This window comes from Sapajus apella, unplaced genomic scaffold (assembly GCF_009761245.1).
Source record: "Sapajus apella isolate SASKATOON/1434 unplaced genomic scaffold, GSC_monkey_1.0 scaffold21, whole genome shotgun sequence".
Taxonomy (NCBI): Eukaryota; Metazoa; Chordata; class Mammalia; order Primates; family Cebidae; genus Sapajus; species Sapajus apella.
The window spans coordinates 23,271,407-23,343,495 of record NW_022436961.1 but is presented as its reverse complement, the minus strand read 5'-3'; positions in this window follow the sequence as shown (position 1 = coordinate 23,343,495).

The following is a 72,089-nucleotide window of genomic DNA, read 5'->3' as shown; positions in this document are numbered from 1 at the left end:
AGGCAAAGAAACACCCAGACATCATTTCAGAGTTTTCTGTGATTCTAGAAAACAGTAAAGGCATCAAGTCTTGACCCCACTCCTACCCCTGCACCCTAAGGAGGTGGGCTGGAGCCTGAAATCACACAATTAGAGTTTTCCGTCTCTAAGTCTTTGTAAACCTTACTTGTTCAGGGTAAATGTTTATTTCATTTGAATAAATAAATGCTAGATGTTTAGAAAATATTTGGTGATTGATGATTGATTGGATCAAGCCAGGCACTTTAATCCCCATAAAAGAGCAAACTCTCTGGAAGAAGTCGCCTGATGTGCTGTAGCAGTTATTTACACCTACATATCCTAACTTAGGTGCGGGCTTGGGTGCAGGAGGGAAGAGGGACGCACATGACTCCGCACTGTGGAACAGCCAGAGATATCGCCAGCTCCACCTGCTGCCTGCCTGTTTCACTTGGCTCTGTGTCCCTCATCATGCATTTCAGGCCATAGGTGTTGACTGACAATCTCTGCTCCATCTTATTCTGTACACAGGGGAGCGAGAACAAGCTAGGTACAGGTGTGTCCTGACCACATTCACACATGCAAGGGGAAGTCAGAAAATAAGGAAATAAACAGGAAAATGACAAGTCTTAACACGCCCCCAAAGTCGTGTCTTCCACTCTGCAAACTGGATTTTCTCCCCAGACCTCATGAACAGTTAAAACAACACAAGGAGAACTGGTATCTGGCCTTCTAGGCTTTATCGACAAATTTAATCCTGAATTCTTACCCGATCTGGCTTTCAACAGATCAGAGTGAGTCTGCCTGCCCTGGGTAGGAGGAGCAAAGAAGCTGGTCTTGGCCACATGGCAGAGCCATCACCTGGGAAGACCAGCCCATAGATGTGAGTCTGGAGTCTTTTCATAGCCTAGACAGTGTTTCATTGAGCTCCTCTTGAAATCTGGTCAAGTATTTCAAAAGGATGGGTATGGACTGAGGCCTAAAATGAATTTCCTTTTCCCTCCGTGTGAGGTAATCAGCTCATTAGATGAACAACCTTAGCCCTGGGCCTTGGGCTTAGCAGGGGCCCTCACTTGCTTTAATGATCTGTAGTCACCATCTTGAGATGTTTAATACCTATGGACAAGGGGCCCAGCATTTTTCTTTTGCAATACGTCATGCAAATTATGCAACTGGTTCTGCCTTTCAAGGATTGCAGAGAGCCTGGCTTCAAGGCTACCCGTTACCTTTCAGAGTCCCACTCTCCTCCTCTAAAATATAGGGTGGTGTTTACTTAAGTCTCCTTCCAGCACTGAGGCCCTAAGGCCCTGGAAGGTGTCTCTCAATGTCAGCTACAGGCTGAGTCTCTTATACTTAGAGATCAAGCTCTTGAGAATGGGCAGCCCAAGACCAGAACAAGTAAAGCCTGTCAAATCCCACTCCTACCGAAGGTGCTTATATAATTCCTGCATCTCTCCACTTCCTCTGAGATACTAGGAGGTTGATGGGAGCAAATCAGTGGATAGGGATCCCAATGTCTTTATCAGGGGAATACAATAAAAAACAAAAACAAACTCAAACAAAATCCCTCTTCTGTTCAAAACTCTCCATCTCCTGAGCTGAATGCCATCTACTAGGGAATAAAGCAGATCAAGATTGAAAAAGGAAGGCAGAGAACCGTGGTTTACTGTTTCGCACCCTTCTATCTGATTGGGCTCTTCTGCAAGCTAGAAGCAGGTTCCATCAAGAGGAAGACTCTGGGTTCTAGATGCATTTAATTTTGGCAAATGAGGCAAGAGAAGCATGGCTGTGCAGCAAGGTTTGTTCTCCCTCACCTGTGTCCAGTGAGGGCTGCTGGGGCCCTCTTCTCACTCAGGTTTCTCAGGTCATGGCAGGCACTCACATAATCACTGTAGCAGGGGAAGGGGACCAGGCAAGGTGTACTCCAGATCCTAGAACTTCCACCCAGATGTGACATATGCAGTGTCTGCTCACTTGCTGGTCAAAGCAAGTCACATGGCCTCAACCTTTTTTTTTTTTTTTTTTTTTTTTGAGATGGAGTCTAGCTCTGTCACCCCGGCTGGAGTGCAGTGGCCAATCTGAGCTCACTACAACCTCAGCTTCCTGGGTTTAAGCGATTCTCGTGCCTCAGCCTCCTGAGTGGCTGGGATTACAGGCACCCGCCACCACGCTCAGCTAATTTTTCTATTTTTAGTAGAGATGGGGTTTCATTGTGTTGGCCAGGCTGGTCTTGAACTCCTAACCTTGTGATCCACCCTCTGTCTGCCTCCCAAAGTGCTGGGATTACAAGCATGAGCCACCTTGCCTGGCTGGCCATAACTTTTATTGCAATCCTACCAAATGTACAGAAGGAGACAGAACTAGAAATAATAGGTGTCTAAAACCAGCGGCTACCACATGTGTCAAGACTGAAGATTCCACTTCCCTACTGTGCCTGGCATCATGGGAAAAGAGACAAGGACAAAATTCTACCATGTGTGAGCTGAGCAAAGTCTTACCTTTCTCCTCTCTCTATGAAAAGAGCTTAAACATCTCCAGCCCCCTCAGAGATTGAGAACCAAGTAAAATAACAGATGCAAAAATAAAAGATAACTCTCACTGAATAGTAAGTGCCAGTCACTATTGTAGTTTTCTAATCCTCACAACAGGGCTATGGCAGGGGTCAGCTATTCGTTTGGCAAATGTGGAAACTGAGGCAGGAAGCATTATGTAACTAGTCTCAGTAACTGACTCAGGAAGACCCAGACCTTTTTGCTTTTTGTTGTCTTGCCCTGTCATCCAGGCTGGAGTGCAGTGGCATGACCTCAGCTCATTGCAACCTCTGCCTGCTGGGTTCAAGTGATTCTCCTGCCTCAGCCTTCCGAGTAGCTGGGATTATAGGCATGAGCCACCACACCCAGCTAATTTTTGTATTTTTAGTAGAGATGGGATTTTGCCATGTTGGCCAGGCTGGTCTTGAACTCCTGATCTTAGGTGATATGCTCACCTCAGCCTCCCAAACTGCTGGGATTACAGGTGTGAGCTACCATGCCTGGCCAGGAAGACCCAGGCTTTGAGCTTTGTTCTTAAGTGCTTTGCTGGGAAGTTCTACAATGTGGAGTTTCCAGGTGCTGTGCTTTCTAAGCCTGGACCATGGCACTCACCCCTTCTCTTTCTGGCTTTGCTTGATTTGTCAGACGCCTGTCAAAAGAAGACATGGAAGCATCATCACTTTTTCCCAGGTCCCCACATTGAGAAACAAATATTTGGAGGTCCAATGGCCCTGGTCAGATCTCATCACTCTGTTCATGAGCTCAGAGGCCAACACAGGGCTGCCTGAACACTGAAATCTTCCAGGCGCCAAGAAAAGCAAAAGCAACTTTCTGCTTCCATATTCCCTGAACCCCATGAGCTGGAGAAAACCAGCCAAGGATAGAGCCTCATTTAGCTCTCCCTCCTCCCTCAGCTTTCCCTGGGTGGCACTTAGGAACTATGCATGTCACATCTCTGGGGCCACGTTCTGTACAATAACATCTGTCATTGCCAGCAGCCATCAGTGGAGCTGGCATGTAGTGGCTCACTCTGCCACACACACATGGCTCCAGAATGGAGGGCACCAGGAAAAATGCCTGGGGAAGTCTCTGAGGGGCCAGAGCCTCAAGGGTGTGGAGGATGAGCCCAAGCAGGAAACAGGGCCAGACTTGTTCTCAGGATGCTCCAGAAGGTGGAATTGTTCTCATCGGCAGCTTCGCACTGTGTCCGCCCTGGCTGTGGGCTCCTCTGATGCAGATCTTCACCTTCCCTACTCCTGCCAGCCCCACTATGCCTAGATCCATGACTGCTGAGCTCAAGTACCATTTCTAGAAAATGCGCGATGATGAGGGAGAGAAGATATGTATGCCGAAAAGCATTAGTCAGACTTCACAGTCTCAGCTTGTAATGCCCAGAGTAATCCCCACCCCCTGCCGCCGCTAACACACACATAGAAGCAAAGATCATAGAAGGGGCAAGAATTCCCCTTTTTGGCAAGATTTGAGGGCCACCCACAGTTCTACGTCCTCCACGTGAAATTCAACAATTGGGTTCTCAGAGACCTTCGAGTGAATCATTGCCTTCTCTCCAGATGTGCTTTTTCAAAGTACAAATACTCTCACTGAACTTCCCCCAACCCAATGTGAATACACTACCAGCTGTCTCCCTTTCCATCAGGTGGGCATGGTCCAGGTAATATGACAGCTCTGGAGGAATTCTGGGGACAGGGAAGAGAAAGAGCCCTGGAGTAGTGGCAGGCTGAGCATCTGCCATTTAGGATGGGAAAAAGCATTTCTTCCCGGGACACAAGGATATTCCAGAAACCACCCGGCAGAGTCATTCTGCAAGGTGCCTGGAATGAGCTCAGCAAGCCCAATAGTGTTGGAAAGAACACTACAGTATCTAGTCTGGTCCCTGCATTGAAGGAGGGGAAACTAAGGCACAGGGAGAGCAGCTAGATCACTGCTCTTGGCAGACCAGGCCCTAAGTCTGACTTCCTGGACCAGTGGATGTAGCTGCTGCTGGGCCCTCAGGCACCTAGAATGGAAAACTGGAAAGGGAGGCTAAGATCAGGGCTCAAGGACTCCTCTTGCTACTCCAGGCACCTGTCACAGCAGCTATACAGCAGCTGCTTCCCAGCCACATGGAGGACGGATCCCATCCAGCCCCAGGCCACCCCAGAAATGCAGATGCAGAGCCTATGAGGGCCTGGTCCCAGGTGCCAGATTCTCGGCAGCTCCTCTGTGGGTCTGCAGTGGCCAGAGAGGGGTCAGTTGGTGGCCGACCAGCCTGGGTCATTCATCTCATTAATTTTGGCAGCCAGTGGTAGAAACAATATAGAAGCCCGGCTCTGATCGAGAGGGGATTTCAGGGCTCCATTTAACCTAATTGGGCCAGAAAAACCTTGCTACAAAAAGCCAGGCACGCCGCCTGTTTTGTTCCACTGCTCGCTTTGAAGTCTCGCCTCATCGAGTTTTTAAACATGAGATGCAGCCATTTGGTTGCTCATATTTAACGTGTAACACAGGAGATCAAAGAGCAGATAGAGATGGAAAACATCGGGCAATCATTAAGAATTACTCTGAGAGCCTGGCTGGTTCCCCCATCTCCCCTCCCCTCACCAGCCCCTACTCATTCCAAAGCCCCTTCTTTCATCTTTTTCTCAGGCTCCTCCACTCTCCCCATCCCTACTCATCCCCTCTCCTCCTTCCCACCTCTTCACTTCTCCCTTCATTGGCCTTTCACCTTTCATCCCCTTCTGCAACAAGCACCATTACCCACCTAGCTCCTGCTGTCTCCCCCAAAGACTTCCATGTCCTCCCAGAAACTCCCTCCCCTCTGCTTCTCTCTCCCTTCCTCTCTTCCTCCCTCCCTTTGCTTTCTGCCATCTCCCCACTCACCTCCTTTCCCCCTTTCCCCTCCTCCCTTCCTCTCTCATTCCCTCGTCTTTTGCGCCCTTTCTCTCTGCCTGCTAGTGGAGTCACCATGACAACAGCCTCCATGACAATTACATCCAAGGCAGCAGAGCCTCTTCCCATGAGGGACTCCAATACTCACTTGGAATTTTCTCCCTGATTTCTTAGCCCAGGCAGTGAATTTTCCTCATCCCCCAAGTTTCCCCAAGGCCACAGGGAATAGACTTGGTAGCCAACCACAGCCCCGAAGCTGGGAGAAAGCAAAGAATGATGAATGAAGCATGGGAAAGAATGAAAGAGGAGAGGGGAAATTGAAGCTTTCTTTCTGCCTCCTCTCTGGTAGAACAGAAAGGACTCCAGCAAATGAGAAGGGGAAATGCAAAGGCTGGGGAAATGGGGCTGGATATGCAAAATAGTGTCTCTTCTCCTATCCTGAGGCCCCCGCAGAAAGACATTGTTTCCTTCAGGTCAGGAGAAAAGAAAAGGGATGCAATAGCTAGTTCCATGTGTGCTGCAACTGTTTCACCACGGAGGAGTGGAATCAACACAACTCCCAAACTGCTTTGCATGGTTCCTAAAACCATGTGATTATACCTTGGCTAGGAAAGCCCCTCCTGGCCATGTGCATATGGAACATCTACTTCAGATGCAATACAGAGCAGGTGGCGGCAGAATGCACAGAACACAACACACTGTGATCTAAGAAACAAAATACAGGTAACTGAATACCTACTACTGAACACTTAAGACCCAACTATGTAAGTAGCAGGTCAAAATAAAGAGATGCAAAGAGGTACAATACAACTACTTTCTTCACAAAATAGGAAATAAGTTGAAGGACAGCATCATCCCTTGTTCACCCGGCTCTTGGAGCTCTGGGGAGTTGATATGGTTTGGATGTGTGTCCCCACCCAAATCTCACCTTGAGCTATAATCCCCATAATCCCCTTGTGCCAAGGGAGAGACCAGGTAGAGGTATATGAATCATGGTGGGTGGGTTTCTCCCATGCTGTTCTTATGATAGTGAGTGAGTTCTCATGAGGTCTGATGGCTTCATAAGCATCTGACATTTCCCCTGCTGGCACTTCTCCTTCCTGCCACCTTGTGAAGAAGGTGCCTTGCTTCCCCTTGGCCTTCTGCCATGACTGTATGTTTCCTGAGGCCTCTCCATTCATGCTGACCTGTGAGTCAATTAAACCTCTTTCCTTTATAAATTACCCTGTCTTGGGCAGTTCTTTATAGCAATATGAAAACAGACTCATAACAAGAGTAGAGCAGGAGTGTGCTCTGGAAGGTTGAGTAAGGCCTGAGGAGCAGATAGATGAGCTTGGAAGGTCGGCCCACGCAGACCAGAACAATCACTTAGTCACGTCATGAAAAGACTTGAACGCACAGGCTAATTAGTTTCGACCTTATCTGATAGTTTTCAGAAAAGCACTGAAGACAGATTGCAGTTACTTACCTACATACTAAAAAGTCCAGCACATATGTTATTCATTTTATAAAAAGCGAATGTCACTGAAAGATAGTAACGGGAATACTATGCATTGGGCGGGATGGGAGAAGGGGAGTCCTCATGTGGCTACATGTGGATGTGACCCCCTCAAACCATGCAGGTTGGAGCCTGCTGCTCTGCTGACATCATTCCCCGGCCCTGGTCTGGTGGCACAATCACTCAGCCACTCAGCCTGCTTGCAGGAAGACCTGCTGACTTCCTGACTATTGTTATGCTATCTTCCTGCTTCCAGCTTGAGGTTAGATTGAAGAGATGAGGTTTTACTTGAAAAGTTTATTTTCCTTTCCCAAATGCCTCGGATAGAATAATAAGGAGGTGAACTTGAGAACTCAAACCTTGTAAAGGCCGATAGTATCCTGTTCACAAAGAATACAATCAGCATGGTTATATAAATTTCAATCACAAAGCAGATGGAGATGAAGCGAGGTTAAGCCAGCTTCCCTGAGAGCTGGGTGATGTAGCAGAAAGGAAGTACAACTAGTGGGGGCAGTGTTGGGGCCTGGTGTGCCACCTGCCAGCCAAGGAGCCTTACAATATCAGGTAATCTCATCTGCACATGTATACCATCTATACCCCATGGCCAGAATCAAACAAGGCCTGTTCATCTCATGGGGCTGCTTCTAAGACGGAGTGAAATAATTGATCTAAATGCCTGGAGGTGTCTAAAAATACTTGTTGACTTATGGAATCCCTGTGTGTCTCTCAGGGGTGGTGGTGGTGGTGCAAGCAACGTGACCCTTAGGTGACCAACACATCATGGTCAGAAGTCTGGGCTGAAAAGCTCCTTGGTGGTGTAGACAGAGATGTGATCCACTTGGATCTCAATCTCATCATTGGTAAAATGAGAAGATTGGATCAAAGTCACATTTTCTTCAAAATATAGAGCAGTGGAGATCATTTTAGAGGGAGCATATATATAATATGATGTCACATTTAATCCTGAGTGAGAAATTGATCTCCTCTTCAATTATCTTTCAATCCTTCAAGTCTCAGCTTGGTTATGAGTTTTCAGTTAACACCTCTCTAATGTCTGCTAATTTACCTTTTCAAGGAAGAGAAGGAAGGCCTCAGGCTTAGAACCCTGACAAGCAGCAGTACCTCACTAGAATTTAATAACATTGCTGAGTTTGCATTGCATTTCTTTTCTTTTTTTCTTTTTTTTTTGCCTTCTATGTATAGGAAGTGATATTAGTTTTTCATTTACAGTAATAGTCGAAAGTTCTTTTTCTATACACATTTAAGTAAAAAGGCAAGTGGTATTAAAGGAAAATATTGCATTGATAACTGCAGAGATTGTGCAGATATGGCAAAAATCATGGAGACAGCAGGAATTGGAGAACTGCTGGGCTAGCTGACCCCTAAGATTCCTTCAAGTGTCAACATTACCTGATACTTTCACCTAACCTCCTCATATGAGCTTCATTTCCTACAAGGCTTGTCTCTACCTTGGGAGTAAGAAAGACAATAATGATTTAGACTCCCAGGAGACCCACATTTAGTACAAAGGCAGTAGTGATAAACCACAGAGGCCCTTAAGATGTTTCCCCAATACATTAATGTAGAATCTCCCATTTGATCTTACATTTGGCAAATAAGGAAAATGGACCCGCACCCACCCACCTGCATTTACATGATTTTCCCAGAATCACACTGTTGATGGTGACTCAAAGCTCCAGCTAAGTTTCTCCAAATCCCTGATTCTCTCCAGAATCCCTTTTTGTTTCTATACTCCCACAATTTCTGGCTATATACAACAATGGCAATACCAAAAGCCTCTTTGGTGTCTGAAAAAAGTCAATGTAATTTCTTCAGTTCAGTTCAGACACAGCTGTGGGATGGGTATTACCCACCTTGCCTCAACAGGATGAAAAGAGAGACAATCCCAACCCTCTAGCCATGAACTCTTTCAGTGGGAATAGCAGACAGAACAGGAGAAAATGTTGTAATTGGCATTGTTCATTGATATCACCACTTTCATCTTAGGGAACCCTTTCTGTCCCCTAAGACGGAATTGGACCAAAATCTTTTTTTAGCTCACCAAAGTTTCTACAATCTCTTAAATGAATCACAATGAAAGGATCATTTATTAACTCATCTAACAAACATGAGCATCTACTCTGTGCAAGGACCTAAAACATACACCATGAACAAAAAGATTACAACCTCACAGGATGGATTAAAACTAAACACAAAAGTAACTATAGCACAGAGCAGACTGTGATGATAAAGATTGTTATTAGATATCACTGTAAAATGCGCATCAATGAAGATTTTACCATGTGCCAGGCACTATTCTAAGAACACTGTTTATGGGTTGTTTTTCAATACGTAGAACAAGTCTATGAAATACTAGTAATATGCCAACTTTTCAGATGAGATGATTATTAGATAAATAACCTGGTCAAGGTCAGTCAGCTCCTAAGTGGCAGAATCACACTCAAATCCACCTGACCCCAAGGCACTCACTCTCCCTGCTAGAGCAGCATTCTGGCCTAAGCACTTTTATTCACTATCTCACTTTTACTAATAGGTAATGTAGCAACACTGTGAGAGCTCAAACCTGGAAGCAGCCTGCCAGGGTGGAATCCCTGTTCTGCAACTTCTAGTTTTGGGATGTTGGGAAAGTTGCTTCAATTCTCTCTGCCTCAGTTCCAGCACTAAAGAGGGTTTTGTTGCAATGGTTCAATAAGTTAACATGGGCAGCATGCTTAGGAGGTTACTCAGCACATGCTATAACTGGATAAGTGGAAGCTGTTATTACAATGATGTAGATATTATCAGTCCCATTTTACAGGTGAGGAAACTGACCCTCTAAAAATGAGCTGGCTTATCTAAGGTCTTGTATCTGAGAACGCTTTCCCTTTTGTAAATCATGTGGTGTTTAGAAAAAAGGATAATTAATTACAGTCCAAGGAAGAGGATAAAGAGAGTTCAGAGTTTGAAAAGGCTTTTTCTTCCAAGTACAGACAACATGAGGAAACCACCATAGGGGAAGAACGGTCAAGATAGCCAATGACCAGGAGGTTCATTAGGCTACAATATGGGGCCCTAGAATGAACAGTCACCTCATGGCTAGAATGACACCAGACATGGCACACCTGAAATGCGCAAGCAGGAAGACCTAGGATGACACCAGACATGGCAAATTACTGAAGGCTCTGAAAAAAGAAACAGTACCAGAACCAGCAGCTGTGTGAAAGATAATTAAAGGCAGAGAGATTAGACTCTCTTATATACTCACTTGCTAAGAAGACAGTAAGACACTGAATAGACTCCGTAGGTAGGGACAGTAAAAAACAGATTGGAATTTATTTAGATATTATTCATTCAACATAAATGTATTGAGCAGCTATTAAACACTAGACACAAAGGATGCAATATGTGTTGAGCAAGATAGAATCCCAGTCTTCAGGGAGGTAGAAAATCAAATAGGTAACAATAAAACAATGTGATAAGGGTCAGAGAGCCATGTGGAAGCAGAATCTGACCTAGCTTGGAAGGTCAGAAAATACTTCCTGGAGGAAATGATACCAGAGTGATGAGGAGGAATTAACCAGAGGGAAAATGTGGGCAGGCTGTGTTCCAGGTTAAGGTGATAGCATGTGCAAAGGCCTTGGAGCATAATAAGTCATGGACCCTTCAAGACGCAGAGTAAGTTGGTGGGTATTGGATAGAACTGGAGATGGGATAAGAGATATAGCAAGAGCTAGATCATCTAGGGCCTTTTAATCAGCATTAATGAATTTCTATTTTTATCACAGAGACCAAGGGGAGCCACTGAATAGTTTCAAAAGCTCAGGCTTATTATTTAGAAAGACCACCACTGTGTGGATTGGAGGAGGCAAGAGAGATTTCAGAGACACTTAGCAGTGGGGTACAGTAGTAGGTCTTATTAGAGAACATAATAACCTTTGTAGGAACATAGTGATGAAAATTTTTTTAAAAAGGATAGACTTTAAAGTAAGTTTAGAAGGTAAAACTGACAAGATCTGGTGATGACTGGATGTCAGGGATGAGCAGGAGGAGAAAGAGTGAGTTAAGTCACTGGGCAGATGGTCCTGCCCCATCAGAGAGTGAATCCAGGCAAGAGCAATGGGAGGTGGTATTAGCATTCCATTCTCCAGAGAAACAGAGCTAAGGGGATGTATATATTTATTTTAAGAAAGAGATTTATTCTAAGAAATTGGCTCACAACATTATTTAGGCTGGCAAGTCTGAAATCTGTAAGCAGGAAGGGTCAATGCTGCAGTCTCAAGTCCAAAGATTATCAGAGTCAGAATTTCTCCCATCTCAGAGTACCTCCCATTGTTTTCTTAATACCTTCAGCTGCTAAGATGAGACCCACCCACATCATGAAGGGTAAACTGCTTTACTCAAAGTCCTCTGATGCAAATATTAATCACATCTAAAAAATACCTTCACAAAAGCATCTAGACTGGTGTTTGGCCAAACAACTGGGCACCATAGCCTAAAGAAATTGGCATGTAAACTTAACTATCATGGGGAAAAAGACAATTTGGTTTTAGATTATCCCTCACAGTGGAGCATCCTAAGGAGCTGTTGGCATGGCTGATTCAAGTTCACAAAACAAGTCATTGATTTGGGGGGTCTTGTTCCTAAAAGCAGCTGTCAGAGGGAACTATGCCTATGTGAGCAGCAGTGAGAAAAGAGGAAGAAATGAAGACAAAGTATGTCATCCCTATCCAAGAAGGAAGAAGAGCCAGAGAGGAAAGCTAACATCAAGGAAAGAGCCTTTTAAGCTAAAGAGGGGAGGGCGGGAGCACTCAAAAAATTACACAGGTTTGGAATTTTTAGTTGCTGATTCAACAAGTTTGAAAGAGTGAATCTGAGTTCCTCCCATGTGCCAGGCAGTGTCTGGCCAGTGTCTTGTCAGCCAGCCATAAGTTCCCAGGCATATTCTTATATTTCCAGCTACCCAGAAGTTTCTGTTGGTGCACCATGCATCCTTGCGGGTCCCAGGAAGTATTCTAAGTCAAGCATGTCCAAAGCCAGCTCTTCCTTTCTGGAAGGTACCCTTGGGACCCTGTGTACTCCTGCTGTGTTAATTTGTACTTCTTAATGTGCTCTACACATTTTATGGATACAATCGACTCTAATTTCTCCAAATAGACCTGCTGGCTCCTCAGAAGAGAGAGATTGTGCCTTTTATGCTGTCAGAGCTCAGCACCCTACCCCAGGCCACTTCCACATTCCTCAGTGCCTGGCAGAGGGATCTGCATCCAGGAGGTCCTACTCATATGACTCGCTGACCCACTCCCTTCCCGAACAGCCGCCTCCCACTCCTCCCCTCCGCAGGCTGCCTTCTCAGCTGCTGCTGGAGGAGCAGCCACCTTCATAATTACAGGGACTATCACCTTCTTTCTTTGCCTCAATTCCTCTGCAACATCACCTCTGTGAAAAGAATCCATCGAACTCTCCAGTGTGTCTTATAATAGCCCTTCAAAGTCTGGCCCAAGCCTTCTCTCCTTCTGGTTTATTGATTCAACATTCTTTCAACAAATATTTACTGAGACACAGACAGTGAAGACAGAGTGATTGAGATAAACAGAAAAAAAAATGCCTGCTCATATGGGCTTACATTCTGGTCGGGGAAGAAAAAAATAAATGAATAAATATTGACTTTCACTTCAGAGCAAGAAAAGATAGAGTGAGTGGGCACCACTTCATAGAGAGAGGAAAGACAGCCACCCTGGAAAGGTAGCATTTGAGCAAAGACTTAGAGGAAGTGGGGGTAAGAATTTTGCAATATCTGGAAAGTGGAGGTCGGGCAGAGGAATTTATTAGTAAAGGCCTAGAGGTGGGGTAGATACTTACAATGGTTTTCTCATCCTCTGACATCTATTTATTTAGAGTGGTTGGAAAGCTTACAAACAACTATATTTCCCAGAATCCATTGCAGTTATGGACTGGGTATGTATAAATGTTATTTTCCAGTTATCTACATTTGCATGAGATTTGCCAATTACCCACCCTTGCACAAGTTCAGAGCCAGTCACTTCTTCCAGTGTTTCTGATGGCTGCTCTGCTCAGAGAGGTTCAAGTTCTACGGTGGCTGCCTGTCCTATAACCTCTCAAGGTCCAGAAGTTGCTTTGGTGATGGCTGCTGCCTCTCAGGCAGCTCCTTCCCACAGCCAGAGCTCCAAGAGAAACACTGCCTGCTCTTCTGGTTGTTCCATAGGCTTATGGGAAACAAACCTTCTCACTGGGCTGGATCCTGTGGCTCACTACGCCTTTTTGGTTCCCCTAAATCTGCCCATACTTTGTTTAATAAAGTCCCTTCATTAAACACTCCGTTACTCTCCAGGTACACTGTCTACTCCTTGAGTAGATGTTAGAGAAAATATATGGACAGACCACTGAGGAGTCTGGATAGTCTACCCCCCGAGAGGTCAATGCATGTACAGTGAATTGGTTTAAAGGAGTGAAGAGGAATTGAGGAGGTGAGAAGGAAAGGAGATACTGAGGTATATAAAGCACAGGGTGAGTGACACTGGATGTGATTGGCAGGGTCTGATGTGATTCTGCAGGACCCGGGAGACCAAATAGACAGTGAGTGACTAGCCAAGCCAGGAACCAGGCATCCGAGTCTGCAGGCAATGTTTATTCCAGTTCTATCCTATTGTAACTCCTGGTTCCTGTTCTCTTTGCAAGTCTCCTCCTTTCTACAGCATCGTCCCCTTTTCTTCCTTTGTACATTTCCCAGAAATCCCACAGTGATGAGTGGGTTTAAAGAGCTACCTGGAAAAAATGAACATAGGACCCAGATTTCCCCAACACTGCTGCTATCCTGATTTGTCACATGGCCAGGAGAAAACCTCTGAAGCTTTGAATCTTGCCTGCAGTATTGCAGGGAAAGGTACAGGGAGATGTGGTGATGAAATTCACAACACCATGAGATCTAACTGATTTCTTTCCCTTCTCCTGGGATGTTGAGGTGTACAGATCCCTCACATCCCCAGGGACTGGCCACACTGCCAAGGCTGCCAAAGCTTTTTCCCGAAGCTCCCTTTTGTTTTTCTAACTGTGCCTGCCACCCACAACTGCTCCTCTGAAGTACCAAGAGTGAGGGTCATCTCAGGTGTGCTTGATTCTGTTGCTCCTTCAGCTATTAAGGCACTTGGGCATGATGCCATATTTCTTCAGAGTCTTAAGAGCTATCATCAAGACTCTGTTTATAACAAAAAGGTTCCCAAGCCGCTCTTAAAAGCCTAAATCTCAGCATCATCTGCAGAGACACTCAATGGAGTGTCAGTTAGTTAGAGGGGAGCCGTGTATTTTCAGGATGGAAACTCTCATTGATATCCCACAAATCAAGAAGAGAAGAGGAGCCCCAGGCACCCTGGGTTTGGAACCCCTCTCCTTTACTTTGCCCCAAGTGACTGTGTTTTGAAAATCTTTCTTTGGTTGAGTTGAAATCTCTGTAATTCAGAATCATTACGATTTTAAAGTAAATTTGAACTCTGAAAGTCTAAAATTGGGGAGTGTCAATGAATGTAGTATATTCCTTTTGAAGTACTTAGAGCCCCTCTCAATCTGTTCTCTATGTAGGTAGAATCTGGATATTGGACTTATGGGAAGAAAAGGCTCAGGGATTGTCAACAGATTAATATTTATGTTATTTAGGAGCCTTCCCTGCAATCCTGATCAACATTTCTAGGTTTTTTTTTTTATATTTCTTTATTTATTTTGAGACAGGCTCTTGCTCTGTCACCCAGGCTGGAGTGCAGGAGTGTGATCATGGCTTACTGCAGCCTCAACCTTCTGGCCACAAGCAATCCCCTGACCTCAGCCTCCCAACTATCTAAGATCACAGGTGCAAACCACCACACCCAGCTACTTCTTTTATTTTTCCTTTAGTAGAGACTAGCCATCATTTAAGTCCAGGCTAGACTCAACTCCTGGGTTTAAACAACCCTCCTTCCTTGTCATCCCAAGTGCTAGGATTACAGGTGTGAGGCAACATGCCTGGCCATTTATCAACATTTTCTTCCACTCTTTCTATCCAAATTCTGCTCATCCTTCTGGGCCAATTTGAGTCCTCCTTCTTCCTGCATATTCCATCAAGATGGCTCTGTTCTCACTGATCATCCCCATCAGGACTTGCCATTGAGTTTATTATCCATCCCACTCATTTGGCTCTGAATTATCAGACTAGTAGGCTGATGGAGCTTCAAACATGATAACCTTTTAATGGGCGAGGTATTTTGGAAACACATGGGGGTATTCTTGGTTGCCATAATAATTATAGACCACTATTAGCATGTGCTGGAAAGAGAAGAGAAGTCCTACAGTGCTGGGACAGTCCTGCAAAACAAGGAACCACCTCATATTCTACATAAATCTCAAGTGCCCCACCAGAAAACCAGAGACTGAACGAATGCATGCATGCCCTGACATATGGTGGGAGCTCACATGGGAAGTGCACGTTCCATGATGCCTTGTCACTCTCCCAACTCCTGTCACAACATCAGGCATTATTTTGACACCATGTTTTTAAATAAAGCCCAGCTTATCTGTAAGAATATTCATTTTCCCTACTTCTACATGCCGCTCATAATTAGAGTTGGCACACTGTCCTTGCTTCAATTAAAGCTGTTTCCCACTTTCTCTTTTTATGTACAAATAAGTCTGGTCTATTACTCATTACCCTTACATGTGTATTAGTTCTATAATATAAGTGTGTATACCTCTGCTCCTTTATTTACTGTACTTCTTGCACAGACTGCTTCTGATCTTCTCAACATCTCTTTAATCCAAACTTATTTAAGTAGGTGCAACTACCCAAGTACTTCATTACATCTTCTATTATAGCAATGTCTGGAAATTTACATATTAAAGTGCATATTATTTATTTTAAAATGCTTGCTTTTTATTTCTTCTTTATATTATAGTTAGGGTATTATACTGATTTTTATTACATATCTAACTATAATATCTGCAAATTTCATTTTAGTTTGGTAAATGAGGCATTACAAATTATTTGTTATAAAAGGGATATTAAGTGCTATAAGTTTGAGAACCACTGATCTATTACAATCCCTCATTTTACAGAGGAAAATGGTGAGGCACCAAGAGAGTAAATGGCCCCATCACTAAGTTGTGGATCTGAAATTAAAACCCTGATCTTTCAGTCCAATTCTCTTACTTTGTTCTCTAATTTTAGCTGAATATTGAGTCATTCTTATTTCTGTAGTAGGATTAAACTCACAATCTCCTTGAGAACAGAGCCATTTTGCACAATTCTATTTCCGCAATCATCACAGTGACTAACACAGCATTAGACATATAGTAGTTACTTAATTCATACTTAATATGTCAGATTGAAAGGAACTGAATTGCACTGAATTGAAGTGATTTGAACTGAATAGTGGGGTGCTAATTTTTTATGGCAAATAGTGGTTTCTAGTGGGAAACAATCAGAGCCATACTGGGCCAGGGAGCCACAGCTGGCACAGCTACATCAGATTCCCCTCTTTACCTCTTCCCTGCCCCTTACCTGTTTCCAGGCTCTTGCCATGGACTGACTACATTTTTGCTTCTCCTTTTCCCACAGCTGCTGACCATCTCAGTGCAGCGCCATTTTAAAGGCCTAGCAACGTTCATCTCTGGCTGTCCCTTCACCAGCCATATCCTTGGGATACAGGTTGATTCCAAAGCTGAGACAGGTCCTCCAGGCCCTACAGTATTTCCAGGGAAAAAGCTAAAAGTCAGTTGTCCCCCTTTCAAGTTTTTCTAGTTCTGAATTACTTCTTTTCCTGGCTTTTCCTAAATGTGTTAACAAAGTTGGTCTATGGTGGGATGCTTTGTTGACATGACACAGGAACTACTCCTACATGTCAGTGGGAATGGCATGAAAACACTGACTCAGAAGCCAGATTCTAGAGTGGATTCATTGTTGTATCTTCCTGGTGAGAGAGAGAGAGAGAGAGAGAGAGAGAGAGTGTGTGTGTATGTGTTTACACACACATAAGCAGGAGAGAGTGATAAGACCCCACACCTAATTCAGGGCCAAAATTGAAAAGGGGTTCCAAGGAGGTGGGAGACTCATAAAAGAGTGCTAAGAAGTTTGTGCAAGACTATGCAGCCATGAGGGTTGAGAGAGAGAGCATGACCTATAAGGAGCAAATTATCTGAGAGCATGATGGAGGAATATGCATCATGGCTCTAGACACTACATAAAGTAAGGCAATTAGACATACATCTTGGTTTCCTATATGACATTCAACTATAGAGGCACATGGCATCACCAGGCTGGAGTGCAGTGGTAAGATCTTTGCTCACTGCAACCTCTGACTCCCTGATTCAAGCAATTCTCCTGCCCCAGCCTTCCAAGTAGCTGGGATTACAGACACATGCCACCATACCCAGCTAATTTTTGTATTTTTAGTAGAGACGAGATCTTACCATGTTGGCCAGGATGATCTTCATCTCCTGACCTCATTGTGATCAGCCCACCCTGGCCTCCCAAAGTGCTGGGATTATAGACATGAGCTACCATCCCCAGTCTTGATTTAGATTTTAAAAGTTATGAGATTATCACGTCCACCTAACTACCAAGAGAAAACATAATACTAAAGCTCATCATCACTGGTCATCAGAGAAATGCAAATCAAAACTAAACTGAGATACCATCTCACGCCAGTTAGAATGGCGATCATTAAAAAATCTGGAGACAACAGATGCTGGAGAGGATGGGGAGAAATAGGAACACTTTTGCACTGTTGGTGGGAGTGTAAATTAGTTCAACCATTGTGGAAGACAGTGTGGCGATTCCTCAAGGACCTAGAAATAGAAATTCCATTTGACCCAGCAATCCTATTACTGGGTATATATCCAAAGGATTACAAATTGTTCTACTATAAAGACACGTGCACACGAATGTACATTGCAGCACTGTTGACAATAGCAAAGACCTGGAACCAACCCAAATGCCCATCGACGATAGACTGGATAGGGAAAATGTGGCACATATACATCATGGAATATTATGCATCCATCAAAAACGATGAGTTTGTGTCCTTTGTAGGGACATGGATGAACCTGGAAACCATCATTCTCAGCAAACTGACAGAAGAGCAGAAAATCAAACACTGCATGTTCTCACTCATAGGCGGTTGTTGAACAATGAGAACACATGGACACAGGGAGGGGAACACTACACACTGGGGTCAGTTGGGGGGAAATAGGGGAGGGACGGTTGGGGGTGGGGAGCTGGGGAGAGATAGCAAGGGGAGAGATGCCAGATGTGGGTGATGGGGAGGAAGGCAGCAAATCACACTGCCATATGTGTACCTATGCAACAATCTTGCATGTTCTTCACATGTACCCCAAAACCTAAAATGCAATAAAATGGGAAAAAAGTAAAATAAAATAAAATAAATAAATAAATAAAATACAGCTCTAATATCCTAAAAAAAAAAAAATACTAAAAGCCATTACAGAACTCAGAACACAAAGAAATCTAAATGAACTAAAAATAAGAAAGAACTCTCAAGGCATTCCAGCTCTTCCCAAGACCTCCAAAGATTGGAAGAACTGCAACAGGACTAAAAGCAAACTCCCCAGGTGCAGACAGCAGTGGACAGGACTCGACGGCAAAGAGAATGTATTAATGAAGCGAGAAAGTGCGCTATTTGACTTTCTGTGCCTGGCTTGTTTCACTTAAGACAATGACCTCCTTTTTAAGGAGGTGGCCAATTAGGAGCAGCTCTGGATTGCAGCTCCCAGTGAGAGCACGGAGGGTGAGTGGACACTGCATTTCCAGATGGATTTTTATTACCCATAGACCAGGAGATTCCTGGGCGGAGGAGCTCCACAGGTCACCAGCACAGCTGTTTTGGCTGGTGCGGCGGGTCTCCACACAAAATACATGGGTCCAGGCACCATTTTAGCTGGCAAATGGAGTACCTGGGAGACAGAGTCACCCGTTCAACTGATAAAAAGGGGACTGAAACAGGGAGCCAGGCAAGAAGATTCCTGAGTGAAAAAGCACCATGAATCTCCAGCATGGCTGTTTCAGCTGACACAGTGGGTCGGCACATGGGAAATCACACAGATCCCAGTGCCTTTTCAACAGGCAATTGGAACACCTGGGAGACAGAGTTGCCCATTCAACTGATAAAAAGGGAACTGAAACAGGGACCCAGGCCAGGAGATTCCAGGGCAAAAAAGTGCCACAAGCCCCCAGTGTGGCTGTTTCAGCCAGCACAGCAGATCTCTGCACAAAATCTCACAGAAATCCAGGAACCTTTTCGACTGACGACTGGAACACCTGGGAGATAGTTGCCCGTTCAACTGAAAAAAAGGGGACTAAAACAGGGAGCTAGGCCAGGAGATTCCCCAGCGAAAAAGCGCCCCGAGTCTCCAGCGGCTGTTTCAGCCAGCGAAGCACTTCTACCCTCAAGAAAACACAAATCCGGGAGCCATTTCAACTGGTGACTGGGACACCTGGGAGACAGAATCGCCCACTCAACTGAAAAAAAAAGGGGTCTGAGGCAGGGAGCCAGATGATCAGGATTGGCCGGTCCCACCCCCACAAAAAACAGCAATCTGAAAGGCTCCGGATTGAGAGTTTCACAGAAAGCACAGCTGAACCCAGGATGGTCCAGCTCTGTGGGGGAGGGGTGTCTGCCATTACCAAGGCAGTCTACCACTAACAAGGTAGTCTGCCATTGCCATGGCAGCCTGCCATTGTCGAGGCAGCCTGCCATTACAGAGGTGGGCTGTCATTGCCAAGGCAGTTCTAACTATACCCCTATAAACAGGACTGCAGGGAAGTTTACACAGTGGCTGGGTGGAGCCCACAGCAGCTCAGCAAAGCCTCTGTAGGCAGACTGTGACTACGTGGCTTCCTTACTGGGCAGGGTAGCCCTGAAAAAAGGCAGCAGCATGACAGAAACTTATAAATAAAGCCTCACCTTCCCAGGACAGAGCACCTGGGGGGAAAAAAAGGCGTTTATGAGTTCTGCTGCAGCATACTTAAACATACCTTCCCAGCAGCTCTGAATGGAACAATGGAGTTCACAGCTCAGCACTTAAGCTCCTATAAAGGACAGACTGTCTCCTCAAGCAGCTCCCTGACTCCCATATATCCAAAGAGTCACCTCATAAAGGAAAGCTCAGAATGACTTCTGGCGGGTATCCTTCTCAGGCAAAGATAGTAGAAAAAGAAACTGGCAGCAACCCTTACTGTTCTGCAGCCACTGCAGGTCATCCCAAGGCAAGCAGGGCCTGGAATGGACCTCCAGCAGTCCTACAGCAGAGGGGCCTGATTGTTCGAAGGAAAATTAAGAAACAGAAAGAAATAACTTAATCATCAACAAACAGGACGTCCACTTGGAGACCCCATCTGAAAGTCAACAACTACAAAGACGACAGGTAGATAAATCTACAAAGATGTGAAGAAACCAGTGCAAAAAGGATGAACACACCCAAAACCAGAACACCTCTCCTCCTCCAAGGGATCACAACTCCTCAGCAGCAAGGGAACAAGGCTGAATGGACAATGAGTGTGATGAATTGACAGAAACAGGCTTCAGAAGGTGGGTAACTTCTCTGAGCTAAAAGAACATGTTCTAACCCAATGCAAAGAAACTAAGAACCTTGAAAAAAGGTTTGATGAAATACTAATGAGAATAAACAGCTTAGAGAGGAATATAAATGAATTGATGGAGCTGAAAAACACAACACAAGAACTTCGTGAAGCATATACAAGTTTCAACAGCCGAATTGACCAAGCAGAAGAAAGGATATCAGAGGTCGAAGATCAACTCAATGAAATAAAACAAGAAGGCAAGATTAGAGAAAAAAGGGTAAAAAGAAATAAAGTCTCCAAGAAATATGGGACTATGTGAAAAGACCTAATCTACATTTGTTTGGTGTACCTGAATGTGACGGAAAGAATGAATCCAAGATGGAAAATACTCTTTAGGATATTATCCAGGAAAACTTCCCCAACCTAGCAAGGCAGGCCAATATTCAAGCCCAGGAAACACAGAGAACACCACAAAAATATTCCACAAGAAGAGCAACCCCAAGGCACATAATCGTCAGATTCACCAGGGTTGAAATGAAGGAGAAAATGCTAAGGGCAGCCAGAGAGAAAGGTCGGGTTACCCACAAATGGAAGCTCATCAGACTTACAGTGGATCTCTCAGCAGAAACCCTACAAGCCAAAAAGAGTAGGGGCCAATATTCAACATCCTTAAAGAAAAGAACTTTCATGGTTTCTTTCTTTTTTTTTTTTTTTTTTTTTTTTTTTTGCTTATTTATTTTTATTGCATTTTATGTTTTGGGGTACATGTGAAGAACATGAAACATGAAAGAACATGAAGAACATGTTGCATAAGTACACACATGGCAGTGTGATTTGCTGCCTTCCTCCCCAAAAAACTTTCAACCCAGAATTTCATATCCAGCCAAAATAAGCTCCGTAAGTGAAGGAGAAATAAAATCCTTTGCAAACAAGCAATTACTCAGAGATTTCATCACCACCAGGCCTGCTTTACAAGAGCCCCTGAAAGAAGCACTAAACATAGAAAGGAACAACCAGTACCAGCCACTCCAAAAACATACCAAACAGTAAAGAGCATCGACAAAATGAAGAAACTTTATCAACTAACAGGCGAAACAGCCAGCTAGCATCAAAATGGCAGGATCAAATTCACACATAACAATATTAACCCTAAATGTAAATGGGATAAACGCTGCAATCAAAAGACATGGACTGGCAAATTGGATAAAAAGCCAAAACCAATCGGTGTGCTGTATCCAGGAAACCCATCTCACATGCATATGCAAGTCTATAAATGTAATTCACCACATAAACAGAACCAAAGATAAAAACCACATGATTATCTCAATAGATGCAGAGAAAGGCCTTTGACAAAATTCAACAGCTCTTTATGCTAAAAACTCTCAATAAACTAGGTATTGATGGAACGTATCTCAAAACAATAATAGCTATTTATGACAAACCAACAGCTAATATCATACTGAATGGGCAAAAACTGGAAGCATTCCCTTTGAAATCCGGCACCAGACAAGGATGTCCTTTCTCACCACTCCTATTCAATATAGTATTGGAAGTTCTAGCCAGAGCAATCAGGCAAGAAAAATAGTATTCAGTTAGGAAAGAAGGAAGTCAAATTTTCTCTATTTGCAGACAACATGATTGTATATTTAGAAGACCCCACTGTCTCAGCCCAAAATCTCCTGAAACTGATAAGCAACTTCAGCAAAGTCTCAGGATACAAAATCAATGTGCAAAAATCACAAGCATTCCTATATACCAATAACAGACTTAAAGAGAGCCAAATTAAGAATGAACTGCCATTCACAATAGCTACAAACTAGGAATACAACTAACAAAGAAAGTAAAGGACCTCTTCAAGGAGAACTACAAACCACTGTTCAACGAAGTAAGAGAGGACACAAACAGATGGAGAAACATTCCATGCTCATGTTTAGGCAGAATCAATATTGTAAAAATGGCCATATTGCCCAAAGTAATTTACAGATTCAATGCTATCCCCATCAAGCTACCAAGGACCTTCTTCACAGAACTGTAAAAACCACTGTAAACTTCGTGTGGAACCAAACAACCAGAGCCAGCATAGCCAAGTGCATTCTAAGCAGAAGAACAAAGCTGGAGGCATCACACTGTTGGACTTCAAACTATACTACAAGGCTACAGTAATCAAAACAGCGTGGTACTGGTACCAAAACAGACACATAGACCAATGGAACAGAACAGAGGCCTCGGAGGCAACGCCACACATCTACAACCATCTGATCTTTCACAAATCTCACAAAAACAAGGAATGGGGAAATAATTCCTTATTTAATAAATGGTATTGGGAAAACTGGCTAGCCATGTGCAGAAAGCAGAAACTGGATGCCTTCCTGACACCTTACACTAAAATTAACTCCAGATGGATTAAAGACTTAAACATAAGACCTAACACCATAAAAACTCTAGAAGAAAATCTAGGCAAAACCATTCAGGACATAGGCATAGGCAAAAATTTCATGACTAAAATGCCAAAAGCACTGGCAACCAAAGCCAAAATAGACCAATGTGACCTAATCAAACTCCACAGTTTCTGCACAGCAAAAGAAACAGTCATTAGAATCAATCCGCAACTAACAGAATGGGAAAAAATTTTGCAATCTACCCATCTGACAAAGGGCTGATATCCAGAATCTACAAAGAACTAAAACAGACTTACAAGAAAAAAATAAATAAGCCCATTCAAAAGTGGGCAAAGGATATGAACAGATACTTTTCAAGAGAAGACCTATATGAGGCCAACAAACATATGAAAAAATGCTCATCATCACTGGTCATTACAGAAATGCAAATCAAAACTACACTAAGATACCATCTCACACCAGTTAGAATGGCGATCATTAAAAAATCTGGAGACAACAGATGCTGGAGAGGATGTGGAGAAATAGGAACACTTTTACACTGTGGGTGGGAGTGTATATTAGTTCAACCATTGTGAAAGATAGTGTGACGATTCCTCAAGGACCTAGAAACAGAAATTCCATTTGACCCAGCAATCCCATTACTGGGTATATATATCCAAAGGATTATAAATCGCTCTATTATAAGGACACATGCACACGAATGTTCATTTTGGCACTGTTTACAATAGGAAAGACTTGGAACCAACCCAAATACCCATCGATGATAGACTGGACAGGGAAAATGTGGCACATATACACCATGGAATACTATGCATCCATCAAAAATGATGAGTTCGTGTCCTTTGTAGGGACATGGATGAACCTGGAAATCATCATTCTCAGCAAACTGACACAAGAACAGCACATCAAACACCACATGTTCTCACTCATAGATGGGTGTTGAACAATGAGAACACATAGACACAGCAAGGGCAGCATCAAACACTGGGGTCTGTGGAGGGGAACTAGTGGAGGGACAGCAGGGTGAGGAGTTGGGGAGGGATAACATGGGGAGAAATGCCAGATATAGGTGATGGGGAGGAAGGCAGCAAACCACACTGCCATGTGGGTACCTATGCAACTACCTTACATGTTCTTCACATATACCCCAAAACCTAAAATGCAATTTAAAAAATCAAAAATAAAATAAAAAACGAAAACCAAACCAAACAAAAAAAAGACAATGACCTCCAATTACAACAAATGGAATAATTAAAGTGCTAAAAAAAAAAAAAAAAAACAACTATCAACTTAGAATTCTATCCAGTGACTATATATAATATATATAGTATGTGGTATATTACATATATTTGTATGTAAATATGTAGATACACAATTACATTTAATATATAATGTATTTAATACATATGTTATATACATTAATTTTATATTTAATAGATATTTATATATGAATACTTATAAATAATTCTATGTATGATTACAACTGTATTTATATACATAAATATATTTATATATTCCATATGTAATGTGCTTTTATATATAAATAATGAAGTATACATCCACTGGGTAAAATTCTAAGTTGACATATAAATACACCATATACAATATAAATGATTATTAACTTTTTAAAGCAAAAACTATAGCAATGAACCATGGGCTTGTAGGATATATAATAATGCAATTTAGACAACACCAGCACAAAGTATAAGAAGTAAAGGAATTATACAATGATAGATTCCTCCACTCTCATAAAGCAGTACAATTTATTATTTTTGTGCTAACTCATAATGTATTACTGATACTTTTCTGAGAGAATGATAAATAATAAGTTTCAAGAAGGGTTAAGGTGAGGTTGACTTTCTCTTGCTTTTAGTTCTATCTATACAAAGCCCACATTTATATTGTTAATCCAAAGTATATTTTCTTTTTCTTTTTTTCCAGCCAAACAGAATTTAAAAATAGAATTTCTCAGCAACTTGTTAACATGATCAGCACAGACGGATTTACTGTAAGATTCCTAGGTAACATGTTGCAGTATTTAATTTGAGGTTGGGCAGCCCAAGGCCCAAGTCCTGCCTCTAACTGCACTGTGCCACCTTAGGCATGTTACTTAAACCTTATAAGCTCATTTAACTCATTTATAAATTGAGGCCAATTACTCCCAATCTGCAGGATCATAAAGAATTAGGTTAAATAAAAACATAGAGGAGCAAGACACAGTGCCAGGCACATCTCAGGAAATGCCAGTTCCCCAGTCCTCTGTAAGCTCCAAATCTATGTGGCAACCAAGAAAATCTGTTTGGATTCTGTATGTGTTGATTGACTTGGAACTTCTAGGGATTTGTCTTTATTCCCTTTATATAAAATTCAAGGCCGGGTATGATGGCTCACAACTGTGATACCAGCACTTTGGGAGACCAAGGCAGGTGGATCACTTGAGGTCAGGAGTCCAAGGCCAGCCTGACCAACATGGTGAGACCCCATCTCTACTAAAAATACAAAACTTAGCTGGGCATGGTGGCATACTCCTGTAATCCTGGCTATTCAGGAGGCTGAGGTGGGAGAATCGTTTGAACCCAGGAGGCAAAGGTTGCAGTGAGCCAAGATCGTGCCACTGCACTACTGCCTAGGTGACAAAGTGAGACTCTATGTAAAAGAAAAAAAAAAAAGTCAGGAAGTGGAAACAAAATAAGTAGGTAAAAGAAAAATTAACATTATTTAGGATGAAAGCCGCATGTGAATGAGCCCTAGCAAGGACAATGACTCAGAAACAAGTACATTTTTCTGCAGATGCTCCTGAAGTTCTCAAGTACTTGGAGGTCAAATCTGGCAAATTTATAGGAAGATTCATTAAATCCTAAAAGATTCATTAAGTCCTTGGAGCATATGATGGAGGAAGGGAAAGTGGAAACATCTGTGCTTGCCTCATTCCGTGCAACCTGGGCAGGGCATTAAACAAACATTCAGAGGACCTCCTCCCTGGAGGGAGAGGAGGACTTTTGCAGAAGATCCAGGCAGGCCCATTTCTTTCTTTCCATTTTTTTCTTGAGATAGGGTCTCACTCTATTGGCCAGTATGGAGTACAGTGGGTTGATCTGGGCTTGGTGCAACCTCCACCTCCTGGGTTCAAGCGATTCTCCCACCTCAGCCTCCCAAGTAGCTGGGACTACAGGCACATGCTACCTCACCTGGCTAATTTTTGTATTTTTAGTAGAGACAGGGTTTTATCATGTTGGCCAGGCTGGTCTTGAACTCCTGACCTCAAGTGATGCAGCTACCTCCGCCTCCCAAAGTGCTGGGATTACAGGAGTGAGCCACCTCACCTGGTCAAAGCAGGCCTATTTCTAAGCCCCTTCTCTTCCATCTGTGTGGCTCCAAGCAAAGTCCTTGACGTTTCTGACCTTCAGTTTCTTCCACTATCGAAAGAGATAATAAAACCCCTCTTCTAGCGTTGTTGAAAGTAGTAAGATCAAACATGTAAAGCAAAAGTTGAAATCTGGAACACTTTGGACCAATCTGGCTAGCAGATGTGCTTTGCTTAGCCTGCAGAATGCTGCATGTTTTCTTTTTTTTTTTTTTGGAATTGTTGGCCAATAAATAAGAGATTATACATTTTAAAAATCTATATTTCTATATGCTCTTGAAATACTGGACAATCTGGCAACGTCACGCCTATCTTATTCTAAGAAATTAACCCCTTAAAGCTAGGTAGTAACCATTTCTGGTATACAGAACTTTTCTCCAGATTGCAATAGCCCTCACCATTCCTTACTGTCTCACTTATACTGAGAGTCAATTCACTCATTGATATTACCTGCCTGTCCTATGGAAATTCTTTTGCACTAGGGATGTAAAGTGTCTAGCTCTACAATTAAGGGTTAATAGATAGCCTCTTTCCAGTCTTTCCTCTACCTTGAAGGTCCCATGGCCAAAGGAGATTCAGAGAGGAACACAACAGGTGGGATCATCTCCGCAAGAGTCTGACCCTTCTCTTAACCTTGCACCTCATCAGCTATCCTCATTTCAAGAACATAAATGGGGGAAAGGAAGATGGATAGCACTTTCTTAGCCAAAAGACACAGAGCTCTTTCTCAGCAGACTGGGCTTAGTGCTGGCTACAGAAAAACATCATGATGCATCAAAATCACTTTAGAAATTTCTTCCAGAAACCTCGGGTCTGTCTCTGAGGCCCCATTAAAATGTGATACATCGCAGCCAAAAAAGGGAGGAATATGGACTTAGTGCCTGAGGGTCAAGAAGAGAGGTGGGGCAGGGCACGATGGCTCACACCTGTAATCCCAGCACTTTGGGAGGCCAAGGTGGGCAGATCATTTGAGGTCAGGAGTTTGAGACCAGCCTGGCCAACATGGTGACAACCCATCTCTATTAAAAGTACAAAAATTAGCCCAGCGTGGTAGTGCATGGTTTTAATCCCAGATACTTGAAAGGATGGGGCAGGAGGATTGCTTGAACCCAGGGGGCAGAGGTTGCAGTGAGCTGAGATGGTACCACTGCATTCCAGCCTGGGTGCTCAAAAAAAAAGAAAAAGAGGTGGGAAATCACAGGCAGGTCTCTTCCAGCAACATTTGAAATTCACTAGGCCTTGACTCTTCTAAATTCATCAGTGCAAGCTTCAAGAAGGGAAATTGCAATTCTCTAGATGGCTAGATGAGAGGGAGAGCTGTGGATTATGAAGAGGAGAAAAGCTGGGGAGCGGGGAGAGGAGTGTGGTATGGGTGTGGCTTTCCAAGGGATCCAACTCCTTTCAGCAAATGAGCTTATTGTTATAGCACAAAAGAACCAGAATGTGTTTGAGAAGGGGCGAGGCCACTGGAAATTCTGCAGCTCAACCTCCGGTTTACTGCAGCTGACGACAGATGTATAAATCATATGCAGCAGGTGAGAGAGAGTAGCTGGGAGCCAGCAGCAGGTTGGTTAAGATGAAAAGCATTCATAAATCCCAGGCTTCAACATCTGCCACCTATGATTAAAAATTGACCGGAGGCATCTGACCTTTCCCTTGCCCCAGAGCAGCCAGCTGTGGATGCCAGGGACAGCCAGGGTCCCTGAGGGGACAGGTGAAGCTGGCAGAATAAGAGACATGGAGTCTAAGAGAGAGTCCTTAAAACCAGGGCCAGAGGAGACCCTGTAGGGACGAAATGTGACTTCTAGGAACCTTACTTTCCACACCTGATATACTCAAGTATCACGGTTGGAAAAAATTATGAGGATGGATAGTTCAACATCCTTTATCCAAGTTTTTCTTTGTTGTTTTTGTTTGCTTTTGAGACAGGATTTTGCTCTGTCACCGAGGCTGGAGTGCAGTGGTGCAATTTTGGCTCATTGCAACCTGCACTTCCCAGGCTCAAGTGATCCTTCTACCTCAGCCTCCTGAGTAGCTGGGACTGCAAGCACATACCATCATGCTTGGCTAATTTTTAAATTCTTTTGTAGAGATGAGATATCATTATATTACCCAGGCTGCTCTTGAACTCCTGAGCTGAAGCAATCCTTCTACCTCAGCCTCCTACAGTGCTGGGATTACAGGCATGAGCCACCACCATGGCCAGCTTTATCTAGGTTTTTATGGATGAGGAAATAGAGGACTGCAGAGAACCAAGTTCTTTCTCAAATTCTCATGGTAAGTTAGGATAAGAGCTAGTGTTAGAACTCCTGCCACATGATTATCTCAACAGATGCAGAGAAGGCCTTCAACAAAATTCAACAGCACTGCATGCTAAAAGCTCTCAATAAACTAGGTATCAATGGAATGTAACATAAAATGATAAAAGCTATATATGACAAACCTACAGCCAATATCATACTGAATGGGTAAAGCTAGAAGCATTCCCTTTGAAATCAGGCACTAGACAAGGATGCCCTCTCTCACCACGCCTATGAAATATAGCATTGGAAATTCTAGCCAGAGCAATCAGGCAAAAAAGAGCAATAACAGGTATTCAAATAGGAAAGGAGAAAGGCAAACTGCCTCTATTTGCAAGTGACATGATTGTAAATCTGGAAGACCCCATTGTCTCAGCCCAAAATCTTCTCAAACTGATAAGCAACTTCAGCAAAGTCTCAGGATACAAAATCAATGGGCAGAAATCACAAGCATCCCTATATACCAATAAGAGACAAACAGAGAGCCAAATCAAGAACAAACTGCCATTCACAATTGCTACAAAGAGAATAAAATACCTAGGAATATAACTAACAAAGGATGTAAAGGACCTCTTCAAGGAGAACTACAAACCGCTGCTAAACGAAATAAGAGAGGACAACAGATGGAGAAACATTCCATGCTCATGGTTAGGAAGAATCAATATCATGAAAATGGCCATACTACCCAAAGTAATCTATAGATTCAACACTATCCCCATCAAGCTACCAATGACCTTCTTCACAGAACTGGAAAAAACCACCTTAAACTTCATATGGAATCACAAGAGAGCCAGCATAGCCAAGACAATCCTAAGCAAAAAGAACAAAGTTGGATGCATCACACTGCCGGACTTCAAACTATACTACAAGGCTACAGTAATCAAAACAGCATTGTACTGGTACCAAAACAGAGATATAGACCAATGGAACAGCATAGAGGCCCCAGAAGCAACACCACACATCTACAACCGTCTGATCTTTGACAAACCTGACAAAAACAAGCAATGGGGAAAGGAGTCCCTGTTAAATAAATGGTGTTGGGAAAACTGGCTAGTCATGTGCAGAAAGCAGAAACTGGACCCCTTCCTGACACCTTACACTAAAATTAACTCCAGATAGATTAAAGATTTAAACATAAAACCTAACACCATAAAAACACTAGAAGAAAACACAGGCAAAACCATCCAGAACATAGGCATAGGCAAGGACTTCATGACTAAAACACCAAAAATGATGGCAATAAAAGCCAAGATAGAAAAATGGGATCTAATTAAAATTCAGAGGTTCTGTACAGCAAAAGAAACCATCATTAGAGCAAACCAGCAACCAACAGAATGGGAAAAATATTTTTGCAATCTACCCATCTGACAAAGGGCTGATATCCAGAATCTACAAAGAACTAAAACAGATTTACAAGAAAAAAACAACCCCATTCAAAAGTGGGCAAAGGATATGAACAGATACTTTTCAAAAGATTATGTATATGAGGCCAACAAATATATGAAAAAATGCTCAGCATCATTGGTCAGTAGAGAAATGCAAATCAAAACCACATTGAGATACCATCTCATGCCAGTTGGAATGGCAATCATTAAGAAGTGTGGAGACACATGCTAGAGAGGATGTGGAGAAATAGGAACACTCTTACACAATTGCTGGGAGGGTAAATTAGTTCAACCATTGTGGAAGACAGTGTGGCGACTTCTCAAGGATCTATAAATAGAAATTCCATTTGACCCATCAATCTCATTACTGGGTATATACCAAAAGAACTATAAATCATTCTACTATAAAGACACATGGACATGTATGTTCATTGCAGTCCTGTGTGCAATAGCAAAGACCTGGAACCAACTCAAATGCCCATCAATGGTAGACTGGACAAAGAAAATGTGGTACATGTATAACATGGAATACTACACAATCATTAAAAACGATGAGTTTGTGTCCTTTGTAGGGACTTGGATGAATCTGGAAACCATCATTCTCAGCAAAATGACATGAGAACAGAAAGCCAAACACCACATGTTCTCACTCATAGGTGGGTGTTGAACAATGAGAACACGTGGACTCAGGGAGAAGAGCATCACACACTGGGGGAAGCTGTGGGGGATAGGGGAGAGACAGTGTGGGGTGTGGAGGTGGGGAGTGATAACATGGGGAGAAATGCCAGATATCATATGCACCTAAAGTAAAATAAAAATTTTAAAAAATAAAAAATAATTTAAAAAAAAAGAACTTCTGCCTCTCAGAGCAGTGTCCCTTATGACTCCCGGCATCCTTCCTTGGCCTCTTCCCTTGCCTGTCCTCAACATCTTCATGCCCAGGCCTAGGACTCATGGGGTGAATCTCAATGACTAGGATAAATATCCCGGGCACTCACCAAAGGACTAAGATTCCGACCTGGTTCTCACTTGGTCTGTGGGACAGGGACAAGGGTAGAAAAGTTCAACTGAAATTAGGCTGCAAACTGACCCCTGCCCTCCGGAAACTTCCTAAGTATTTTATCTTCCTACTTGCTCACACCAGGAATGAATGATCTATTGGGTTTAACACACATCAGCCTTGAGGCATTCCTGTATTTTCATCAGTCTTAGTGCTTTCCTGATGCTATAGTAAGTTTTGTTTTGTTGTTCCTTTTCCCCATCTAGACATTTTGTCTCCTGGCTAGAACTGTCAAGTCAGAGACTGTGAAATGTCTATATTTTTTATTCCCTACTCCACCCTCTGTGCCTGGCATGGCATCTGTGACTCTTTATGGCTGAAAGGATGAATGCCTCCCTTTAGCACTGCACCTGCCTTGACTGACTTCCCTAGGATGGTCCAGGGAAGAGTTTGGCTTCTCAGGATTTGAGTGGACGACCCTGTCCTCAGGGAGCCTCTGCACATTGGATGTAATTAGTCTTACTCGTGTTCTGTCTCCATAGGGGTCATGCAGCCCCTATCTCCTGATCCTGGAATCCAAGGCCTCCACTGATAGCTGGAATTAACCTTAGTAATAAATCCACCTGTTATTTGTGGATTACCTGCTGGGTATCAGTCATTGGGCTACACTGATGGGTTTTATGTGATCCTCATAAAAACTGCAGTGAGTGACCATGCCCACTTTATAGCTAGAGAAACAAGCATGGGTAGGAACTTACCCAGGGTTGCATCACAGGTAACCGGGAGGTACCCCAGGTCTGCCTGAAGGTGAGCCCATGCTCTCAACTCCTCCCCATGCAGGGAATGCAGGCTCTCCCCTCCTGCCTTCAGACATGCTCCTCCTTATCTACTGGTCTCCCTCCACCAATGGTGAGGTGTTACTGTCAGTCACGGGAATGATTCCCCACAGGTCCAAGGGGGATGTTTCTCATTACTTCAAGGTCTCCAAAAGGCTGGCTTCCTTTTCTTTCCTACCACCTGGTTCCTACTCAGTCCTCACTATTCTCATCCCTCCCACCAGCCACCACTCCCTCTAGTCGCCAAACTGCTCTGTCGGCAGCTCCTGACATGTCAACAGAGGCCAACACTGCTTCTTCCCTTCCCTTCCCGAGCATTATTATTTATTTTTGCTCTAAGTCATATGATAATTATAAAGGCAGGTCCCTGCCTGCTGTTTCTATAAAATACTCTTATGTCTTCAACAACAAAGTGGAGAGAGAAAGCCTCATCACTTTAAGAGGTAATTTCTGCCTGCACTGATGCAAAGTCAGATGGCCAAGCCATGCAATGCTTACACATTTAAGTCTGACCTCAGTTACCAGGCAAATGGAAGAGAAAGTAATTAATTTATTTAATGGCTCAGAAATATACCCAAAAAAGAGGATGGGGGTGTGCAGTAGTGAGTATTTAAATCAGCAGGTTGGGGAGTTTAATTTCTCTGCATTCATTAAGCTTTAAGATCCATCTGACATGCTTTGTTATAATACAGTGGCCCGCTGGAGGAGGACTATTATCAAGTTAGAAAATGATAAATTAGAGGGACAAAGGTTATTTGTTTCTTGAACTGCTGTTTGAAAATTCTGGGCATAGATTTCTCTTTCAAAGGGCAAAAAGGTGAATATATTTGTTTCCCCCTGTTAGGCAGCATTAAGAAGAGAAAGCGAAATGTTTTCCCCAAACCGCTCTGACAATGTCACTCAGCAGGTGTGCCTTGCTCTGAGTTCCGAGCCTTCCTCTAAGATTGATGACACTGGCAAGAGAGCTGGCCTGAGCTCCCTGGGGCTTGACTCCTTCCAAGTGCCCTCAAATCAGGAGTTCTGAAGTTATTGATGAAATGAGGAAATTAGAAGTCTCTTGCCTATATTTCATTTCATTTTTAAGGCAGACAACGCAGTGCAGATGGAAGCATGTGTACTGGGATTCCGTCCCAGCCCTGCCATTGACTGCTATGTTGAATTTATACATCACTCAATATCTCTACTCTCTCTCCCCTGTTAAACAGAAGTACAAATATCTTGCAAGATGGTGGTGGAGAGTTAAAATTTTGCATGGAGTATGTACATACGCCTCTATGTAGTACAGCACAATCTTTGACACACAGTGAGGTGCTCAAGAATTGCACCCAATGTCTGCCTTCCCTATGCTGGGTCCTGGCTCCTTTCTCATGCCCAGCTTGAGTCTGGGGATACTAGTTGGCCGTCTCCACCAAAATGGTGCATTAAAAATCATGTAGAGGCCGGGCGCGGTGGCTCACGCCTGTAATCCCAGCACTTTGGGAGGCCGAGGCGGGTGGATCACGAGGTCAAGAGCTTGAGACCATCCTGGTCAACATGGTGAAACCCCGTCTCTACAAAAAATACAAAAATTAGCTGGGCATGGTGGTGCGTGCCTGTAATCCCAGCTACTCAGGAGGCTGAGGCAGGAGAGTTGCCTGAGCCCAGGAGGTGGAGGTTGCGGTGGGCCGAGACCGTACCATTGCACTCCAGCCTGGGTGACAAGAGCAAAACTCCGTCTCAAAAAAAAAAAAAAAAAAAAAAAAAGGAAGAGATTTTCCATAGCACACAAAACAGCAGAACTATCATGACATTTCCCATCAGACATTTCCAAGAAAAGTGCACATCACTGTCTATGTGATGGTGGCCCTTGGAGATGTGAGGTGCACAGCCTTCTGCTCTTGCCTCTGTTCTTTCCCCACAGCTTCTCTCCTAAAGGCAATGATCTTGTGTCCTCTCCCTTTAGAGGAGAACTTCTAAAATCACTTCTAGTATACCATCCCATCGACAATGGATATACCGTCATACGTCACTAATAAATGGCTCACTAACTGATCCGGGGAGACCTCTCTGTGATTCTCATACATCCTTAGAGTGTCTTCCCCTCGCACAGTGGTTTACCAAAGTATTTGTAAAAGACACATGTCCCTTAAAGGAGAGTAGTGAAGCTGGTGGTATTGGGAGTATGACAACATCTGAGAAAAATTCTTTTCCATATGGCTCACTCATGCCCACCAGAGAGGCACGGAGTGCCTGCTGAAGGTCTGCTGGCTGATAGAAGGAATCTTTGCAGCACTCAGTTCTGAGTGTGGAGACAACACCTCCAAAAAGGATGAACCATTCTAGCAGGTACAGCAACAGCTTCTCAGGGACCCACAGCTGCTGGGCAATAATGGCCCAAGGCTTGTGGCTCTAGGCAGTGTGAAGGGAGTACACATCAAAGTTGGAGCTATAATCCATTGAGCCTCAGAACCACATAACATTACGGGGGACCCTTTCAGTTTACAAAGAAGCTTGTTTGCTGCTGTTTTGAATAAACCTCAAAGGAGAGAATAGATTTGTAAATAAAAAATTCTGGAATTTCTATTTTGTATAAAGAGCATTTTACCCTGCAACAGCCTTTTTGTGTATCTTTTTTGCTTTGTTTTGTTTTGAGACGTTGTCTTACTCTGTCTCCAGGCTGGAGTACAGTGGCTCGATCTCGGCTCACTGCAACCTCCACTTCCTGGGTTCAAATAATTCTCCTGCCTCAGCCTCCTGAGTAGCTGAGATTACAGGCATGAGCCACCATGCCCAGCTAATTTTTGTATTTGTAGTAGAGACAGTTTCACTATGTTGGCCAGGATGGTCTTGATCTCTTGACCTCGTGAGCTGCCCGCCTCGGCCTCCCAAAGTGCTGGGATTACAGGCGTGAGCCACTGCACCCGGCTCTGTATCTTATTTCACTTTCTTTTAACAATAATTCTGTTAAGTTTATTGTCACTATTTTATGGATGAAGAAAATAGTGTTCAGTAACTTGCCAGAGGATATATATCCAGTAGGATATTCCAAGCCTAGTGTCTTTCTTACAGTCTTGCAAGTCTTAAAAACTTATATGAGAGAACAAATACAAATCTAACAAAGTGGTGTTTGTAACTCTTACAAACACCAGTGGTTATGTTAGTTCTCTAATGCTATATAATTAATTGACACCAGCTTAGCCACTTAGGGCAGTACCCATTTATTATCTCACAGTTCTGTAGGTAAGAAGTCTTGGGTGGCTGTACTTGGTCCTCTGCTTGGGGTCTTGAGGTATCAGTAGGACTGCGTTCTTTTCACAAGCTCATTCAGTTGGTGTGATGGTTAATATTACATGTCAACTTCATTGGATTAAAGGATGCAAAGTGTTGTTTCTGGGTGTATCTGTGAGGCTATTGCTAAAGGACAGTAACATTTCAGTCAGTGGACTGGGAGAGGAAGACCCAACCTCATCGTGGGTGGGCACCATCCAGTCAGCTGCTAGTGCGGCTAGAAAAAGCAGACAGAAGAAGGTGAGGTAAGCTGACTTGCTCAGTCTTTCGGCTTTCATCTTTCTTCCATGCCAGATGCTTCCCGCCCTTGAACATCAGACTCCAGGATCTTCAGACTTCAGACTCTTCGACTTACACCAGTGGTTTACCAGGGGCTCTTGGGCCTTCGGCCAAAGGCTAAAGGCTGCACTGTCAGCTTCCCTACTTTTGAGGCTTTGGGACTCAGACTGAGCCACTACTGGCTTCCTAGTTCCTCTGCTTGCAGATAGCCTATAATGAGACTTTACCTTGTGATCATGAGACTTCACCGTGTGATCTTTCACCTGTGAGTCAATTCTCCTTAATAAACTCCCTTTCATATATACAGATACCCTATTAGTTCTGTCCCTCTGAAGAAACCTAACTAACATGGTTGGTCGGCAGAATTCAGGTCCTTTGTAGGACTGAGGTTCCAGGTATTTGCTGGCTGTCAACCAAGAGCTTCTCTTTCAGCTTCTTAAGTGTGCCTTCATTCCTTCTCATGTGCCCTGCTCTATTTCAAAGCCACTGAGGGTTAGAATAATCCCTTCTGCCAAATCTGTTTGACGTCTTTTGCCTTTTAAAGGGCTCCTACGATTAGAGCAGGCCCACTCAGATAATCTCCATATTTTATTTTATTACTTAGGTACAGGGTCTTGCTCTGTCACCCAGGATGGAGTGCGGGGGCCCAATCTCAGCTCACTGCAACCTCTACTTCCCAGGTTCAAGCGATTCCCCTGCCTCAGCCTGCAAAGTAGCTGGGACTACAGGTACCTGCCACCATGCCAAACTTTCTGTATTTTTAGTAGAGATGGGGTTTCACTGTGTTAGCCACGATGGTCTTGATCTCCTGTCCTTGTGATCTGCCTGCCTCAACTTCCCTAAATGCTGGGATTATAGGCATAAGCCACTGTGCCTGGCCTAATCTCCATATTTTAAAGTTAACTGACTAGGGGCTTTAATTCCATCTGCAAAATCCCTTCCTAGCAGTGCCTAGATTCATGTTCGGATAACCAGCAGCAGGTATTTTGTCGTGGGGGTGGGGTGGGGCATCTGTAAAATTCTACTCATCACCATGGTTCTCCAACTTTAGTTAAGAATCACTGGATTTCCAGTTGTCAGTGTCAATACTTGGCACTATTTCTAGAGATTCTGGTTCCCCTATCTGGGACAGAGCTCAAACACCTCCACTCTTAACAGGCTCTTTTCCCCACTCCTGGCCCTACTGAGACTCTGATATGGGTAATCCTGTACCATGTTTTGAGAATAATTATTCTACATTTAGCTATGCCTATGATAATTTCTCAAACCTACCTAAGCACCAGGCCTCATCCAACTCTATAAGTATTAACTCATTGAATCTTCACAACAAATACTCTTGAGTTTGATACTGCCATTAGCTCAATTTTACAGGCCCAGAGAGATTAAGCAACTTGCTTAATGTCACACAGATTGTAATTAATAGAGCTGGGATCTGAACTTGAGCAGGTGGGCTCCAAAATCCCCATCCCTAACCATTACACTCTACTGTAAGTTAGAATATACCTTTGTTGAATGAGACCTGAACAAAGTACAGACCAGACTTGGAACCAGCTCAGAAGACCATTTTTCACGCGTTACTGACATCTGGTGTGGGTGAGTGTGCAGGAGGATTTTAAGGTGAAAGGATGAGAGGGCTTGGTAAGAACAATTCCAGACCATCTCAGATCCGCCACCTGCTCATCCCTGGAAAATGCTGCAGACGTGCACTTACATCATTTCTGATGTTTGTTTTACTTAGCTTCTGGTCTTATCAAAACTTATGACTGGGGATGACTGTAGGAAAACAGTATAATAAAGAAGGTGTTTATCCTCAAGAATCCAGGTTTTCCCAGGATTGAGGAATCTGTGCTGTCTTCAAGGTTCAAAGATGTCCTCCCATGGGATACTGACCAGAGCATCAGCTCAAGAACTGGCTTCCTTCCCCAACAATAGACAGGGATCCAATATCACACGACTGCATCTAATGTCATCATCATTCACTTACTTACCTCCACGAGACTTGCACAGTTCCAGCTTCCCCCACATCCATGTTAGTGGACGTCACCCCAACCTTCCCACCACAGCATGGCAGTGGAACAGGGGCTAAGACTTGGGGTCACTGCTCCTACAGAGCCACTCCCCCCTGTAGCCCATGCTTGCTGAGTTGTTCTGATTCTCTTGGTGACAACATCAGGGTGCTCTTTAGCTGGCAGGGCCATAGCCACATGGCTCCATATGTGGCCTTGGAAATGCTGAGGACTGGTAAGAGACTCCCAGCTGAAACCCACAAACTGGCCCAGACCCAGAGAATAGGTAGTGGGTTCTGGGTGCGGCATCCAGTCCTCAAAGGGACCCTACAAAAAGGATCAAGGGCTCTGCCCTCCTTACTGTCCATCCCCAAACACCATACACCTTCACTTCACAGGTGGTCCACACAATGTTCTGCTTAGTGACAGATATAAAAAAAAATAATAACTTGAATAGCTTTAAATTGATCATGATGTGATAAATGATCTGTTATATTACACAGTCTCTGCAGGGACTCCTCTTTAAAGAGCCAAGTCCTACCACCAAATAGTAATTAGGAAGGAATCATGAGCATTATTTACATCTCTTGAAGACTGTGAAAGGGATCTAATTAATAAGCCACAGTAACTCTTTTTAAAGCCCTTTCTTCTGTTATCCAATTCTCTCCCATCCTACAGAAGCCTGCACACAATCCCTAGAACTCCCCCCAGACTCACAGCTGAGTGGCTTCTCTTCTTTCTTTCCTTCCCTTCTCTCACAGCTCCTTATCTCCTTATTATGTAGGTCAATGTAGCATCGCTATCCCACCCAACCCCTTCCATCTCCCTTCTTGGGCCAAGTCTCTTTCTGTAGATTATGACAGATTTACAAGTCTGCTGGCATAAACTTTACTGTTCCCCAGTGAACAGTAAAGGAGGTGTGTGTCTGTGCAGTGGCACAGTTGTACAGGTAAGGGGCTGGGGAATGGAGCATTAGTCTAAGAGAAAAGCCAATCCCTGTGTCATTAATACAAGTGAAAAGGAAGGAAAAAAATATAAGATAAAACAAAAGCTAAGTGGAATACAAATTACAATGCAAAGTTTATATATAGCTATAATGTACTTAGCACTTTCACACCTACTATTCTATTTGGTTCTTACAGTTTCCTTATAAAATTGCTCTAGAAAATATCCTTAATACACATTTATCAAGAAGATACAGAAGCCCAGGTAGCTAACAACTCATCCAGATTTGGCTAAGGGAGACCTGACTAAGAAACTTCCAAATCAGTAACCCCTTTGGAAAGAGAGGGGGTGAATGCATTCAGGCATATTAAGAGAAGAAGGAGGTGAATGAAGAAATCTTGGGATTCAGGAAAATTATTGGAACATGAAAGTGATATTATGGGAATGATTAAAACTCAAATGAATGAACATCCCAAGAAGGAGGCTGTCCTGCCTCACATACCTCTGGCCTTACTGCCCAATACACTTTGCTTTGGCTGCTTGAAAGGTAGAACCACTTCCTGAGCCTTCCAGCTGTACCTGCCATACAGGATATCTCAGGGAAGAGGGAGGTAGGGCAGCTTAGAGGGGGTCTCCAGGGGGTCTCCATTGGAGCCCTATTTCATGCCCCGTCTTTCCAAAGCAGCTATGGCACAGACCAGCTCCTCCATGTCTCCATCCTTTCCCTTCCTGCCCCAGTGCGCGCACATGCACATGCACGCGCGTACACGCGCGCGCGCACACACACACACACACACAATTTGCATGTAGGCTCAAAGAGGCTTGTGTGCACATATCTGTCACCAGGGATTAATTGAAGCCAATTCATAATTCATGCCGAAGAGCACTTTGTGTCAAAATTGGTACCTGGCAGCACCACAAGGCTTCAAAAGCCTCTTTATTGCCTCTTGACCCACCCTCACCGTCTCTCCGTGACCCCACCCATCTGCTGGTGATGAGCCTCCATCTATCTGCTTCTAAACCAGATGAGTAGAGACTCCCTCCCTGGCACAGAGGCAGAGGGTAGCAACAAGCCACAAACCTAGACTCCAGTATGTGTCTTGCAGAGCCCTTTAGGCACGCTGAAAATGTACTACACAGAGTACTGGGCTCTATGATGAGATGAATAGGCTACTCCCTCTGTAGCTGAGAACAACAAAACCTACCCAGGTAGAAAACCACTGCATTTGCTACAGTTAATCATCTATCATCTCAGATTGTGATTTCTATGCCAAACGACTAGTATAGAAATTATATCATGGAGGAGCTGAGAAGAGACCAAGCACACGTGGGCAACTGGCTTCTCCGAGCCTTAAATAAGAGTAGAATTCAGTATCAGGAGAGGTGGGGAGTCTGTGGGCAGGATCATCTTTGGAATGACCCAGACAAGGGGTGATGAAAACGTAAATAAGAGAGACAATTGTAGAAAATCAAAGAACTAACAAGACCCAGGTAAGGTTTAATACAGAGCCCAAGGGGACGAGGATGTTATTGGTTAAATCATTGTATTGTCTGAGGTGGCCCAGAGTCAAAGGCAATCTAGAGTGCCTGTCTTCAGGGAGGGGGACAAGTAAAATGTGTGGAGGCACACCATCTCAGCATGCAGGAGTTCAAAGCGATGAGCTGAGCTAGATGCCTGCAGAGAAAATTTAGCTAAATCTAAATGGAAAAAAATTAGTAGCAAAATAAGGGTTATTACAAAATATTGTTTATGTCAACCAAAGCACATGAACATACACAATACTAGAAGGACACATATCCAGCACATCAGAGCAGGTGTCCAGGCAGGTGAGGGGAGTATCAGAGAATGAACAGGGGAAAATAAATGGGAGAAGAGCCTTGTGGTGAATGATGTTGGTAGTGCTGAGAACTGAAGCGTGTGATTAATTCGACCCTGTATGAGCCCAAAAGGGAGATAAATAATTGCATATATGCATACATAAATTTACGCTAACATTGAAACATACAAGCAACAGTTTGGAGGGTGTTATAAAGATCTGCATGCAGGTGAATGGCAAAAGAAAGAGAAGGGGAAAAGGACACCAGGGGTTGACACCTGCATGACTGACACTGCTCTTGCCTCTAAAATTAGAGTGGCATCTTCTTTCCTTCCAACTTCAGTTCTTTGAACACTTGCCTTGACCAGTTACCACATTCTAAGAAAATAATCTTTGTTATCAGACTGATTGATATACAAGTCACTTTTTACTTTCTGTATAACACAGAAAATTGTTTAACCTCTTCATATCTGCAAAAAGAACAGTAATACTTCACATAGTGCTTATAGGACTTCCATGAGCTAATCGAAGTGGAAGAACTTTGTACAGAATTTGGTTCAGTACATAAAATGTTTTTTATCTGATTGCCCTGGACCCAGGGACCATAAGTTTTGGCCAGTGTCCTCTGCGTGGCCAGTAATAAAAATGAGAGCAGAGCTTTGTGGAAGACAGTGATAACCTCAGCTAAGTGCTGGAAGGCCCTGCTTTTCTCAAGGAAGATAGACAGAAATAGCCCACTGGGCTCGGAGCAGACCCTCATCTCCTCCTTGGCCCGTGGGAGGGCAGCATCCCCAACTGGCTGTGTGCCCGTAGTCTAACGAAAATCCGTTGAGAAAGCCTGGGCTCCTTTATACCCAACATAGCTGCACATTTTCATCTTTTTTATGTGTTTGGGATGTTACACTAATTGTGATGGATGTTCTCTTTGTGCTCACGCTGAGGGGCGTATGATGAAGCCATAATGTAAGGTAATATGTCTATTAAAGATTTAAAATAACCCGCCTGCTCGATGATTCCTCACTCCTCTGGCAGATTCAAGCTTCTTGGGAAGAAGTTGACTCTAAATTAGAGAGGGAGATAGGGTGGGGGGAAAGCCAGGGACCCAAAGAATATTCTCTAACTTCTGGAGGGCTAGCTGATCTACCTTTTCCTCTCTTAATTAAGGAACATCTACTGAGTACCTACTACATACCAGGCTTCAATCCTAGCTTTGGATACATATGGATGGTCAATGACTTTGGGATCTCTCAATTTAGGAGAACTATTACCTGGATTTCATGAACAAAATCATAGTACCTAAAAGTCATGAATTAATTATCTTTATCTCTGATGCCCAGATCAACATCAGAACTCTGAGCTGTGGATGTGTCATAAGAAGTGGCTCTTGGGGCAGCCTGGTCCCCAAATTACAGAAACAAGATGAAACTTAGACTCATAGAACCAGGTGATCTCCCAGCCACATCTATCTCTAACAAAACAAGAACCTTAAAGAAACACCAGCCAGAACTGTGGTATCTTCTGCATCTGTCTCCTCATCCTGTGGTCTCTATTTTACCAAAGAGAAAGAAATAGCAAGACGTGTGCTTTCACCATAGCCAGAACCTCAGTGCCATGTGGCCATGAGGCCATGCAAGCCAACAGTTTCATGGCTGGAGAGAGAGCATGCCAACAGAAGAACTCACAGGAGAGCATTGTAGGTGAAGACCAACAACCCAAATATTCGTACTAGCTCTACTACTATCTCAGCTCTTCTGCCTGGGCTCCAAAATCCTATGACTAGCCACAAAAGTCTAGCTTCCTTCCACTGTGGCTCATCACCTATGAGTCCCTTTATTGCAAACCAGACCCTGCCTGCACTGCCTCCTCTTGCTCATCCCTACCTCTGTTCCTTCTCTCATTTAGCCCTCTGCCTGCAGTGCCTGCCTGTCTCCCATCTGCCTCCAGAGCCCTGTTTTAACTTCCAGATAGACACGATTAATGGAGGAAGATAAACAATATCCCACATTATTACCTATAGAAACTAACATCGATAACAACATTTTCATCATCGGCAACCGGAAATAAATAAGATATGATCTCATGCCATAAATTTTGAGTAGTGGTTGCCAAGAAAATCAAGAAAATATTTGGGCTGGGCATGGTTTATCACAAGTCTTAACTCCATCCTTCATCCTTTATGCACCCAACAGGTCACATGAGGCCAACAATGTCATTCATAAAAATCTCAAGAATACAACCCCATTTGAAAAGACATAGAATTAAAGTGTGAGTATGTAGGCCAGGGCAAAGATAAAGAAACATTCTGTGAAAGAGAAAATCCATTTACTATTGCAGTAAAATCATCACTCCTAACATATTTTGAGTATCTACTAGGGCATGACAATAACCCAGTACATGCAATATTCTATTTAAATCTCAAAAATCCCTGTGATATTATTAGCTGCATGGTGTACATAAGAAAACCAGGGCAAGTTAATCCTGACCAACATGCCATTTTAGTAGAGGCAGAAAAACTACTTGGATTTATCATTTTTTAGGATTCTAGTCTAAATTAGGGGAATATTCCAAAGGACAGGGTATTTCCCAACATAAGTAAGATGTACCTTTGATCAGATTTGGTGGTTTCTAATGGCATATTTTTTAAAAATATCAGAAAACTAGGGCCCAGTTTATCTAAGTAGCTGTCTCACAGCTCTAGCTCACCTTTTCTATTGGCTCTGAACCAGTGGGAAACTGAAAGGCAGTAAGAACATAATACCTCTAGAATTTGGCTAAAGGGGAAGCCAAACTGTCTCAACAAAATGGGAAACATGTGGCCAAGTGCAGTGGCTCATGACTATAATCCCAGCACTTTAGGAGACTGAGGTGGATGGATCACCTGAGGTCAGGAGTTCGAGACCAGCCTGATCAACATGGAGAAACCCTGTCTCTACTAAAAATACAAAATTGGCCAGGCGTGGTGGCACATGCCTGTAATCCCAGCTACTCAGGAGGCTGAAACAGGAGAAGTACTTGAAGACAAGAGACGGAAGTTGCAGTGAGCCGAGACTGTGCCACTACACTCTACCCTGGGCGACAACTGTGAAACTACGTTAAAAAAGAGAAGAAGGAAGGAGGAAGGAGGAAGGATGAAGGATGAAGGAGGAGGAGGAGGAGGAGGAACAAGAAAAGAAGAAGAAGGAGGAGGAGGAGGAGGAGGGGGGGAGGAGGAGGAGAAGAAAAAGAAAGAAAGAGAGAGAGAGAAAGAAAGAAAGAAAGAAAGAGAGAGAGAGAGAAAGAAAGAAGGAAGGAAGGAAGGAGGGAAGGAAAGAAAGAAGAAGAAAGAAGACGAAGGAGGAGGAGGAGGGAAATATGTTTAGAAGCATTTGTCCCAATGTACCACAGCAGTCAGAGTTCCCTACATTTACATGAGCAAGAGGATGAGGTGGGCATGTCATGGTGGCTGTGGAACCTATCACAGGAAAACCAGGAAGGAAAGCGTGGGTTACAGGAGACAGAGAAACAACTCCTCAGAAAGCATAACCCAAGAAACAGAAGAAAAGTTCTAGCAGGTGCTTCAGGCTATGGAATAACTTGGTAATATTAGTAACATGAATTCTCTGTTTTATAAAGGGCTTTAAGACAACATGCCAAGAGAACAGAATGAGAAGAAAACAGAGATTGCAGAACTAAGGGAACTAATTGAGGACCACAACAATATCATTACAGAATGAATAATTAGAGCAGCCAAAAACAGAATCGACGTGGCTGAAATTTTAATTAAAGTCTCAAAATGAAATTCCTGAGTGAATGCAAAGGGAAGGAAAGGGGAAGATAGGATGATTACGGATAAAGTAACAGATATCAAGGGAAGACAGAAATGATACAACATATGGTTAAAAAGTGTTCCTGAAATAGAGAACTCAAAATATACAGATAAGAATTATTCAAAGATATTTTAAAGCTAAACTTTCTTAAATGAAGAAAGAACTGAATAAAAGCGGGTAAATTGAAAAAGCACATCCATTCACAGGAAACACTTATTCTGAATGACTAAACCCAAGAGCTATCCTGCTTACATTCTCGAACTTCGAGGATAAAGAAAGGAATTATTTAGTTAAACCTGCAGAAAAAGCAAGAAGATAAACCAAAGCTGTCTCCAGCTCTCTCCAGAGCAGCATCCAGTGTCAGAAAAGAAAGGGGCAATACTTCCAAATTCTGAGATGAAAAAATCATGACCCAGGAATATTATACACAGACAGAAATCCTAAAATATAAAATGCCATCATGGTTTGATGTGATGAGGTCCAGCACCCATCCCACCTCCTCAATCTAAACTTTCATGACCACGCGAGCACTCATTAATCTTTTTCTATTCTTATTTCACATGTGTCAATCTCTTCTCTTAGGCTATGCTATAGGCTCTGAACTTTCTATTGTGGCAAATGCACACACATACTAGTGCTCTGGAAACAGTTTGTTTTAGTATAATGAAAATGCTCAAGAAACTGTGAAATCCTATACAGATGAAAGAGACTGTTATCATTGGCTGTGATCCAAATCTTAGCTTTTACCATCTTTCTGCCTCATCCCTTGTCAGCCTTCCTCTCATTATTCTTCCTTTCCAGAAAGCAGATCTGGAAAAATCTGTAAAGAAACAGGCCAGTTTTTTATTTTGTTTTGTTTGCATGTGAGTGAACTGCTGCTCACAAAGTTTAAGTGACTGGCTTAATAAGATCACAGGCAAGAAGTAGCCAAACTGAGATTAAAAATCAGCTCTCTTTATTCCTTGCACTGGATGAATGATTCTAGAAAGCCTCCAGCATACCTTCCTGCTAAAGGTACTATCTGAGTCAATTTTGAAGGCTGAGGCCAATATACGGCACAAATACAGCTAAGCACTTCTTCTGTGATCTGTATGTTCAGATGTGGTTGTACTTGTTAAAATATTGAAATGACTCTGAACCACTTGATACAGAGCTACTGTCTTCTGGGACCTTCCAATTTCCTCAAGATCCAATAATCACAAGAGTAGTGCCTGGAATAGCAGGGGACCACAGGGCTTTTTTGGAGTGCCACAGCCTATGTACATTCTGATGGGTGATTGCCCAGGCTACCATGGTCATTAAATATTGTGAATGTGCCCCTGCAGACACATAGTGGATGTGGAGATAGATATGGCTATGGGCATATAAGGAGACAGAGTTGGAGAAAGAGACAGAGTTAGGCCTCAACCACATTCTCTTGTCCCTAAACCTTTGTGGTCTTCCAGGGACATGGCCTTGAACACAAGGGCTCTTCTTAATCTAAGATCTATTCTCATGGCTGGAGCCACTCTAAATGTACTCAGCTAACAGGCACTTTCATATTTTCTCTGGGAACATAACAGAAAGTCCCCTGTCAGAGAATTCACATTGCAATAAATTTCAAAAAGGTAGAAGATATTAGGAATCATCCCATAAAGTTCTGTTATTGATCAATGAAAATGAAAAGTTCAGAGAATGGCTCAGGAATGTGTGAGCTGGTGTCCTCACAGACACACACACATCCATACTCTGTGTGCTTACAAACTCCCCCAGTGTATCATCTATTCTAATAGCTTCAAATTAAAAAATTCCTATTCCATCCCTTTCCGAGAAGTGGTAGAATAAAGGATACAGGTGTGAATCTCCAGTAAACAGAGTTCTTACTGTTAAATGTTATCAAGTTTGTAAGTTTGTTTCTTTAAGCAATTACAGCCAGAAAAGTAAACAGTTTATAGTGTATAAAGAAAGGAATTGTTTAGTTAAACCTGCAGAAAAAGCAAGAAGAGAAACCAAAGCTGTCTCCAGTTCTCTCCAGAGCAACACCCAGTGTCAGAAAAGAAAGGGGCAATGCTTCCAAATTCTGAGATGAAAAAATCATGACCCAGGAATATTTTACACAGACAGAAATCCTAAAATATAAAATGCCATCACTGTTTGATGTGATGAGGTCCAGCACCCATCCCACCTCCTCAATCTAAACTTTCATGACCACGCGAGCACTCATTAATCTTTTTCTATTCTTATTTCACATGTGTCAATCTCTTCTCTTAGGCTATGCTATAAGCTCTGAACTTTCTATTGTGGCAAATGCACACACACACACTAGCATTGTTCATATATAGAGAGTTGTTCGTATCAGGGCTGATTAACAAGTGTTGCCAGATCTCCAGATTCTTCCACTTGGCAATCCCATTTAAATCCAGATCTACCTTGGAAGGAGCCGACTATGGTGGACAAGTCTAGAATTTATAGGAATAGTAGGCACCCTTTGGGAGTGGTTCTAAATCATGGTGTTGGGCATCCCTCAAGTTATACAGCCAGATAGTGAGACACTGAGGACATTTATAGGATTTGTTACGGGCGCCTGGGAAGAGGGAGACTGAAATGATTTATCCTTTCGGTAAACACAATCTCATCTCTTCATTCCAAATGTTCACCAGACACGTGTGTTTAATGGTTAACCTGACCATTCAATTCAATTTAATAAGTATTTTGCTGTTTATTTGGTGAAAGAGAGTGCATGGCACTGTGACTTTGTGATGGATAACTGTGTTACAGTCCATGGTATTGTTAGATTTAAATCTATAAAACACTGTGGCTATGGTCAATATCTGATTGTTACTGAATTTGTGGTTTACTATGTCTCTCAGAAAAAAGCAGGTATCTAATTAGAAACCAAAATGAAAAGCAAAACAAAATGAGAAGAAAAAAAAAAAGAAGACATCAGAAGCTGAAGAACCAGGGAGTGAAATAAGGAGGACAGGACTCGACAAATTATGGTCCAAAAAAGAAATGAGACACAGGTGGGATGAGGTGATGCATGGAGGCTGAGAAGCCCAGTCTGCCCTGGTAAGAGACTCAGATTAAAACCAGCAAGATCACCCTTTAGCAAGCCTGGGACTCATGAGAGCCTGAGTAAAGAGCTAGACAAGCAAGGTCTGCCATCTGTGGAGAAAGAGCTTCCTCATGTATGGAGAGCTTCAGTTCAGAGGAGCCTTCAAAGTCCTCTGGAGCTTCACTCTCCATCTGCAACATGAGGACCAGTGTCCTTCTCTGGTCGATGTGGTAGGATCTTTGGAAGTAGCAAATAAAACAATGGACGCCTAGTCAATTGTTAAATACATGAAAATGGTCTGATTACCATCCTCAATTGCCTGAAACTGCAAGAGAGATTAGTTTAACAAGATACCTCCTTTAAAATGCAAATACGTTTCACTTAATTAAAGAAATCAAGTTTATTCTTAGTTTTTGTGATAGGTATGCTCTATAAAGTCTCTGCAAACATTGAATTACCAAATATTGAGCCATTGCTCCTAGGGGAAATACAAGGTGAGGTTCCTGCAAGCCTGGGGTCACAACCTTGTCAACCAATCAATACATAACTTTGTTCTACACAGGTTTCTGTGTAAAGACACCTTTTATATGTATTTATAAATATCTTTATATATGATATAAATATATATAAATGTAAATATATATATATATACATACACACACAAATATATATAAACACTGAACTCATGGCCAACAGCACTATAACTCAAGCATGAACAAAATTTATCTAACATATTTTTTTTCCACAAAGCACACCAGAGCCTTCTTGCAGTTAGAAACATTAGGCAGCACTTCAGCATTCTTCTTGGAGACCAATTTAAACAGCAAGAAGACCAATAAATACCACAAAAACATGAAAAAGACAACACCAAACAGACAATGAGAACACCCTCTTTTACAACAAGAGAGCTGAAGCAAGATGGCAGAGCATTGCCTTGTTACCCTGAGCTGGAAATGTCTGTGCCAGGTGACTCAAATTTTTTATTGCTCTGTGTGTGTCTCTGAATGTCCACAAAAGTAGAATATATTAATTTGGGAGTTACAAATAAGTTCTATCAAGTTTGTGAATTTGCAAATACAGAATTCATGGATAATGATGATCAACTGTATTCAATGAGCACTTAATATTTTTAGACAATATCCAGTCATTAAGGTTATGACAATGAAAACAGGCTACGTGTGTGTGTATGTGTATAGGCATATGTATGTATATTCTCTAACAAATACATTATACGTATTTATTATAAAACAATTAAGACAGACTATATGTGTGTGCATATATATTCTCAAATATGTGAACCAAATATATATATATATACCTCATACATATATTCTCTAATAAAGCATGCATTTAGCAAGGGGAAAAGACAACATATAAACACAAAAAATTTTTTTAAATTGTCCTGAAAACATTCGGCATGGTAAGGGGTGTTTTAAACTGGGTAGTCAGAGTAGATCTTAAATAGAGAGTGAGTTTTGAACAAAAACTTGAATGTGGAGAGGAAATGAGCCTTGCTGTTACCTAGCGGAAGAATGCTCCAGGAAGAGGAAATAACCAGTACAAATGGCCTGAGCTATTTGAGGAATAGGCTACAGAAGATTGAGAGGAGAGTCACAGGAGGCAATAATAGAGAGGTAATGGGTCAGATTGTTACCCCGTGCAGGGCATACTACTACTAAGTACTTAGACTCCAGCTGAAGTGAGCTGGAGAGCCATGGCAGGGTTTTAGACTTGGATCATGGAAATGGCTCACTCTGGCTATCATATTGAGAATAGACTATAAAGGGATAGGTAAGAATTAGAACAAAGAAGCAATTAGCAATCTATTACAAAAAATCCAGGCAAGATGAGAGTGGCGGCAGAAGAGTTGGTGAGAAGGGGCCAGATGCTGGACATATGTTAAAGGAAGAACACGATTTCATGAAAGGTAGGATGCAGAGTCAGGGATGACACCTAGGTATTTTAGACTATGTTGATAGAAGGATGGAGTTGCCATGAGCTCTAATAGAGAAAAGCATGGCAAAGAAGGTTTGGGGAAACATCATTTGTACATGTTATGTTTGTTATTTCTGTTAGACATCACTGACAGAGCAGGAGCATCATCTTGGACAAGCCCCTCATTCTAAAGTTCACATTATTTTTAAAAACCACCTAAATCCAAAGGGCATCAGCCTAATGGCTAAGGTCTTCAGGACCATAAGCCACAAATAACATCTCCAACCAGAAACACTCCAAACTCCTCCCTGAGCAGAGCCATGCTAGTCTCGATACCTCACCAGCCAGAAAGATGTCTGCCAAAGATAACCTCCCCTCATCCTAAAGACATTCCAACCCTGCCATAAAACTTCTCCCTCACAGAGAAGCATTCCAAGGGGCTTGTAATAAGCCCCTCACCCTAAAATCAAGATATTCTCTTACGTAAGAGAAAGTGCTCTTGACCAAAATTGGCCAGAAGCCCCTCTCAGGTTGTATCTAAAGAAAACCTGTCTTTGACTATTAGGCCATTTTTCGTGTTTCCTTCCTCTTTCTTTAACTCTTATAATCACTATCAAATAAGAAGCTGGATGGAGTCAGGAATTAAGTAGCAATATCTGTACTAGTTAGGAGCATACTGGTGGGATTTAAAGCCATGGGACAGGATTACATGACCCATGCAGTGAATGTAATAGAAAAGAACAATATCTAAGAATTGAGCCTTGAGGCACTCCAATAATAAAAGACAAGGGCAAAAAGGAGAACACAGAAAAAGAGATTAAAAATAAAAGTAGGAGTAAAACCAAGTATGTGGTGTTTAGGAAGCCATGGGATGAATGCATTTTCAGAAGTAGGGAGTGAATAACCATGAAATGTTTACTAAGAGGCTAAATATCAGGTTTAAGAATTGATTATGGATTTAGCAGCATCAAAGTCATTGTAACCTTAAATGTAGGTTGTTTTGGTGGAGGGGTTGAGGGCAAAATCTTGTTTGACATGGGATTAAGAGAAAATAGAGGTAGTGGGTAGAGGCAGGTATTTCGAAGAGTATTAATGTAAGGTGGAGCAGAGAAATGGGAGGGGCAGTGAGAACAAAAGACGTATTTTCAGAGACTTTATTTTTTAGAGCAGTTTTGAGTTCCCAGCAAAACTGAGCAGAAGGTATAGAGATATTCCATATACCCCTCGGCCCCATTCATACACAGCTTCCCACATGATCAATTTCCTCCACCAGAGGAAATTTGTTACAATCAATAAACTTAAACTAACATGTCATTATCACCCAAAGTCCATAATATTCATTAGAGTTCCCTCTTGGTGTACATTCTATGGGTTTGCACAAATGTCTAATGGCATGTACCCACCATTATAGTATCATAGAGTAGTTTCGCTGTCCTAAAAATCCTCTCTGCCATAATGATTCATCCCACCTCCTTAAAATAACTGATCTTTTTACTGTTTCCATAGTTTTGCCTTTTATAGAATGTCATAAAGTTAGAATCATACAACATATAGCCTTCTCAGATTGGCTTCTTTCACTTAGTAATTTGCATTTAAGGATTCTTCATGTATTTTCACAGTTTATTTATTAGCTTCTTTTTAGCATTGAATAATATCCCACTATTTGGATATACCACAATTTATTTATTCATTCACTGACTGAAGAACATGTTGGTTGCTTTAAGAGACATTTTTTAAGATGGGAGAAATAAGTACATCGGTCATGATGATAATAATTATTTCGTAGAAGTGGAAATATGGATGGTATAGGGGGAAGAGGAAAGAATTGCTGGAGTAATGACCTTCAGTAAGTGGGGGTGGGTGAAATGTGTGGTGCTGTGGCCTTAGAGAGGTACATGAACAGTTCACCTCCATTGACACTTGAGAAGTTTATGGGTGTAGATGCTGGTAGATGGGTAGATGTGGTGATAGAAACATCTGAAAGTTGTCTTCTGATTGCTTCAATTTTATCAGTGATGTAGGACTCAATGTTGTCAGCTGAGAATGATGATGAAGGAACATATGGTGAAGGTTTTAAGATAGAGGCAAATAGATGGAATGTAGTGTGAATGCCAGGGAACACTGTAGCTCAACTGTTAAAGCAAATTACATATGTCCTAAGAGGGACTCTGTACTTCTATATTTGAGTCCTTGTGGATGAATTGTAGCCTAACTTAGTAGATAGACAAGATTGAAAACCTAACTTGGGAGTAGGCATCTGTACAATAGCTGAGTCTTGGCCAGTCTCAGCAGCCATACTTCAATCACTTCTATACTACCAAGTGTTCAAAACTGTTCAAATAAGGCAAATGCTGAGCTGTAACCAATCCAGTTGTTTCTGTCCCTCACTTCCGATTTCCATACATCACTTCCCTTTTTTGTCTATAAATCTTCTTCCAACATGTGGCTGTGCTGGAGTCTCTGTGAATCTGCGGTGATTCAGGGGACTCCCCAATTTGTGTATTGCTCATTGCTTAATTAAACTCTTTTAAATTTAATTTTGCCTTAAGTTTTTCCTCTAACACAACTTAAAGTTGGTAGCCATAAATTGAGAGCAAGATGATCAGCATGTTTATGTTTTTCTCTGTTTGAGGTTAGCTGCATGGGTGTAGGTGCAGAGGTTGTGGCGAGTTTGCTTAGGATCTTAGTTCTCCTGAGAAAGTATTATAATGGGTCAAAGAAGTTGAGGGGCAAATACAAGGGATAGATATAATGAGTATAATAATGTATTTTAAGCTGAGTATCAAGGGTTTATTGAAGTCAGAGTATTGAAGAAATGAGCTACAAAAATAAAAGGTGAGGTCAGAAAGTGGGCTCTCTTAGTAAGGCTAGGGCAGAATGCAGCCAGGAGATCAAGTGGTGGAGTAGAACAGAAAGAATGCGTTCATTAGAGAAAAAAGAAATTCAAGGAACTAGAAGGTCAAGAGTTAAAGGGATTATGTATGTATATATGGAAATCACTCAGCATTAAGATAGGAATAGAGTCAGAGAGAGGAAAAGTAAGCCAAGAGCTAAAATCACTGAAAACTAAGACATAACTCTGGGATTAGAAGTTAATTGTAGTTAAAAGAGGAGTGGGCGGCAGAGTCTGAAGACACAAGATTCAGATCTGCAGGTTTAAAGGGAAGACAGGGGAGGACAAATTAGAAGCAACAATTAAGAGCAGGAAGTATCTTTAGCTTTCCTCCACATCCCATCGTCTAAGGGATAAGGGCAAATAAATAGCCCTCACTCCAGAAAGATCCAGAAAATCCCTGTTCTTGGGGGAAAGCTAGGCTTTAGTTAGGGCAAGAAAATGAAGGGAGAATTCAGACAAGAGGTTTAGAATACAGGGAGGTTGCTGCTGATGGACCATGTGCTCTAGCAGATAGTGTTCAAGAGACGGGGAGGGCAAGGTGGGAGATGGGGACAGAAAAGACAGGGTACAGAAGGTGGAAGGAGCATAGGTCTGGGGCTTCTCACAGTGACTCTCATACACAGGGACATGAGATCAGCCTGGATGGACTCAAGTCAATCAAAAGTGGCCCACTCTGTTTGATGGGGTGGCTAGAAGTAGGATCTAAGTCTCCCTTTTGATCCTTGTAGATGGAGGACAGAAACTTTGGAGAGGCATAAGTTATCCATCAATATTTTCTTAAAATTAATATGGTTAGAAAACAAGTGAAGAGGCAGGGCTGAGAGGAGAATGATTTGGATAAGAAGGGAAGGGAGGAAAGGGAGGGTATGGAGCATGGTTCACACAGAGGCAGGCAGGAATATGTAAGCTATAGCAGTGGAGCTGGGAGAGGCTGGGGCAGCTGGGGTCCTGGGGAGCAGAGAATGGGGCCGAAGAAGTGTAAAAGGGACACAGCTGCAAATGACAGGCACAGGTTGTCAGAGCAGAAAGGGACCTTCCAGACCAATCATGTTCAAATGTTATTGCTCATATGCCCTGAAAAGATTTATATTTATGTTCTACACCTCTGTCTTTCTTACATTTTAGTAGGCGTTAGCTCTCAGAAGATGTATCCCTTTGAAAGAGACAGGATTGGAAGAAGTTGTGTTACAGCAATGTCAGTTTCTAAAACTCCTTCTATAAGCTGAAAATCACTTGAACTATTATTAAAAGTTACTTTTAGTGATCTAGCACAGGACAGTTTGATTAGGCTCCTCTTCACTTTCGCTGACAGCAAAGAATTGGAAACCACCTGAATTGAAAAGTGTGTGTGTGTGTGTGTGTGTGCATGTGCGTGTGTGTGTGTGTGTGTGTGTGTGTGTGTGTGGTACCAGCTGATTTTTGCACTGCTATAAAGAAATACCTGAGACTGGGTAATTTATAAAGAAAAGATGTTCAATTTGCTTGCAATTCTGCAGGCTGTAGAGGAAGCATGGAAGCATTGCAGGTTCTTCCTGTAGGAAAGCTGCAGGAAGCTTTCAATCACAGCAGAAGGCAAAGGGGGAGCCAGCAATTCACATGGCCAGAGCAAGAGGAAGAGGGGGGAGGTGCCACACACTTTTAAACAACCACATCCCAAAAGAACTCACTAGCACCACGACAATGCCAAGGAGAATGGTGTTAAACATGAGAAACTGCCTCTATGGTCCAATCACCTCCATCAGCACTGGGGATGACAATTTAGCAAGAGATTTGGGCAGGGATACAGATCCAAACCACATCAGTGTATGTATATTTCTGTTCATTTACTTAAAAAAAAAATCTTTTAGAATCATTAGTCTCCATACCTGGGAGAAATACCAAAACAACTTTACCAAAACTTACTGAGATACTATTATTTGTGTGCATTATTGTTTTCCATGGAGATGCATATTTTTAGTACAAAACACCCAGAGACAATTCCAGATAGAATTGGCAAATTGAAAATACTGTTAATTTCAGTACATCTTCAACAATATAATGTTTTACAATAAACTTCTTTTACCTCATCCTATTTTTAAAATATAGACTTGGCTCACTTGCAAATGGGACAATGTCTGCTACACAGCCTAGTTAGTAACATCAGTCATGACTCTCAAGCAATCACCCCAGTCGGACTCACTTTCTGTCATAAAATGTCCGAGTTCATTCTTGAATTTAAGTAAACATACTAATACACATTTCAGAAATACTGTTAAAAATTACTCAGCAATAGATTGTGGAACTTGTGTTTTTTAAGGTAGAATACTAAAAGTAGTCAAATCAAGATTATGCTGATACAAAGCTAATATAGTCTCGTCTTATAATTTATAACAACAATAAATCCTTATGCTGCTTCTCACTACTTAATTTGAAATAATGCAGTGTAATCTGCAGCAAATATGTGTTATTTATGGAGCAAGAAGTATAAAACTCTTGTTAGTCCTTTGGTAAATGTGGGTGGCATGCATGAACTCAATCTGCCTCTCAGCTTTTGAAAATCATTAAATAAGAATTATGAATATAATTTCAGAAATAATGCCATTAATTTTGTGAGACATTATGACCAAGATTTTCTCATCTATTTAAAGAGAAAGGTACACACTGGTAAAAAGAAATTGTCACAGCTAGTGTCATTTTATTCTTCATTAATCAGATCCAGAAAATATTAAGCATTTCATAAGAAGAAATAAGCTGAGAACTGACTGACACAAATAGTTCGTGATACCATTTGATAAAATAGGTTTTAACTAACTTATTAACACACATTGAATTTAAAATAAATAAGCTAAAGCTTTATTCACATACATTTTAACATTTACCAGTCCTGAAAAACATTCCCATTGCATTGAATAGACTCTGTGTCCCTAACCTGTACACTTTCAGCTGCTCCAAGGTGCTTTTCATTCCAGATAAAGCATCATTAATGCTTCACAGGAATGAGTATTGAGAATAGCTGAACATAATTGCTTGTGGTTACATTTGTATAAGAAGGTCATATTTAGCATTCACTATTTCTTCCCAATTCCTTTTTGCTTTGCACCTACCATATTATCCCACAACGGTGGAGCATCTCTGACAAGAGTCAGGTCTTAGAAGAGGAGAGATCATGAAACAGAATGGTCATAACACCATTGCCTATGCCCTTCCCAAAAGGTCCAACACACTCCATGTCTAACACTATTAAAGGAAAACAGTAAGGAGAGGCACTTTCTGTGAGTTTCTGCTGCTTTGATGAATACAGGAGGTTTGGCTTTCTGGATGTATTTACACCCTGTAACAGTGTGCCAAAGGAAAAATCGGAAACAATGAGTGTCTTGGTTTTCTAAAATGGGAAATGAGTTTTTATGAAACGGGCATGAGGCGGGACAGCAGGGAGAACCAGCAAGAGACCAGTAGACAATAGGTGGAAGTTGAGGAACTGAAAATCAATGTCCTAAAAACCAACAGTACAGTCACTCCTGGAACTAAGCCCTCAGGGTTCCTGATGTGACTGCTGCACTTTCCACTCTTCAGGAAATGGGCTAACAAGAGGTTTATGTTAAAGACGGGAATCGGAGGAGAGGGAGACCATAATCCCAGAGAGTCCTCATCTTCTGAGTGTGGCTACAAAGGCAACAGCTCTGTAGCTATCCTGTTGGTTTTCAGAGCGTACAAGGAGGAGAGAGAGAAGGAAAGGAGAGGAGAGGGGAGGATAGACAAGGGAGAAGAACAGTGAAAGTTCATGGAGGAGCAAAAGCAAAAGGGTGGAATTAAAAGTTCAAAATTAGCATCCCGATTCATGTCTCCTAGAGCACTGGGTAGTACACGCCAGAATCAATAAGAAGTGCAAGGGAAATGAAGACAGAAGTTCATTACACTCTAGAACTGCACAGGGAAACGGAATTCTTTTGAGGCTCCTTCACATATGCCCCCAGGCTTTGCCACTTTAGTAGAGATGCTAACTCTTGTGGCACAGGGTGCAGGCATTGCCTCCCACCAGCAACCCAGAGATAATGTGTGTGGTTTTATTTTGTTTCACATGGACCAAGCAAACACACACAGAATGTACACTCTTTTGAATGATAATGTTTAATAATGATGTGCATTTATTAGTAAACCACTGCCATATCAACAGTCATTGCCTGGCCTCATAGAAACAGCAACTCAGGTTTCCTTACCACTCTTATGGGGACTGGGACCTTCTTTGGGGAGACCTGATGGAGATGCCAGGTGGGCTGTGGAGAGCCATGGGCATCACCCTCCAGGTTCTGAAGCCCACAGATGGGGCATTTGGTCTCTCTCTATGCCAGAGACATACACTCCTTTTCCAAAGAAGCCCAGACCACACTGACTAACATGAATCTTTCATTTTCTTTTGAAGTGTGAAAGTAAATAAAATGTTTTACTTGACTGTAAGGTAAGATTCTGGAGCTAGTGATTCAGAGGATAAGGGAGAGGCTGCATAGGCACAGTGTAATCTCAACCAAGGAGGAGCTCCAAGAAACTCCAGCTGTTCACACTAAAGGATGGGAGGGAAGACAATTTTTCCATGGCTGTCATAATCAAACCATGACAGGTAAGCCATGGATTCCATCAACTAGAAAGACTATACTGTGCAGCCACTATGGACCCAGCTCTTCGGTTCTGTGAGGACGAAGATACTTTTAAGTATCATGAGGGCAGTGGCCTCATGATAGTTAAAACCCCATCCTTGGCTCCGTGTGGTCTCCAATGAGTCAAGTGGCCACCATACCATAGGCACATTCTGATTTTATTCCATTTTATTCTGATTTGCATGTATGAGCTAAGGTACCTATTTATGCCTGTGTGTAGGACTAATTGGAATGTACATGTGTTATCATGCATCCATGTAAGATGGCATGTTGGCACATGCACATATGCATATAGTTGTACATGTATTTACATATATACATATATATTTATGTGACTCAGTGTAACTATATGTGGTCTTACGCCAGTGGATGTGAATGAGGTTTGTGTATACAGACATGTGGACATGTACACATGCATAAATATATTCCTGTATTTCTCTTCCTTTGTATGCAGTGAAGTCCTTCAGCCCACCTGATAAACTGGCCTCACATGATATTTACTTATCTTGATCGGCTTATCAGGGTCCCTATTAGAGAGATAATTACATCTGTGCCCGAGAACAAAACGGCTCCAGTGCCATCACTTGGTAATCCCTCCCCTGCTGCCAGCACTTAGCTGGTCTCCTTCTCACTGAATCACAACTTAACAAATCCCTCCATCCTTCACTGGGCAACACAGCCCAGGGAAACTGGGGCTTTCTGGCTCTCAAACTCACCATGCAGCCCTCTCCCCCCGATAATTTAATTAGCCTCAGAAGAGAAATGGAGGCTTCTCCTTTTTTCTACTCTTCCCTTCTCTCTCCAGGACTCTAATGCTAGGCCTTCTTTTTCCCTTTGTAAGCTGCCGCTGACAGACCAAGCATATGTAGGCCAGTTGCGAGTTCTATACACGTGAATGGCTGCACCAGCAACAGGCCAAACCTTGTATGAATGGCCATCCACCTCATGGAGAGGAACAACTAATTTTAAGAAAAGAAAAGAAATTGCTAGGCTGGGCGTGGTGGCTCATGGCTGTAATCCCAGCACTTTGGGAGGTCGAGGTGGGCGGATCACGAGGTCAGGAGTTGGAGACCAGCCCGGTCAACATGCCAAAATCCCAGCTCTACTAAAAATACAAAAAATTAGCCTGTTACTCAGTGTCCTAGGCCTACCTGGGGGGAGATGGAGAGCCTGTGGCTGGCTTCCACTGACATGTCCCCTTGCACCTGAGGTTCTGAGGCTTCAATGTTCTCAGTCATCACCTAGAGTGCTTGTTAAAATGCAAATTTCTAGGCTTGTAATCCCAGCACTTTAGGAGACTGAGGCAGATGGATCATAAGGTGAAGAGATTGAGATCATCCAGGCCAACCCCGCCTATACTAATTAGCTGGGCATGGTGACATATGCCTGTAGTTGCAGCTACTCGGGAGGCCGAGACAGAGACAGGAGAATCGCTTGAACCCAAGAGGTGGAGGTTGCAGTGAGCTGAGGTAGCACCACTATACTTCAGCCTGGTGACAGAGCAAGACTCCATCTCAAAAAAAAAAAAAAAAAAGCCAATTTCCAATAATCAATAGAGTGGTAGAGAATTGGGTTTGGGCCTTAAATAAACAGCAAGGGCACAACCTAGAGGCAATGAAGGAATAAACCAGAAGATTGTATTTAGAATTTGAATCGTATGGCAGGAGATGCTGCAGACCCAGAGGAGGCTCCTCAGTCTTCATGAGAGGTGATTATCAGCCTTGGTTCTGGTAACCATTCACATGATATAGGGTTAGTCATCGTCCCTCTCTAAGCCTCTGTTTCACTCATCTGTCTTTTCTGACATTTGGGATTCTATAGTCATGAAACCATTGCCTCTCTTGTATTTATTCTCTCCTTGTTCAAATACCTCCTTGAGGCTTCTGTCTAGGTTCCTAGGACTGGTAGAGAATTGGAAACACTGAATTTTGTGATTCATTTCCTTCACTCAATAGTGCTTCTTTCTCCACTGTGTGGTGTCAAGTAAAACAGATGTGTCCAGCTTTGTGGATGGCCTTGAACCCTCAGCCAGGGACAACTCCCTAGGGGCTGAAAGGCTGATGCACAGGATGAAGGCAAATAAAGAAAAAACAAACTTTAGTTGTAATTTCTTTTGTGCTGTAATCACCAGCAATCCCAGCCCCAGGTGCAAAAGGCTTTTACACTTGCAAGAAACCAGGAAGACACCAAGAGGCCCAATTCAACCGCCCTGTTACTTGAATTGCCACTGTTGGAGATACAGTCCTTTGGATCATGACCTCATTTTTTCTTATTTCCATGGGAAATGACCAGCCTAACATGGGCAGATCATTTTAAACTATAGATACCTTCGAGTAGATTACTTTATATTTCATATGCATTCATTTGTAACCTCTTGACATAGCCTTACACATGAAAAAGACAGAGACAAAGAAATGATTTTTTAAAAGTAAGTAGAGAGGAATGGAAAGAAGCAGAGGTGCTGCTGTTCCACAATGAAGATGGTGCAGTCATGCCTAGGTGCTAGAAATGGACACTACATTTGGCTCTAAGCTTCCTTGAAGGAAAAGCATAAATGGAAATAAGTTTGCTTGCAACATGATTAGTTTAAGACGCTAGTAGCCATACTGTCTAAGAACTATAGCTTCTTGATTTATTTAATTATTTTTATTTTTTGGTGATGAATCTCATGGGCAGGCATGGTAGTTCATGCCTATAATCTCAATACTTTGAGAGGTCAAGGCAGGTGAGTCACTTGAGGTCAGGAATTTGAGTCCAGCCTGGCCAACATGGTGAAACTCTGTCTCTGCTAAAACTACAAAAATTCGCCAGGTGTGGTGATGCATGCCTGTAATCCCGGCTACTCAGGAGGCTGAGGCAGGAGGATTGTTTGAACCTGGGAAGCAGAGGTGGCAGTGGGCCAATATTCTGCCACTGTACTTCAACCTGGGCAGTGACAGAGCAAGACTCCATCAAAAAAAAAAGAGATAAAGCATCGCACTCTGTCATTCAGGATGGAGTACAGTGGCAAAGTCATGGCTCACTGAAGCCGGAACCTCCCAGGCTCAAGCAACCCTCTTACCTCAGCCGCCCAAGCAGGTAGTACCACAGGTGTGAGCCACCACGCCCAGCTAAGTTTTTCATTTTTTGTAGAGACGAGGTTTTACCATGTTACCCAGGCTGGTCTTGAACCCCCCGGCTCAAGTGATCCTCACACCTCAGCCTCCCAAAGTTCTGGGATTTCAGGTGTGAGCCACCACATCTGGTCCAGAGGTCTCCTTAAACAAAATCTTGTTATGCAACTATTATAGGCCACCTGCACCCATGTGAGGGCCTGTGAGGGATCCAGAGAGTGGAAGTCCATGCTCTCAAGGTATCAATAGGCTTAGTGGTGGAGAAAACACACACATGGATGAGGATAAGCTCATCGCAAGAGGTGTTACATAGTTGTATGCTAGAGATACAAAGTTTTCAGGAAAGGAAGACTTGGCCATGCCTGATGGCCTGAGGAGATCCGTGAGGAAACTGGATATCTTCCAGGTCCTACAGAAACACGTTGGCTGATGAGACGGGGAGGAGGCTTCGAAGTCGGAAAAATTCAAGGGAGATTCCAGCAGACCTGATGAAACCAGTCAGGCTGGAAAGAAGCAATTTTCAATATGGCCATCCCCTGGTGAGACCTTTTCATGTCTTACCTAAACCACATGTCAAGGAAACATTTCCTGGACTGGCCTCCAGGTAGGAGGATGGGGGAGCCTGACCCACATGTAGTCTCATGAGCTGATGTTGATTAAGCACGTACAATGTCCCAGGCATTGCGCTATGGGGGCCAGGTGGGGATGCAGAAGAGATATTTGTCCTGTCTGTCCACTTTCTTACCCTTTGTGGGAACTCCAAGTCATTTAAAGGACAAGGAGGGTCAATTTCTCCTTGCAGTGAAGACAAATGGTATGTGTCCAGAGAAGCCAAGCTACATTCCATAGAGCCTGTCTTGATAAGCCACTGGGAGAATACATCAGTTTATTTTTTAAAAAATAAAAGTAAATATATACAAATACAGGGTGAGTCAAAATGACTTCTACAATTACAGGCTTTATAAATTCCAAGAAAATGAGAACAGAAAATAACTCCACTTCTCTTACCTGCAGTTGGGAGCCAAATACACGCTGTGCTGCTCCTCAATGGCCTAACTACAGAGACTTTTTCCCTCTGTGTATTTGAACAAACACATGCATGTATTCATTTCTCCATTTTTTATTTAAGTACCCTCGTGAGGTTTTTTTTTCATATATCTGTCTTTCATTCGATTATAGAGTCCTCAAGAGTAACAAAGAGTATGTTTTAGTTCTAATACCTCCCACTCTGCATATCTTAGGAGACAAAGTGATTTAGAGAGAGAATCACTAGGCTCCAGTCCTGGTTCTCTTATCAACTGACTTGCATGACACTGGACAACTGATGTCACCTCTCTGCGCTCCCAAATTCTCATCTACACAAGACTATTGACTAGAGCTACCCTAATCATAGTAATGACTTCCATTTCTTGTGCTCTTACAATGTGCCAACCACTTTATGTAGGTTCTTCCTGTTTGTCATAAGAACCCTAAGAAGAACTATGTTCATTTTGCAAAGTAAGATTCTTAGTGTCAGAAGGTTAAGCAACTTGCCAAGGTCACACAAATATTAAATGACTAAGGTAGGACTGCCTGACTCCAAACTCCAGGCTCTTTCCTCTACCTCCACATAGTCTAACATCTTTCTGTCTCCTCATTGCCATGGTCTCATACTTTCCAACCTCAAGTTCCCTTAGAGCCCAGGCCCCTCCACAACATGGAAGAAAAGACAATGAGTGGCAGCAGAAAGTTCAGGGGCCAAAGAGCAAATGTCAATGCTCCCCGGCTGAAGTCAGCTCTCTGGGACTTCAGAAGGAATCTGGCTTTTCCCAGATGGAGGCTGAAATATGTGCATCTTCCCACCTATCTCCCTTCCACATCCAGGCAGGGAGTCTCATGACTGTGTGTAGGCCATACACTCATTCTTAATCCTCTAGGTGAGCTGGCCAAAAATATCCAACCCAAAGCGCCCATGTAGGAGAAGATGATGGAGAATAAGAGCTATTGTTTCCCATGGCTTTAAGTTTTAATCAGCATCTGAAGATGTAGTCATGGTACACAAACACACAAATAAATAATGACTTTGCAGGCACACACACATATATCCCCACAAATGACTGTAATGAGTTGTAGTGTGAAAGTACTTTTGAATCCTTGATTTATTTTTTCCTATTATAGAACCATCTTTTCTAAAACAAAAATCAAACAAATGGTCCAACACACAGTAATCATTTAGTCTTATGATGTACAAACACAATTGCTTGCAATTAAAATGTCTCAGAAAATAGGGGCATGTGGAGTTGTCCTAATGAGAGGAGTTTATTTCTCCGTAACCTTACTTTGCCCTGCTGCAAAGTTCAGAACCCAAGGTGGGGCGTATCCTGAGGACAACTTGTCTCTTTTCCTAGTCTACCTATGGAACAAGGCTATGAGCGCTTTTAAGATGTTTGTTCTGGGAACTGGGATCTCGCCTGAGAAGTTATTTTTAGCCTTTTCTTTTGACAAAATAATCTATTTGGAACCCACAAGTTGCTTTTTTTGTTGTTGTTAACTCTGGCCAAGAAGAAAGGTAGTCCGTGGAGAGAAAGGGATTTTCAGCAGGTTGCCTTGTTTCTCTAGGGCAATGTGCCTCTGCTATTAGGGAATAGGGTGACCCCAGGCACAAACAAAGACAAGTAAGTAGCAAAGGCACTGCTGCTGCTATGAATCAGGAACAATGAACCCAAACATAAGGGGTTGTAATTACTGGAGACAGAAAGCATGGAGCATGCAAGCTGGAGGATGAATAATTTAGAAAGCCAGGCTTAGGGGCCCAAAGAGAGGGCCTGTAGCCCACATGAAGCATTATGTTTGGCAAGTGACAGTGTATCAACTGCCTGAAAGGTCCAGCATCACTTTTCAACAGGGAGGAGGAAAGCTCTTAGGGCATTTAAAAATGGATTTATATGTGAACAACGGACACATCAACTAGCTATTGAACATTTAGGTGGGCCCTATTATGCTTGACAGTGTAGAAGGGAAAATAAAATGTAAGTTCAGAGAGACCTGGTTCCTCCTGTCAAGGATCAACTCGGTAGAGCCAAAAGAATGTGGGATTTTAGGTGAGATAAAATGGAGTTTGAATCTCAGTTTGGTCATTTACTAATTATGTACACCTGGAAGTCAACATGCTTGACCTCCATAAATGTTGGTTCCCCCATTGTTAAGTAGTTAAATAATACCTCCTTCATAGAGCTTTTGAAAAGTCTTAAATGACCAACATATGCAAAGAGCCTATCTGTAACAGAGCCATTAGAAGGGGCTCAATAAATGTGGGTCAGAGAAAAGAGCCTTGAGGATCTCTCCATTAAGAAACAGCTGGCCCTGAAGTTAACAACCTACTAAATGGTGAAAGACTGAAAGCTTTTCCTCTAAGATCAGGGATAAGACAAGGTCCTCTTTTGCTACCTCTGTTCAGCATAGTGCTGGAAGTCCTAGCCAGAATAATTAGGCAAAAATAATAATAATAATAATAATAATAATTGAAGATGAAAGATATCTGAATTGCAAATAAAACATAAAATTTTCTGTTTTTCACAGGTGTCATAACTTCTATGCAGAAAACCCTAAATATTTCACACACACACACACACACACACACACACACACACACACACTAGAATAAACAAATTCAGCAAACTGTAGGATAAAAAAGATCAACATGCAAAAATCAATTGCATTTCTATGTACTAACAGTGTGCAATCCAAAAAGGAAATTAATAAAACAATTCCATTTCCAACAGCATGAAAAAGAAGATAATACATAGGAATAAACTTTACCATGAAATGGAAGGCGCGAGCTCTGAAAACTACAAAACATTACTGAAAAAAAAAATTGAAAGAGACACCAATAAGTGGAAGACAGCTCATATTCATGGACTGGAGCAATTAATGTGGTTAAGATGTCAATACTGCTCAATGTGATCTACACATTCAATGCATTCTCTATAAAATTCCCAACAGTGCTCCTGCAGAAATATAAAAATGTACTGTAAAATTCACATAGAATTTCAAAGTACCTCAAAGTTCAAAAAAGTCTTGAAAACACAGTTAGAAGTATACTTCTTGATTTCAAAATATACTCCAAAGCTATAGCAATCAAAACAGTGTGGTGCTGACACAAAAGTCAGACATATATACTAATGGAATAGAATAGAGAGCCCAGAAATAAGCCCTTGCATATATGGCCAAATGATTTTTGACAATGGTGCCAAGACTATTGAATGGGGAAGGAGCACTTTTTTTCGCCCAACAAATGGTGCTTGGAAAAGCGGATATCCACATGCAAAACAAAGAAGTTGAACCACACTCTCAAACACCACAAACAAAAATTAACTCACAATGGATTAAACAGCAACAGCTAAACTTACAAAAACTCTTAGAAGAAAACACAGGGGAAGAACTTCATGACATTGGATTTGGCAAAAATTTTCTTGAATATGACAAAAAAAGCACAGAAAACAAGGGGAAAAATAAATAAATTGGGCTACATAATAATTAAAACCTCTATGCATTGAAGGACACTACTAACAGAGTTAAAAAACAACCCATGGAATGATAGAAAATATTTGCAAATCGTATATCTAATAAGATGTTAGTACTCATAATATACAAAGAACTTCTGCAACTCAACAATAGCTAAAACACCAAATAACTCCATTTTAAAATGGTCAAAGGACTTGAAAAGACATTTCTTCAAATACATGTACAAATGGCCTAGAAGCACACAAAAAGATGCTCAATGTCACAAATCATGGCAGAAATGCATCAAAACTGTGATGACATGCCACCTCCCACCCATTAGGATGGCCTAGGAGCACACAAAAAAGATGCTCAGTGTCACTAATTATTGCGGAAATACATCAAAACCACAATGCAATACCACCTCACACTTACTAGGATGGCTGCTATTAAAAACCAGCAAACAAGCAAACAAAAAGAAAAAAAACAACAAATGTTGATGAGGATGGGGAGAAGTTGGAACCCTTGACCACTGTTAATGAGAACGTAAAACGGTACAAACGTTAGAGAAAGCAGTATGGCAGTTCCTCAAAAGATTAGAAATAGAATTGCCGTATGATTCATAAATCCTGCTACTGGGTATATGTCCCTAAAAATAAAATTAGGGTCTTGAAGAGGTAGTTCCACACCCATGTTTATAGCAGTACTAACCACAATAGTCACGAAGTAGAACTCAAATGTCCATGAATGGAGGAATCAATAAACAAAAGGTAGTGTATGTAACAGACTGTTATTCAGCCTTGAAAAGGAAAGAAATCCTCTCACAGGCTACCACAATGATAAAACTTGAGAACACTAATGCTAAGTGAAATGAGCCAGTCACAAAAAAGACAAATACTGTATGATCCCATTTATATGAAGTATCTTATATAGTCTTATATAGAGTAGACAAATTCATAGAGACAGAAAATAGAATGGTAGTTGCCAGGGGCTGGCAGGAAGAGGAAATGGGTAATTTTGGTTTAATGGGGATAAAGTTTCAGTTTTGCAAGATGAAAAGAGAATGAGAGTGATAGTTGCAAAATAATACGGATGAAGTGGCATTAAGCCAGTGAACTGTACACTTAAAAATGGGTGAAAATAAATTTTGTTGTATCTATTTCAGTACAATTAAATTTAAAAAGAAGGAAAACTACCAGTCAATAAAAACAAGAGCAGTCCAGACACCAAACACTGTGGGAGGTTACAACAGTGAGAGAGATTTAGAAAACAAAGCTTTTCAGAAAGGGCATCATGGAGGATTTGTGAATGATTTGAATAAAACAATGAAGAGGTGAGGGGACATTACGGACAGACAGAGAGTATGAGCAAGAAGTTAGGGAAACACTAATGCAGCACATCAGAAAAATACAGAGGGGATCAGCCCCAGTATCTGGAGCAGAGGTGTCAAGCTGAGAAAGTGAGACAAAAACCTTAAAGTGGAAATACGAGGTCAGAATGCAAATAGCCTGGCAGAGTTGTTGAGCCAGACTCTGCCCCTCTTGAGGGGTGAGGGACCCAGGGGAAGATGTGATCGTGTGTATTTAGGACCTCTCACAACGCCAGGAAGAGAGGAGAAAAGAAGGAGTGAGGGCAACAGCGGAAAACCTAGTATATTTGACACATTTGATACCTGAAGCAGGTTGTGTTTTAACATCCTTCTCCTTCTCCTGGATACAACAGTTATTTTGCCAATTGTAATGAAATAAATATATTTTATGTATCAACAAAAATTTGGACTTGCCAAAAAAAAAAAATTATTGAATTCTCCAGTTCTCATTCTGTTTTGCTATTTTAAATTACAGCCACAAAAAATTCCAAGGACTCGTATAGAAGGACAGAACTGAAGCGGCTCGTTATATTTCTTTATCTTAACAATCACTGTGTTATTATCATTTATTTCTTATCCACTGTTCAAACACAAAATTATGTTCTACCGCTGACTGTGTACCAGAGCACGTTTCAAGGTTCGTAACTGTTAAACATTCACTCTGATAATAAACAGGCATACTCAGTCTTCATGTGTCAGAGACAACTGTATGCTAGGAGTTCCACAAATTGACTTCTATATGGAATACAGTATTTGTTAAAAGACATGTTATACAAAATGTGCTAATTTGAAGCTCACATATATAATTAAAACTCAACAGTAACTGCAATAATTATTTAGAATATAGATCAATAAAAGAATTATTGAATGGAAGGGTGTTTTATCACTGACATTGGTTAGAATTGCCAGTGCAGGCCGGGCACCAGTGGCTCACACCTGTAATCCCAGCACTTTGGGAGGCCGAGGTGGTGGATCACGAAGTCAGGAGATCTAGACCATCCTGGCCAACGTGATGAAACCCCATCTCTACTAAAATACAAAATATTAGCTGGGTGTGATGGTACATGCCTGTAATCCCAGCTACTTGGGAGGCTGAGGCAGGAAAATCGCTTGAACCTGGGAGGCAGAGGTTGCAGTGAGCTGAGACTGTGCCACTGCATTCCAACCTGGCAATAGACTGAGACTCCGTCTCAAAAAAAAAAAAAAATTGCCAATGTGTAGTAATAACAAAAAGCAAACCAATTTTTAGTCATTATTACTGTTTTTAAATTCTTTGCAGATGAAATGAATCGTTATTGCCTCTATCCAGTTGGAGACCACTACCACTGCCTCTCACTCCCTTGGTATGCCTCTCAAGGGAAATCAATTTGATGACACAGAAGAGGAGTGACTTTATATCTGTATCCTACTTCCAGCAGTAGAAGTTAGTTACACCATGTACCCTTCAGCTATGACAATGCCACACTGGCCATAGGAGTTACTTCTGTTTGGAGTTACTTCCATTTGAAGTTCCATCAATTCATTCAGCCTCGTGTACACTTTTCTGGCTAATTCCTGGGCTAATAGTCACAGTGGGAAAACACACACAGGAAATTCATCTGTTTATGATTCAATTTTCAAAGCTAATAGTTCATTTAACTAACAGGTTATTTCTTGATTACAAGCCACTAATAGGCTATGGTTGTGTTTGGATTTCATGGATTGAATTTCATAAAACTTGCCTTTTAAAACAGTATGTCTAGTTCAGCACATTCCTACACAAATCTTTTTAATCAAGGCATGAAGAATAAGCTTTTATTTGTAAATAAAGCTGCAAACACATCAGCTTTTAAATGAGGAGAATAACTACACATACATTTCTTCTACAAAGAAGGGCATAATGTAGCCAGGGCTTGAGATGCAAAACCGGTGAAAATAAAGCCCCTTGTTCACAGGGGTTGAAAGTCTAGAAGAGAAGGTTGACAGGTAAGGACAAATCAGCCAAACTTACCACTTCACCACTACTGCCATCTCAAAAGCAAAACTGCAATGTGTCTGAGCCTGTTTAGCCCCTTTAAGAACTCTTACAAGCACCCTGTGAGGGCACCAGTGGCTCTGCCCCAGGCCTGGAGAAAGTGCAGCAGCCTGCCTGGCCATGTTTCTTGATCAATTCTCCTGTCTCTGACTGCTGCCACCCTGCAAAATGATGACTAAGATAGATTTTTTTAAATTCCGATTTGAAGCCCAACTCAGTCTTTCAGAGCTTTCTAGTTCCATGATCTGCAGCACAGGAGTGCCATGATCTGCAGTTACTAAATGGAATTCAGACATCGCATGTATGCTAAGTGCAGAACTGTATGAAAGTACAGTTGGGGAGGGTGGTTCAAAAGACAGCATGGTCATTTCTATGCAGGCGTCATTGGTAAGCTTCATTCCATCAAAATTCAGCAAATATTTATTGAGCGTCTAACACATGCCAAGCAATGTACTAAATTCCTAAGATAAAGCAATAATACAAAGACAAGGTCCCTTTCCTATGAATATAACAATTTTCATGAAACTCAAATATTAAAGGGGTAACTACATCTGTTTTATTACCAAAAGGGAGATAGAGGCCATAATGGAACCATAAAATAAGAGGATTTAATTTACAGTGGAGGTGGGAGAAAGAAAGACCTTTTGAAGGAAACAGAATCTACTCTGAGGCTGAAGCTTGACTAGGAGTTTAACCAGGTGAGAAAGGATAGTGACAGCAAAGGGAACAGTGAAGGCACAAAAGAGAACATGACACATTTGGGGAAATACAGACATTTCACCATGGGTGGAGTCAGAGATTAAAAGAGGGACAATAGTGCTAGATGGTGCTCAAGAGGTAAGCTGACTATAGAAGTTATGCTTGAATTGAGTCTTGAAAGACAAATACGGTTTTGGTGGTGTGGCAAGGAAGGGAGAATATTTTAGAACAAAAAGATCTGCATATGCCATGGTGTGTGTGGATGTAGAGCCCTGTGCCATGTTTTGGTAACAACAGATGGTATGGTATCACTACAATGTTTAGTGCTGTGGGGAAGAACGATGCTAGATAAGTGGGCAGAGATCAGATCATAAAAGATGACCAAGTATCTTTACATATATGTTCTGAAGTTTGACTTTGTAGTGACGGATGGAGGGGCACCTAAGGGCTTCCGTTAGAGAAAATTCATAAATGAATCTGTGCTTCAGGAAATGGACTCTGCCAGTAGAGAGCATAGATTCAAACCCAGTTAGAAGTGTGTTGCAATATTTGGGGAAAAAAAGATGATGCGGGCTGCAGCTACAGTGGCAGCTGTGCAGAGGAAGGAGAGAGGAAGAATTTGAGAATGCTGTAAGAACTAAAACTGTCACAGCTTAGTGACTAATTCTTTGATTGGAAGGGATGAGGTGAGAAAACAAGAAAAAAGTACCGTTTCCAAACTTGAATGACTGAGTTGATATTGAGACCTTTGATCAGGAAAACATATACTGGAAGAGAAGTGGTTTTGAAGGTCAAAAAATTCAACATGTTTCTAATGCAGACATTTCAGGTTGACGTAACAGGCAGTTGGATGTGTTGGATTAGAGTCCTATGAAAGGTATTTCAAAAGAAAGCTACAGTCATGAGAATAAGTGAGATTGCATAGGGGATATATAGGTTAAGAAGCAAGAATGGCCAAAATATGACTCAGAAAGCATGCCTTTATACAGTGAGAAGAGGAGATATCCAAGACACATAACAGGAATGAAAAGGATTAGAAAATATGTAGGCTACCATACAAATGGCAAAGGAGAAGGCATTTTTATTACACAAGGTATGATCTACAGGTTCAAATGCAAGATCAAACAGGAAGAAGAGGAGAATTTGATGATTAGGGAGGAGGTCAAGGGGATCTCTGCCAGAGTTTCCTTAGAACTTAGGTGACTGCTGAACAGAAACATGTTGAAACTAAGCACACTGAAGGCTTGAGTGAAGTGGAGGGATGGAGGAAAGAAAACTGTGGATGGAGAATGAGGCATTAGTGTTTTAGATTGCAGAGGTGGAGTCTATCAGCATGTGGCCATGGGAGGCAGTATGAGTGGGGACTAGGGGTGTCAATCACTGAATTGTGGAAGTCAAGGAATTACCAGCATAGGCATTGCAGTCATTCAGAATGAAAGCAGAGATGCTGGAGAAGAGTACTCTTAGACAGAAGTCTTCCCCCTTGAAGAATGTGAAGGACTAGCCCCCACGGTTGGTGGAGTAGAGTGATGGGAGAAAGTGGGGCAGACAGTGATGAAAGCATGCATCTCTGGAGAAAGGTTTCACAAGTGGATGCAGGAATAAAGCTTGGCAGCAGTAGAAATAAATGACTGGCAGGTCAACAAGACCTCCTACTTCATGACTGAGGTCTTCAGAGGATAAACAAGTTCCACCTGAGAAACTGCAAGGACAATGGTATCATCAGGGAGAATGCCTAATTTTATTTTAGGAGATATTGAAAAGATTTTAAGATTTTTAAATAATGGAGCAGATTTCCCGAGGCACAGCAGAAAGCATTTAGATAAAGGTCAGAAATTCAAGAAAAAGTGAGCCAAGGGGTCAAAAAAGCACAGGACAGCAAATGAGGGAGCATTTCTTGGCCCAGACCAAGAAAGGCCACAAGGAGGGAGTAAACAGGAATAGCTTCAAGACACACTTTCGGATGGAAATGTCATAAATTGTTTTATTGCTCAAAGAACTAAAAATAGAACTACCATTTGGTCCAGCAATCCCACTACAGGGTATCTACCCAAAGGAAAAGAAATCATTGTATCAAAAAGATACCTGAACTCATATGTTTATCACGGATCTATTCACAATAGCAAGGATATGGTATCAACCTAAATGCCCATCAATGGATGACTGGATTAAAATATCTACATATATTAGAGATATAATATCTATTATATTATATATGAAATATTTATGTATATTTCATACATATTTTATATGTAATATAATTATACATTACATATATTTATAATTATAATTATTATATATAATTATATATATAATAGTATATGTATAATGTTGCCACCCTGCAAACTGATGATTAGGACAGAATTTTTTAAATTCCAATTTGATGTCCAACTCAGTCTTTCAGAGCTTTCATGCAATCATCACCCAAATAATGTAAATCGTAGCCATGAGATAATTTTGGTGTGTATATATACATACACACACACACATATATATATATACACATATAAACCATGAAATGTTATTTAGCCACAACAAACATAATAAAATCATATCTTTTGCAGCAACACAATTAGAACTGCAAGTCATTATCTGAAGTGAAATAACTTAGACACAGAAAGGCAATACCACATGTTCTTACTTTTAAGTGGGAGCTAAATAATGGGTACACACAGACATAGAGTGGAGCAAGAGACATTGGAGACTTCAAAAGGTGGAAGGGTGGGAGGGGCATGAGGGATGAGAAATCACCTAATGCATACAATGTACATTATTTGGGTGATGGTTACACTAAAAGTCCAGACTTTACAACTATGCAATATAGCCACGCAACAAAATTGCACTTGTGTGCCATACATTTATAAAAATATTTTTAAAAATTTAAAAAATCATTTCATGGGTGAAAGCTCATGAGTGATCTGGATGTGAAACTTGTGGTCTAATTCTGAAATTATTCTTTCACAGTCTGTGTTGAGTCAGAGGAATAATTCACACATTTGCTAAGTATCTGACTTTGCCATGGAAGTAACCTGTGTGGCATCACTGGCATGTCTGTCTCCCCTTTATGGATGTATTATGTGTGTCCACATGGGCATAGCTCTGTACATCCCAAGCTTGTACTGTATTTCGTAAGAATATTTTTATCTTCAGTTTTAACCCATGTTAATATTTCATGCAGATGTGAGTTTTCCTAGTCATTCTGAATGGCAAAATTATTATAAAAATTATAGATAGGATGAACACAGCTTCAAAATTTTGGCCAACAAATGCAACTGAAACCACATTATCTCTTCCCTTTGTTGAACCTGAAAGAAAAGATATTTTGACATTTCTATGAGCTGCTCTCATTTTTTTAAAAGAAAAAATAATCTGGGTATTTTTTTCCCTAGTCTCTCAACATTGGGTAAGTTCCATTTCTCTTTCTGATTTCATTAGCTGCCAGAGCACAAAAAAACCCTTTCATTTTCCTCTCAAGCCACCCACTTGGTATCTTTTATGCTTCAGCAATCTATGCACAGATCACTCCCGCAGCATGGCTGCCTCATTAAGGAATTCAGAGAGAGGGACTCAGAACCTCACCTCCCAAAAGAAGAATCAAAGCAGTCACCCAGCCCTTCCCCTGAGTTTTGCCCCAACCATCTACAGAGCAGCCTTCTCATAGCAGCTCAAGCATGTCCCACGTGTCAGAATCTGTTTGGATTCACTGGTGAGGTCCTCAGAGAGAGAGAGCACGTAGGGAGAAATGGAGAGTAGATAACCGGAACCTTATTACTGTCATCATTTGTAAGCTGGGCCTGTTTCATCCTTCCTTAATGGAGTATGAAATGGGAGACACACCATCCCCTGTTAATCAGTATAGCACGTGGCCTGGGGAACATCATATGCAGAGCTTAGGGCCTGCATCTCAGGCCAGGGTGGGCAGCAACTGAGCTCAATGGTCTGAATTGGGACTTGGGGAAATAATGGAGGGAGAGAGAGAGATCCCCTCTCTGGCTCACTGACTATATGTAAGTTTCTCTTC